The following is a 72,089-nucleotide window of genomic DNA, read 5'->3' on the forward strand; positions in this document are numbered from 1 at the left end:
CAAACTCAACAACGAGTATCTACAGGAACTAACCGAAATCAAGGACCTAGGAATTATTATAGACAACAAACTCACATTTGCAAAGCATATTGATAAAAATAACTGTGCAATCTTTTAAAGTGCTTGGACTCATCATCAGAACAGGAAGGGCTTTCAACAACCCGAATTCTCTGGCCACTCTCTACCGTTCACTTGTACTGCCAATACTAGAGTATGGCTGTGTAATCTGGTCTCCATATACTGATACACTCATCAACAGAGTTGAGAGAATACAAAACAAATTCTGCAAGACATTGTTGTTCCATCAATCGTTAAGGATGCAAGGACTCTCCACCGTGGACATCGGCTCCCGTTTCAGACTCAACAGCTTAACCTCACGTCGGAAGGTTTCTAATGCGGCATTTTTCTACAAAATTGTCAACGGTCTGATTGACTCCTCAGAAGCACTCAGCAGTTTTGAACTTGCTCCCACTAGCCTCTCGCTCAGGCATAACAGACTGTTAAAAACAACGAAGACTCAACGAAACTACGTATACCACGGACCAAATAATAGGATTGCTAATCTCGTAAACTCATTACACGCAGACATTGATTTTTATGGAGGGGCAAATCAAGCTTTTATCTCGCAAACCAAAAATTTACTGTTTATCTACCACTAACTCTTTACTTACATTCAACCGATTGTGTATATATAACACTTTCAACATTCGTATCTCTATATCATTTTGTATATTTTTACTAACTATTCGATGTATAAAGCCGATTGGCGTATGGTTTATTATTAACCCTCATTTGTACTGATGGGTCCAGCCAGAACTTTTTTGAACTTTAAATCACTATTTCATATACTAGTACACACGTTTATGTTTCAATACTTCATGATATCCTAGTTGATATATGTATGTATTTTAGTATGATTTTGTTCATATATATATTTATAAAAATTGATAAATAGTTTTTAAATTATAGTTTTCAACCGAAAAGTCATATTGAGTACTAATGGGTCTGGCCAGACCCATGCGCTCATTACGCAACGGGAAAATACTTTTTTATGAATTGGACTGCTCTCTTGTTATTCTAATCATGATTTGTTTTGCTCATTTGAATTTAAAGTTCCGTTATCAAAAACATTGTTGGTTTTCACATGTTAGATGTTGTCATTTGAAGTTAGAAGTGAAAAGTGATGTTCACATTCAAGTAAAGAATAATCGGTGGTATTCTGTGAAAGTGTGTATTTATTGAATAAAAATGAGTAAAATAGATTTCATATATGATAATGTGCCGCGTAGTGATCCAAATTTTTATGACTTGGTTGCAAATGCTTTGGCAGAAGAGATTGAAAACAACAGTGAAAATGATGATAATGATCTTGATTTCGGCGCCTCAGATATAGAAACTGAGTTGGAATTTGAAGCTTCAGATGTTGAAGCTGAACATGAAATTGAAGTCGCTGAAGAATAAAGTAGCACAGATAGCGACGATGATTTGAATACTGATGAAGGTAACAACTTTATTGGCAAAGATGGGACCGTTTGGAGTAAGGCAGCACCTCAAAGTAGTCGTGTTCGCTCCCAAATGTACTGCGTTCATCCGGTGGATCGACAATCACATCATGTTCGCCTGTTGAAGTTTTTGATGCGTTTTTTACACCAAACATATTATACATCATTGTACGGAAAAACCAATGAATGGAACTTTAAAAATCCCAACAAATTGAAAGAATGGCAAAAGTTTACAGAAACGGAGCTCAGAGGTTTTCTAGGCATTCTTATAGCAGCAGGAGTCAACAATAACAATAGTCAGGCTGCGTCAGTTTTATGGAAAACAAACCAATTGCAAATTTTCAGAGCAACGATGTCTTACCGTCGGTTTTTGACCATATCCCGTTATATACGATTTGATGACGGTCGCATTAGACCTTTCCGCTTAGAAACAGATAAAGCGGCACCTATACGAGATATTTGGAACTTTCTAAATGCAAATCTCCAGAAGAATTTTCGTCCATATAGCGATATAACTGTTGACGAACAACTTTTTCCGTATCGAGGAAGAACGAAATTTACGTAGTACATACCTTCAAAACCGGCTAAGTACGGTATAAAAATATGGGGGGCTTGTGACTCAAAAACTCATTATCCTTTGAGTGGAAATATCTATACCGGAAAAGAACCCAACGAAGGGAGAGCAAAGAACCAAGGGGAAAATGAGCTTATACGTTTGGTTTCAAAATATTCAAATTCTGGGCGCACAATTGAAGGCGTCAAGCGAAAATCAGCAGCAATAATGCATTACAACAAAAATAAAGTTGGTGTTGATGCCATGGACCAAATGCTAACGCATTACACTTCCAAAAGAAAAACTAAGAGATGGACTCTTTTATAATATTGTTGATGTAGTGGCATTAGGCAGTTTTATATGAAGATATTTTGGGAAAATTTGAGGTATGTATTCAGTAATGTTATATATATAGGGCAAACACATTTACAAGTTACAAAATTTATTTTACAGAAACAACCAAATACGCTAGCAGACACCAAAAGTGAGACTTTAGAAAAGAAAAGGAACTGCAGCTTATGCCATGCTCAAGACAAACATCGTCGTAAAACAAGGTTCTTTTGCCAAAAGTGCGCAGATGCTGTATGTCAACAACATTCAAAATGTTATTACAAGTGCTTTAAGTGCATAAAGGAAATTAATTCTATTTTCAATCTTTTACTTGCTTTTCGTGAATACTTTATTTGAGTTTTTAAAATGTTATTTGAAATAAAAAAATTAAGGTTTCTCCAAAATGATGTTAAGTTTGCTTTTGGGTCCAGCCAGGACATGACTCTATATGACAATCCAAGTATCCGTCAAAATTAGGGTTAAATAAATAAATAAAGAGGAGTATAAATCACAACATTTAATTCAGCAATATTCTGCAAATAAACAATATCATTGTTGCTCAATAAAGTTCATTTCCAAAAATTACAGGGACGAACTTTAAAAGTTGAAGAATTTTGAGCATGAAAAGACAATTTTAATACAACGAATGCAAATGATATAAATTCGCACTCATCGGCTATATCTCTTTTCTTAATTTAATCGGGTACTTAATTCGTTCGCACCGCTCGCGAGTGCTCTCTTTCTTTCATTTTTCGTGTTTACATTGCTCACTAGCATTCCAACCTCACAAACTTAAGCATTTGCACGTGTACGATGGCTCCGAGGCCATCAAATATCAGGGAGAATCGCTTCTCCACGGGACCTAAAAGAAAAAAACGCAAACCTCCAATAACCCTTCCCTTCGTGATGGAAAACTATTTGCTTCATGTGGAAAATAAGAAAATAGCCGAAAAATTCCTAAAAGCGAAACAATTGGTAGGCGTGTGTCCCATATTAGCTACGCTACACGCATCAGCCAACCAAGTGAAAGGCACCGTGTACGCTCCTTTTCTCAACAATGTTGAGGAAATCATTCAAGAATTATCCTTCCATGGAGTGGTCGAACTGCATAAATTTAAAAAATATATCGATGGGAAACTATTACTATCGGGAGTGGTGTTGCTCACTTTCAATCAATATAATTTACCCCATAAAATCGACATCTCCTGGTGCAAAGTAATAGTTCGCCAATATATACCCCTCCCCTTGCGATGCAAATCTTGTCAGATTCTTGGGCATACAAAGAATAAATGCCTACGCTCTCTTCTTTGTGAAAACTGTTCCCTCCCTCCTCATTCTCCAAGAATGTCTAAAATTTATAAAAGCTAAAGAAATTATACAAATCAAAACTACGAACACCAACGCAACAATTAACGAAAACAACAATAAAACCATTAAAAAGAATTTTTGTGTCTTACACTTTCCGGAGAAGAAAACAAAACAAACTTCAACGAGTAAAGGTAAACTTGAAAATGTTAGCAGAATTTTAGTATTGGCAGACAGCGGCGTTCCAGTTGCGGTTCCAGTTTCCTACATGTTTTGTAATTCATAGAATTAAGTACATAGAATAAGGTATATGAACTAATACATATGTAGCTGTTAGTTCAATTTTAAGTTAAGCCACAAAATTATATTCTCAATAAAGCCAGTAAGTATTTAGCAGCCAAGCAATCAAGTTTGATTTTATTCAAAGTATACCTTAATAAGTTTTCAACCAACAACAACCCACTTGGAACTGTTTGAGCTTGTTCACCAAATCGAGCGAATAGCAAGTGCAAACGCAACTGGCACCAAAGGACTTATTCAACTGGCGCCCAACGTGGGGCAAAAAGACATAGAATCCTGGAAAAAAGGACACCACCCCATTATTTATTAATAATGTTGATTAAAATGGATGTAGTTAACCCACTTTTATTAACAGACAATGAACTAATAGATATAAATGCAAGCTTAAGAGATAAAATTAGCATAACAAATATACTAAGTAATTCTAAACTTAAGGTAATGCAGAATAACGAAACGATATACTTCATATTACAGTATCCCATAGTAAATGATTTTTATCAGAAATTTCTTATTGAGCCTGTAATTCGAAAAGACAAGATACTACAGTTAGACTACAGAACCGTTGGAAAGAGTAGAGGACACTTTAAATTATTAAAAAATTGTAATAATAAAACAGTCATTAATTTTTGTCAAATAGAAAATAAACCGAATTGTTTATTAGATCTGCTCAACAAAAACACAGCGCATTGGAACATTAGTTATGCTAAAAACTATAAAAAAATCGACAATGTAAGAGAGGGCAAAATAATATTAAATAATGATAAATTTATAATACAAGATGGATTTAATGAAAAAAAAACTATAAATGGAACACATTTAGTAATATTTGAGGATAAAGTAACAATCAACAATACAATTTTCGAAAACAAGGAACACAGAGCTTATGACAACATAGAGCACCCCGGTTTACAGAAATTAAACATAGTAAAATAGTTGGACCTAACCTTGGAAAACATTGACCAAATTGATATTAAAAACATTAAAAGAATATCAAACATAAACCAAAAGATAGAAACAAACCACAGTAGCATGAAGATAATTTTATGCGTTGTCACAATGATTCTATTCATCATAATTGTTGCAAAATTTTGTAAACGTACAACGATTAAACTTATAATGAGGAGGCAAACTCAACAAAATAAGGACCTAGTCATTGAAGAAATATTGAGGCAGGTCAATGCAAATGATACAAATAACAGCGAATAATCGCGGGCGATTATACTTAAGAGAGGGAGGAGTTAACACATGACTCCCACGCCATGACTTCCACTCTAAACATCACATCACTACGCTAAATCCATTCGCAGGGAACATGCGACATCAGCAGTTTTGGATGATTCCCATTAACCTTGAAGTCATTATGCTCCAACGCCAGTTGGCAGCGCTCGCAATCAGATGCTAGCTGCCAATAGACTAAACAAACAAAGGCGGCAATAAAAGGAACCACAACGTATGAACAGCTGCGGTTCCAGTTTCCTACATGTTTTGTAATTCATAGAATTAAGTACATAGAATAAGGTATATGAACTAACACATATGTAGGAAGCTGTTAGTTCAATTTTCAGTTAAGCCACAAAATTATATTCTCAATAAAGCTAGGAAGTCTTTAGCAGCCAAGCAATCAAGTTTGATTTTATTCAAAGTATACCTTAATAAGTTTTCAACCAACAACAACCCACTTGGAACTGTTTGAGCTTCTTCACCAAGTCGAGCGAATAGCAAGTACAAACGCAACTGGCACCAAAGAACTTATTCAACTTACATATAAGAAATGATACCCGTTGTGTGGGGCCATTATAGGCCCTCATTACCCTCCTGTGTTTGCGGGGCGCAGGAATATTACATATTTTGCAGACAGACACTAGCCGCTCACCACACTTTCAAACCGTAACATGGCATTTGCAAAAGGCAAATCATGACAAAGATATCTCGAAAGTATAAAATTAAATTTAACTTTATGCTAGTTAACATAGCTGTTAAACTGGTAAACATAAGCAGAGATAGATGATAATTTGCATATTATCACCAATGCCAAGACCTATAAAAAATGCAAGAGCGCATCAGGGATATCGCATGATGACGCACACACCTACAATAATTGCCTTGATAGTAATCGGTAGTTCCGACTTAGATCGATCATAATAATCAATTTTCAATTAGAAGCAAATTGCCATTATATTCAAAGTAATAAACCTGATTAAAAGTAATTTATACAGCTCAAAAATTGATTTTATCAAGTTTCACTTCTAAATTCAAGGAAATAATGTCAATAATGTCTACATTTACACTTTATGAACAAAAATTTATGTTTTACTACTTTCTAATGTTTATGTCAATATATGCAAATTAATAAAGTATTATCTGTTGTTCTCTCTTTTAGTGCCGCAATAAATATGTATGTATATGCATATAAATGACATCGCAGTTGCTAACATACTATAAGTGCTGCAACATCCTCGAGAAACTCGATACGGTCTACATTTCAATATTCCAGCAATATTCGAAATAGTGTTAAGTTTTTGTAATATTGTTTATCAATTAATAAATACTTTGTATTTTACATCTTGTCGAACGGTTGCTGAGTTAGCTTTAAGTAGCGATAATTTTTGAACAGTTATACAAAATAAATGTTTTTTCAATTCAACCACCAAACACACAAACACGGAATTTTATTATGTTACTTATATAATTGTGAATTCTAAATATTTAAATATATTGTAAAACTATATCATAAACTTAACGTATTCTGACGACTGGCGTTTAATCTATTAAATGTTAAAAAGACGTAATTGTTAGAATGATGCAAATTCCATCTGAGTGCATTCACAGTTAAATAGTAACTTAGTAAACTTTGAACTTTCATGAATATATGGTTTTGCAAACTTACTTTAGGTACACATTTGTTTTCTTTTGCCATTACTGGATAGTCCTTGAAAACAGTTCGCAATTTAGGATTTTCGAGATGCAATTTCTTCGTGGACGCCTCTAAACAAATTATTTAGAAATTGATTTATTTCTGCAAGAAATAAAACTAAATGAAAAAATCTGCTTTAATTGCGATATAAGATAACTTACATATTGGAATTTTAGGGAAGGCAGTGTTTTAAGGTCTCATAAAGCCTTGTTGATTCCTGTAATAACGTATTAATCGAAATACAAGAGGAAAAGGGCGTTGTGGCACGATTCATATTTCACACTGCATTTTTAAATTTTCTTCGTTTATTGCAGGAAATTGTTTTTCAAAATTTAAACGCATCAGTTCAGTGGAACTTTATTTCGAGATATTAGTTAGAAATTAAAGTTGACATGTCGTTGATGTTACAATCCGTAAAAGCTAACTAAATTACCAATGGAAACAGAATTTGTGTGCGGAGTGCAGTTGCAGGTATGTACATATATTTGTGTTAGGAACTGGAGACATCTTCACACGATTTGATGCAGTAACGAAATATTTGACATTATTGTTTTTTCCTTTTGTGCAATATGTCGTTTGTTTTTTAAGTTTTTATTTGTTGACGGGATACGTGTGGCAGTCGAAGCCGCTTAACATGATGCAGAAGAATCAACGTGGAACTAAAAATATAAGTTACATACATATATTATTAATATAAAGAATAGTTAATTCATAAACAAAAAATTAAACACCTTTGGACGGATTTGTAAACTGAGTTATATATTTAACCACACGAAATTAAGAACGAGTTCATTACGAAGTGAAGCTGATTCGTCTTCACCAAAACCATACGAGCTTTGATTATAATATCCAACAATTGCAAATGTTACGCCGGCGCCCCGCAAAGTAAATTTTTTGAACAGCAGCATGGCACCCTTGTACAAAAGTTCTTATTGGAGAACTTGGGAATGTGTTACATAGTCCATACGTTCTCCACGCTATTTTTTAAATTTTATGCGTGAATTCGTTTCGTTCACATCGGAGATTTCACAACAAAACAAAGCACTCGGTGAAACACATCAAGTAGAGCGATTTTTTCCAATGTGAATGTTGACTGCTCAAGTGAAATTTAATATTAAGCAACACCAATCAACCAATTATTGCTATAGTTCTTAATGTGTACACTTTTGTAAATTCAGCAGAAATTTTTGTTTACTCAGTTTTTTCTTGTTCTTAGCTTTGCTCTGAAATGAACTGTTGATTCTTCTGTCAAAACATAACTGTCAAACTGCAAGCAGTGTTGGTACTCTTACCTTTTATGTGGTGAACACATAGAGAGCGACACGACATGACTGCACGACAGTGAACTACAAATGGCGGCGTGAATTGTTATTACAAATAATATAACATAACTATTTTATGCTTCTCTGTGTAAAATAAAGTAAAATTTGTTAGAGCTCTGAATAATTTTACATATTGCATATTAGGGCCATCACTACTCATCTCTACTGTCGTAGGAAATATTAGAAATATTTTTAATTTAGCGAGAAAAACAACTAATAATGCGAATGGTTTTAATCACTTTTTTTTTGAAAATTAATAGCGGTGACTTTATACTGCATATATCGGCCAATATTTGAGTTATCTCTATGAATTACTTTGCTCATAACACTGTATCCTTGTGTCTAAAATAGATAAAATTGGGCGAAAACTTGACCTAGCCACCATATACATAACTAATATCCGGCTGACTTTACTCCCTATGATTGGTGATTGTATGTGTGTAACCTTAATTTAACCACGGAATACTTTTTAGTATGTGGCACGATAAGAGTTAATAAATGAAATCAGGTGGATACTACCCCAACTCCCATACACTACATATAATGAATTTTGTTTTTCTGACAAACCTTATCTCGAATAATTCGGTCAGTGTTTTAATTATATACATATGTACTATATGTACATATTAGGGGTATTCGCTTGCTCTTGCAAAACCCCACAGTGCAAGAATTGCATATATTTCCTCTTGGTGCACCGGCACAACAACAAACACACGCAGAAAATTATTCGCAATGGCTGTAAAATATGTCAGACCAAAACCCATGTATATTTGCGTGCAATGTCACGCAAAAATATAATTGCAATCCTGTTTTAGCTGTCATTTTACATAAAGACATATTACGTCGTTAAATTGTTGGGAAAGGTAAGTTTTAAATAGATTTTATAATTTCTATTTAAATTATAAAGATTTGTTACAGTTTTTTTTTGTTAAAAATGTATGCAGAAGGTGCGCCAATTCGCATGGCTATGCATAATAGTCATTCACAATAAATTGACCGAATCAGCCGTTCATATGTACCCTGCAAGACGGAGGTAACAGATTGCACAAACACATTGAAACATTTTCAGCTGTTCACTAACACTGTTACATTTTCTGGAATTTTCAATTGAATGGGAAAATACGTAAGTAAGACAGAGAAAAACTATCGACATTCTAAACATATTGTAATATTAACTTGCTAGAATAGGAGAGACGAATGCCCAATTTTTCAAGAAGAAGAAAACGAAAAGCGCAGTTTATTTTGGTTTTTAAAGAGGTAAGTTCGTTATTTCATTATTTGATATTTTATAATTAATTTCTTATTTACATTTATACTATATATGGTATTAATTTCTTTTATATAGAGTAAACGAAAAAGATTAACAACGAGCAAAAGGTAAGCATTGTGAATTGAATGTCGTGTGTGTAATTAAAATTTTTAATATTACAGAAATCATTTGGAGCGTTTGGATGCGTATAACAAAGACGCACCATTCAATTAGCAGCATCACCGGTGACTTGGAGGACGAGCATTACGTGGAGCTCGCTATTAGTTTAAGTAAATATTTGATTATTTTGATGTTATTATTAAATAAAGCGAAATAGTAAAAAACTGAATTTTATTTAAAAGAATTGAATTTGGTAGAAGTAACAAATGGGTAACAGATAATCTTGTTACTGCTTGTTCTTGCTAACATGCTTATATGTTATAGGTAACAAACTGATAACGAAAATAATAGCACTAACAGATATTCGGGTAACAAATACTTTTTGTTATCCATAACACATAGGTAAGCAATGCGCTAACAAAAGAATTTGTTACCCGTAATATCCTGTGAAGAGATTTGCTAACAAATGCATGTATTCTGTTAGAACAAGGCAGCATGCGATATTTGCCATTGGTTAGAGCGAGATAACCATTGAACATCAAATAGCTATGTGTTACTTTTTTCCCACTCTCTGAACAAAAGTAACAAATATTTTAACGAATGCAAAAGTGAACAATAACAAGCCGCTTACACGTTTGCTAACAGCTACCCGTCTTGCAGGGTATATCACTAGATTCTGCAATGGGTGCTCTAGGATATTTCGGTATATGTAGTATTTTTGCAATCTGCAATCTTGCAAGAGCAAGCGAATACCCCTATTATATATGTATACATATATAAAATTTCTTAAATGCCGATTTTCTGGTTGACGTTTTACACCTTAAGGTATTTCCATGGGTTTGATTGATTCAAGTTTCAAGAATATAAAATGTTCGCTTGTACCCAAACATAGCCCTTCCTTACTTGTTTATTAGTGGTCTTATACGGGGCAACAAATCCATCCGTTTACATATTTTTATGGCAGGATATCAATCTGGACCTGACAGCTGACAGAGTTGAGGAGGTTTTGACGTTTAGCGATTGCCCTCTCACTTCCAATGAGAGATGAGTTGGGCATGTCTTATCTCTCTCCATAGTTTGCGTGGTACGCGCCAACACGATGACGTCAGAAGATTGCTAAAACAATTTTCTTGCCCACTAAGTCAATTACTGGTTAAATTACAAGTTAGTTGCCAGAGAGCGCTATCAGAAAAGTCAGCTCTTAAAGTTTCTATGAGTTTCTTAAGGCCGAACTTACAAAACTAACCGAAAATCTTGTGTACATGTGATCGTTCATTTCTGAATGTATTTACAAACATATGTATATGTATTAGTTTCCATTCTAATTTTAAAGTACTGAAGTTGCGGCAGCAGTGTTTGCTGGGTAATATACAAACGGCATGTATAGTTGCCGCTCATTTACAGAATTACCACGTTTCTCAGGTCTATATATACATACATATTACTGAATCGAAATAAAACCAAATTGGAAACAATATCATACTGATTTTTATTTTATTTTATTTCTTTTTGCGTACATTTGGCTGATTTGATATCTTAAAAACTCACACAATTCGATATTAAGATCGCCTTTTGTTTTTTCTCCATTTGCATTCTAGCAGATACAAATGCAAAATTGCACTCGTGTGTACACACATACTTATGTATATACCCGTATCTATGTGTGTCTCTCCACACCCTATAATTTTCATGGCTTTATTTTATATGTGTATAAGATTTATATTTTAAAATATTGAACAGGTTTTACCTTAAGCTGTGTATGGACGCTGATGAGTAAAAGTGAAAACTATTTGGTAGTTGAGAATAAAGCGTGATGTTACCGATTGGGTTTTGCATTGTTTGCGTTTATTTTCGAAAATTCGAATAATATTTCGCTGTTACTTAGCATATGTATGTGTTTGTATGTTTAGAATAAAAGAATATTGAGGAAGTTGTTTATGACCTTCCGGTTGTAAGTGGGCAAATAAGGTATTTAAATCTCGTTAATTAATGTTTAAGCAGGCTTCTCCTATTTATCGCCAAGAAGATACTGATTGAAGACACAGTAAATGGTAACATTTACACTTATTTTATTTTCCTTACAATATAATTTTAATGTCAATACAGAAAATCGAAAGAGAGTGCAAGATTTGAATATTTTGAATGTCGCATGTAGTTAAACTCATTTATATTACAAATAAAAAATTTTGTATTATTATTATTATTTTTAGTAAATTTTTTGTCAAATCACAGATTTTGTTTTTGTTCTCAAAATTTGTCTTTCAATTTATACATCGTTTATATACTTAATTTCGAAATATTCGTTTGGTGTAGAAGAGCAAAATTTTGAACATATTCTTATTGGGTCTCAATTTAGAGTAAAGATATTTTTCTTTCAATAATTTTGACTAAAATACAATAAATTTCCAATTATCTAACGAGTCAACTCTTTTATTACAACACTTTTTTAGTGTACGTTTTTTATACAATGGTTTTGAATCATGGATGTGTTTGTGATATGCGCCGCTTTTGTGGAAGTCTCCCTGAGAGTTTTTCGCTCCTGAGTGGTTTTTGTGTGACCTGACGAGCTCAATAACGAGGTATTTCGGCATCTTAAAACATCTACGGAAATCAGTTTAGGCTGTTATTTAGCACAGCACTGTACAGAGTGGCAGGCCTGCATTGATAGATTGATAGCTTTACCATTTGGAAACATTCTTTTAGTTCCCAAATAAGTGAGTTACTATTATATTTCAGTATTCACAGAATATTGTTGGCTATAATTAAGTAAATATTATTTTCTCCATGTGCCCAACTGTACCATAGTTAAATTAAAATGTGTAACATAACCGCTTAAAACAAAGGACTCAAGGCAAGGGTCAGCTCTGTATCATTCCTAAGTCTAGAATATGTTCTTTGCGGTAAGTTTGAACAAAGGTTTTAAGCGATTGTTAATTGTTTTTGGTCAGCTGATTAGTGTAAAAAATAAAAGCCAATTCATTTTTGTTGTTTTTAATTTTGTTATATTTTCACTTTATCAACAAATTCAAAAATGGTTTAAGAGTTTGAAGTTTTAGCAGCGTTCGTGAAAGAACGCATTTTTAATTTTGAGAAAAAGTAAAATTAACTGTATAATATGTACTGTTATAATATGTATATTAAAGCAATAAAATAAATACAATACACTCTTTTAACTTATGTACAAACTAATTATAATTTGTAATTGTGTTTGTATTCTTTGTATGTGTGTGGGTGTGTATAAATTTAGATGATTTGAGTCGCACCAAATATTAAAAAATATACATAAATAAAATCATATAAATTTGCACGTGAGGCCTAAACATAAATTTTGTACAAAAAAGTATTTGCTTAATTCATAATATTTTTTTCGAATATTTGAATACCTCTTATTTTGTGTAAAAATAGTTAACAGCCAAACAAGAATTTTGCATGTAAATTTGAGAGAAAATAGATCACAGTTTGTTGTATGTTTTTTAACTTTAAATGTTTAAAATTTTGATAAAAAAAATTAATAAATTATCGCGCATGAATACCAACACACGCCGTTATTTGTTTTTGTTTTTTTTTTGTTTTTGTATTTTTTCATATTTGTGTTTTAAACTACACTTACGAAAAATACGAATTCATTAAGTATTAAAGAGTACAATAGACAAAAACAAAACAAAATTAAAATTAGTTAAAAATCATTAAAAATAAATTATACAATTACAATTTAAGGAAACTCTGTCGTCTACAGCTAGACACATACACATAACCTACATGGCGCCTATGCAACTACATATGTACATACGCGCTTAAACTTTGAAACATTCATTAGCACTGAGTCGATAGCTGTTAGCTGAGTCACGTGATGGAAACGCTCTTGGCTTGCTTTGCGAAGTATTGAAACGCAGCTGCAACTGCGCCGGCGCACTCGGCGCTACTTGGCACTTATGCGCTGGCCAAAGGGAACCTACTGGAGCTGTGTGCAATTTGCACGAAAGTCCGCCACTAACTGTACAATGCGCGCTTGTTTATTAATATTTTTTGACTTTAGCTGGGCACGGTTTGATTAGTTGGGTGCGCAACATTGGCTGCTTGTGGTGTGACTGTCGCCGTGAGTCTGCTTTTGTGCTACAAGCGCTCTTGTTGCTAGCGTCTTAAGCTGTCTGCTTGCGCCTTAAAGCCTGCTTGTGCTACATTTATGCCCTGTTTTTGCTCTGTCTGTTTAGATACATATACATATTAATTTGTTAGTTTATAATTTATAATTTATAATTTATAAGTAGTATTTCCTGAGTCAATTTACGGATAACCGCAAAATAGCAATTCGCAGTCGCGCTGCCAAGTCGGCGCGCTTGATACTGGCAAAGTGTTATTTTGTTTTTTAAATGCTAAAATTACATGTTCCTGTTTTGTTGTTCTCTTCTAAATTTAATTCGTGAACTTTAAATATGTTTCAACTTATAGTTTTCTTGGCATACAATTACTTGTTTTAAGTTTGCTTTGATATTTACACGCTTACATAGTTAATAAAATTGTGTTCTACTTTGAGCGAAAATCCTTTTAATGTACATTTAGAAAAATACGTTTGTTTTTGTTTTTGTTTTAACTTTTAAAAATTTTTTTCAACAATTGCCACGCTTTCGCTGTGAAAATTGTGCGATTTCCATTGATGAAAATGAAAACCTTGAGGTTTTTGAGGCTTTTCGTACTGAATTTCTTGACGTTTTTCAAACTGCTTAGGTTTGCAGATGTTTTTGTTTTTCTTTCTTCTTTTTAATTGTGTGTTTGTACATGTTTTATGCAATTACAAATCTAAGCTTCCAAAACAGTTATGCAAATCTATTTTATTTACTTTTTTATATATTTTAATATTTTTTACTTTTTATTTGCATTTCATTTTCATTTGTTTGTATAAATTTCAAGTAATTTGTACTTCACTGGTGAAAATCACTGAGTTTGTTGTTGTGCATTTTGCATAAATATGTCTGCGTCTTTCATATGTATGTATATGTGTGTGTGTATAATTGGTCACTTACTGTTAGATTTGTATGCGTGTTTGCGTGTGTATTGTATACATATATGTATGTTTGTAAGTTGCAATAAATTTCTTAGATTCCATTTTAAGGTTTAAATTTGTATGCTTAAATGTAAGGTTAAGTTGGTTTTTCTTTTCTTTATGTTGTTGTTGTTTTTTGTTTTTGTTTTTGTTTCTTCATTGATTTAATATATTTAATTGCATAGAAAAAAGGACATTCTACTGATATTAATCCCTGATAAAGTTCATTTTACATTTACATATAATTAAGTTTAATTAATGCATTTAATTATGTTTGTATGTAATTATGTATACATTTTTGTATGTATATACTACATATGTAAGTATCCAGATCTGCAATAAACGCAATAAACTATGCGATTTCAGTACAAATTGGTCCCCCTTTTCGCTCTATATTTACTTTATTATCATAATTAATTAAGAAATACAAACGGCTGAAACCGTTTTGGCACCAAATTACGCCTAATTAAAATCACCAATCACTGCCAGTTTCTTGTGCTGATCCGCGTACCTATTTCCAAGTGGTTTTCTCTTATTCTTTTTGCTAAAAACTTCTTAACACTTCACCAGACTTTCTAACAATTACTGAGTTTAATTAATTGATTTTAGATTTTAGATTTTAGATTTTAGATTTTATGTTTGTTTGTTTTGTTTTTGTTCAGTTGGAATACATTTGATTTTTAGAGATTTTGTCGCGCCTTCGAAACGAATTCAAAATTAGTAAATGTAAATGGCGAAACACAAGAAACCGATCACTAAACTCTATGTTGCACAATAAACTATTTGCCTCGGTCCTTTCCATATAAAGGCAGAGGCATGCAGCGGCAGGGGCGTTGGAAATTGTGCGTTAATTTATTTTACTTTTTTCGCTTGATTTCTGCTAATCAGTTTCAATTTTGCTAGATAAGATCCGAGAGGTAAGTTGCTAACTTCGCGTATACGCCATGATATGTACAAGTATGATAAGGGGTAGGCAACTGCCAACCCCCCGCCGCTGCATGCGCCAGCAGCCAGCTATGTGGTGGCCGCCTCACTATTTAAGTCCTTCATTCTCTTTCCAATTTGGCCAAGAACTATCGTACAAGTATGGTTTCAATGCATCTTAGCTTTGCAGTAAGTAAATAATTCATAATAATTAATCTAACGGTAATTGTAAGTAAACTAGGATTAAATGTAGCTACATTAATAGAAATTAGACGTTCTCAATACTACTAAATATTTGCTTAGAACTGCATATATATGTGTGTATGTGTGTGAGTGTGTTTATTTACAATGATCCGTTCGCTTATATTTATGTAACTCCTCCTCCACTGTTGCACTTTTGCACAAATATCTTGCTGTGTGTGTGTTTTCTTATTGCGTTTGAAGCCAGTTTCCAGCGGTTTGCCTCCCTATCTTCGCTTCCGTTATGTATTGCACTTGCGCGGCGCTGTGGCCGCGCTCTTAACCGCGTTCCACATGCATTTGCATGTTTGTATGTGTGTGTGTGTGGGCAGTTTATGAAATTAAATCGATCAAACTGATTCCAAATTACATGCAGCAATGCCCAAGCATTACTCAATTACAAGTACAATAATCAAAATAAGTAAATTAGTATGCTCGCCTATGCAAAAGTAGAATTGTAAATATGTATGTATGTATGACTTTACATAAATCCGATAGCCGACTGCGCGCCCACGCTTAACTTAGTGGGTCCTCTAGAAAATCGCATTCCATCTGAAATCCTATTGGATGCCCGGTGGTGGCTGTCCCAGCTCGCTGGTGAAGTCAAATAGGCTGGCGCGCGGATGCGTCAGATGGTGGTGATGGTGATGGTGTGGTGGCACGAGCACATTCTTGATGGCGGATGTCTTCAGTAGGCGCTTTAGCATGCCGCTTGAGCCGCGGTGCTGCAGGCTCTTGTGTGTGGTGAGCGAGTTCTTGGTGCGATAGCGTCGGTGGCAGAACTCACAGACATACAGTGTGTCGGACTGTTCGTGCTTGTCCTGAAAGTGCCGCTTCAGCGAGTAGTAGCACGAAAAGGTGCGTCGGCAGTAGGGACATTCCTGCGGCTCGTTGATGCCGCCGCTGGTGGGTGGTGGCATGCGCAGCGGCATTTGTGGTGGTGTAGTTGTCAAAGTGGGTGTTGGAGGCAGAGTGCCGCCGCTGGCTGTGCCGTTGGGCGTGATGTTGCCGCCGCTGCCGGGGCGTGGCGGCGATGAGCTGTGCATGTTGAAGAGGCTGCCGCCGACGCCGCTGCCGACACCACCGCCGCCGTTGCATGCTAGCGAGCTCAGTGAAGAGGGCGACGGCGAGGTGAGCGCCGTTGGCGGTGACGGTGGCGATGAGGCCGAACTAGTTGGTGACGTGGCTGCTGAGCGGATGGCTGTGTGTGCACCTAAAGGGGGAAAGAGGACAAGCAAAGGGTAAAGAAAATTGAGATTAGTAATCGATGAAAAAGAATCCGGCGTAGTATGGTCTCTTCGAGAAGTCAAAGGAAATCAAAAGTGTGTGTGTGTGCGCGTGTAAAGAGTGAGATAGTACGCGTAGAAATGAGAAATAATATTTATTAATATACAAGTATACAATTGTTTACTAGGGAAATATTTCATGTAGAGTTCGTATTATATTTAAATTATTATTTTTTTTCATTTTTAAGCGAGAGGAGAGGAAGCTGGAGAGAGGCTTAAACTAGTTGAATTGTGTAAGGGTAAATGTGGAAGTATTCGAAACCACCTGTAGGTTAAATATACAATTAATTTAGAATTGGAAAAGCAGTTTGTATGTTCTGTAGTGGTCGCTCTGAAAGCGCGATTTCAAAGAAAATTTATATTTTTTTCTATAAAATATTCTAAATAAGTACTGTAGCAAAACTCCTTTTTTAAAGCGAAAGTTGAAAAAAGCTTGCGTAGTAGAAATTTATAAGAATGAAGTAACTCGACTAACGCCCAAGAAGGCGTAGAACTGCTGGCGAGAGCATCGCATCGCATCATCGCTTTGTTTTCTCTGTTTTGTATTGCTCTTTTGTTTGGCTAAATTTTCGGATAGGCAATTCTACGCGCTTACTTGAGTTACTTAGCGTAATATATATTTTCCAAACTTAAAAGATCACTTTTAACGGTAAATAATTACAATAGAAAGAGCTGAAAATATATTTACATAATAAATTAAGACAAAAACACAAATGAAATGCTCAAAATAACAAATGTGGCATGCAACAATTTTACTACTACCTACTTACATATGTATGTATATGTATATTTGTATAAATGTACACGCGTATGTATTGATAAGCGTTAGATTACGAGCTACGCGCAAGTCAAAGGAAGTTAAGCATGCAGGTGCAAGCAAAGCGCAGGCGAAGCCACGGGCGCTGGCTATATAAAGCGGCATAACAGTAAAAATAAAAGCGAAAGCAAAAAGGCAAAGCAAGCGCAGTTGTTTGATCGGCGCATGAATTTCGAGTGCGTGCGTATGTGTGTGTGTTTTTCGCGTTAATTTATACATGAACGAGTGAGAGGGAGTGAGAATGTGGCATGGCGTATGTATGCATGTGTGTGATGATGACGACGATGATGTAGTTGATGATTTCGGTTGTTGACGATGACATAAAACTACAATAATGATGCCGACCAATGTGGTGTGTGTGAGCGCGTGATGACTTCTAGGCTGATTAGTAATGATTAGCTGATGAATTAAGTAATCATAAGCAAAGATAATAGAAGTATTCATTACTTAAATTACTTATGCAAGGACATACGTAGATGACGGTCTGTAAAATATAGCAAAAACTTACCAAACTCAAAGGAGATGTACTAGATACATTCTAAATTAAATATATTCATGTTGAGTTTACAAATATTTTTTAGGGAAGAGATTTAAGAGTATTTTTTATTTAGAAGAAGAACGCAGTAGAGTTCCAAACAACGAGGGCGTGTGACGGAGACAATAGGAAAGAAGACAGAGAGAGAGATACTTATAAATATATAGACTGATTACAGCTACAACTTCTCGCGGCATCAGTCCGAGACTCCGGCAAGAGTATAGGTAGAGTTCAGAAGAGTTCTGGAGAGTTCAGGAGAGTTCATAGTGTCAATATGGCGTTTAATATGAAATAATACGAAGAGATGACTTACAGAAGAAACCCCGTTGAATAAGTTTATGTAGCGGAGCGGAGTGGAGAGGAAATAAGAACGACCAGCATAATCCGAAGAACCGTATTTAAGATTATTTGTATAATGATAAAAAATAACAAATTTAAATTTTAGAAATTGAAAAAAAAAACAATTTTTTGGCGAATTTAATTACAAAAGTAGCAAATAGTCCTCTTAAAATCTTCAATCTTTTAAATCGTATGCACGTCATTATGTACATAAGTACATATGTATGTATGTATGAAGAAGTTAATTCAGTATAAGAGAGACAAATGTTAAAAATAAATAAAAATAGAAATAAAAAGTAAATAACTGTTTTAGTAAAAAAAGAGAGAAAGCGTTAGTCGAACTAGTGATAAATCAAAGAAATAAGCACTACCAAGGAACTTAGCGGTTAATCTCAGCAGAGGCGTGAGGTTGAAAAGTGCAGAGCAGATGTAGATCCAGAAGCTGTTTTACTGGAGCTCCATAGCAGCTATTCTACTATTCTACTTGTGAAAGTATATATGTATGTACAAATGTAAGAATGTACACTAAAGAAAGTGTTCAGGCGGCAATCGAGATATGTATGTACATATGTATATTTACCGCATGTACATATGTATGTATATTTGCATGTATGTATATATGTATGCATTCGTGCTTTCTTCACCAGGTGATTATCTTTCGTATGCACTGTGCATATTTATGTATGTATTATTTAACTACAAGCTGTCAGAATGGATAGTGGAGTGTCTTATAGGATAGCATTTAGATAATTAGCCCAACGATATGCTAAAATCAATATGAGATATCACCAATACAGCAGTGAAATATTATCTATGTATGTATGTAATATAACGTTGTGAATGAGAACGAGACCATTAACACTGATACCCGGACAGAGGGTCCAACCAGCTTAGAGAGATGTATATATAGAGAGAGAAAGAGTGAGTGATTGTGTGAGAAGATTCATTATAATTACGGAGAGTTGCACCTTCTAGTGTCGTTGAGTGAGTTTGATAGTGTATATGTGAGAGAGAGAGAGAGAGAGAAAGAGAGGAGATTGTTAGACCCAAAAGGGATAGTGAGGGCCAATAGGTAGAGTGAAAGACAACGGTTTAACAGATGAAGATATATATTCATAATTATTTGAGTGGATATAGTCCGTGAACGTGAACTAACTACTTGAAATAGGTCCAGTTTATTTTCGCTACGAGTTTGTTGTTGATGACTTTTTATTTGCTAACCTTGACGTTCGTATCTTCAATCAATCACAATTTGGCATGGTTGACCCAAAACCTCGTTAGGCTGCTTATTTGTAGAGTTGTCATAAGCCACTAATTGCTTGAGTACTTTGGGCTCATCGCTCCAGTGCAAAAAGGGCCCACGGTTTCACTTTGGATGTCTGTTTTGAGGGGATTGGGTCAGGGAATCAATTTTTGTAATTTCTTTGTACGCCGTTAATGTTTTTGATAAATACTTTGCTGAGTACACCAGAGATTGCTCGCGCTGTTGCTCCGCCGATGCACACACATTCTGCTCGGAGCCGACAAGTCTCCGCGCCGCCCAACGAAGTTCGTAGCTCGAGTCTTTTGTTTCGCTGCGTCTAGGCTTCAATGTGGCGCCGATCCATTTTCCATTTTTTATAATTAAATACTAGTTTTTTATGATTTTAGTTCAGTTTGCAGTAAGCTAAGGCTAGTCAACAAGTCCGTTGTCACCGGTATAGTTCCGTTGAGATACATAAGTTATAAAAATGTGTAAAGGGCATTACTATAAATGCCGTAAAAAGGTTTCTAGTTCGAATTGACTACTTAAGGAGTTTATATGCACGCGCACATACACGCTCCGAATGCGTGCGTGTGCGTGTGGTAGACACAATAGAAGGCCACAGTGGGTAGTTGTGAGATACGGTGGTCATTTAGAATAAAAGTCCCGCACGAAAAAGTCGTGCGATGTAGAACGAGTACGTATGCGGTTTCTAATTATATGCTGCGTAAATATAAAGGTTTGCAGCTATATATATGTATATACATTTGTTTGTATGCATGTTGCAAGTAAACCTATGTGTATATGCGTTTGTATATGCTTGAGCTCCTACAAGTATGCACCTAATATTGTACACCTAACCTAAAAATGATTTGTGCTTCCAACATATACACGTATGTCTGTATGTATGTAAGTATTGTAAATAGTTGAGCAGTTATCGTTTTAAGTTGCTAGAGAGCTGAGTTGAGAATCTTATAAGAAAAATTATGCTAACTTCCTTATATGTATGTATATCCATATGTGTGTGTATGTATATATAATTGCTAATGCTTAAATTGTGAATTCTTCGCTAATCTATATACATACATACAGGGGGTACGTATGTATGTGTATACTTTCCTGCAGTTGTGTCAATGTGTGTATGTCGCTAACTTCTAAGGTTTACAGTTATCACTACGTTATGGCATTGCTTTAATGTTATTGTTATATTGTTTTTGTAAGTTTCTAAATCTACGTTTTTTGTCGCTATAGTCGAGCCACTCGTCCGTACTCGGCACGCAAGTCGAGACCCGAACCTAAAGCTTTGGCCTGCGTCGGCATCGGTGGCGACGGGTGGCGTTGGTACATGTAGTAGTCGTACAAGGTCATTATTTGTCGTTGTTTGATGAGATTCTGCAAGTGGAATGCGTCGTCTTGGCGAGAGTGTGGTTGTTGCATTTGTTGTACTGAGTCACCATGCCGCCATTGCTGGTACTCAGTATAGAGGTAGTGTTGTTGTTGATGGTGCTGCTGCTGTTGTTGTTGTTGTAAGTGATATTGGTATTGTTGTTGTTGCTGCTGCTTCTCATCACATTTGGGCAGCTGAGCCAATGTGTTCATCTGTTTGCTGGCAATCGGGCTAGTCTCCCGTGCGGCTTGAGCATGCGAGCTTTTTGTGCTTTCATCCATTGGCTTTGCTAGTGTGGTTGTTGTTGGTGTTTGTGTTGGTTTTGGTTTTGGTTTGAACGCTATTGGCATTGCGGCGATTGTTACGGATGGCAAATTGCAATTATACAAATTGCGCATCGCGTTTCAGATCGACGAGTTGAAGGGGTGATAGAGCTTGATGTCCTTCATCTCCATTTCGCCGGGGCGCGATTTGTGGTATGTGTAAATGTGTGTCATCAGGGAGTTGCGCGAGCAATACACGCGCTCGCAGATGATGCAGCGGTACTCCTCTTGGCGCACGGCGTGCTTGTCGGCGATGTGACGCTTGAGCGAGGCTTTCGAACATAGAAGCTTACCACACAGATGACATGAGAAGAGTTTCTTAGGCGAATGTCCTGGAATTTTTGTAAGTTAAGGATTTTTGGTTTGTACCGATTAACATATAAATGCAAATAATCATTCAAATCACGCAAATGAACTTAAATAACAATTCTTATTCAGATATTTGGTATATGGTACTCATATACTCATAGTAGACGTGTATATGTATGTGTATGTATGTAGTATATAGTAGTATATGCGATAATAGACATTAAAGTAGGTGAGCGTACTCATAGTAGATAAGTATGTGTGGGTGTGTGTGTAGAGTGGTACCATATAATCCAGATACTTATGTATATACTTAAATGATTGAACAACGGTAAATGTATAGCAAAAATTGACCAAAACGGAAAACGTGAAACGAGAAAACGATGGCAAGTTGGCGGATGATTTCGGTTATGCGCTTATTGCGTAACTGTACCTAAACACTTACAGCTACAATTAATAATCGAGTGTAACATGTATCCATATATGCTTATATGTAAATGTGTGTGTGTGCATAATGCACACGCTGTGCATTAATATGGTGAATAAGGTGACGTGTACCCATTCAAAATTGAACTGAAAAATAAAAATTGTTCCACAAACAAACCAAAGAATAAGGAAAAATTGCATGAATGGCTTACGTACACTTTTTTGGGATGCAGTTATTACAAAAACAACGAACATACATATATCTGTGAGCAGAAATTTGCGCATAAGCACCGCTGGTGAAACGATCGTAGCCCAAACGGAACAGATTGGGTCACATGTGGGTACACGATACAGAGCTACATTTATGTTAACTAGCTACGATGATATGTATATGTTTACTTATAAAATATGATACCACACACCAAGCCAACTTGTCGAACCCGGTGTTGCGACTGCGGTTTCCTTGGTATTAGTGATTTTATTTCAAGGTAGGCTGCAGTTAGTAGTTAAGATAATAACTCTTTGATCCTTAGTCGTAGTACCAGTACCAAGTGATTAGTGCAAAATTCATATTAATTAAATATTGATCTACATTAACACATTAGTCAGCATTCATAGTTGGCAAGACCGCACTAACCCTCTGAAACGTGGCCTGTGGTATGAATACAGATATGATTGCTGAAGGCGATGCACCGCAACGATACATTGCGTGCTTAGAACGGAGAGATCGAGGTGCAAAGAGAGCGCGGCAGCCAGAGGCGGGGTCAGGCGCTCACAGCGAAGTCTTACCTTGTTTTAACAGTAATTATTATATACATTGTATGTGTATGTTTACTTAAATATTTGTATGTATATATGTATGTATGATATGAATAGTTGAGATTTTATGAGCGGTAGTATAGCGCTGTTAGCCTAACCGAAAGGGATGTAAGATAAGAATACTTGAAGCTTAGCAATACCACCTCTCATCGCTCCAAAAGATGAGACTCATGTCATACACAGTCTAGCCGAAAGAAAGCTCAAAACAAACGCTCCATTTTATACGTTTTTTCACAGTTGGATTTTTATTCAAAATAATAATTCGATAAATTTCCGTTCTCTACTGCTCTTCCTTCTTCTCTATATTGCAACTTTTTACGAAAATACTTTGTCGCTTTGTTGTTAAGTCAATGTTCTTCTCAGTTTTGCTATAAATACTTTGTTTTCTTTGCACTTTGTAGTGCCATTCAACTTTATCGTGTGTAGTATGTGTTCCTGTGTGCGTGTATATATTTTTTAGCACAAGTGATAACGTAAATATGTATGTATGTATGTAGTCAGTGTTTTCGTGATGTGACCTTGGTCTAATATAACTCAGGAAGAAGATCTTCTAACTCGTTGTTCAACCGAATGGCGTCGGGGGAGGAGAGAGAGGGAGATTCGATTGCTTGTGGCAATGCCAAAATGGGAGAGTAAAAGCGCACAGAAGAGAGTGAGTCTATATCTGAGGCCGTTCAATGCTTTGTGCAGCTGATCAATAAGCAATGATGTGTGCTTAAGCAAATTTCCAAGTTTTATTTTAAGCTCTCTTAATCTTTATATTTTGACTTGTTTTCATCTTAAACGCTCCCTCCTCCCTACTTTGCTGCTTTGAGGAATTTCTCATCCTCACTCTTTAAATAACACTTCGGGATCACAATGAAAACACATTGCAATTTGAGACATACCAATTCACAATTTCGAAACTAAAAGCAGCAATGCGCTCATCGGTCCTCACAGATAAAATGATTCTGTTTAAATAAGAAGCCATGCTTTTTATAATAAGCACTAACTTCGGGCTGTCACTGTTTATGGCTAAGAGTACTATATTTCTATTGCGGTAATCTTCATTTAGTTTATTTTATTGGAGCTATGGTTATTATAGATTCTTAGTTATTGTTATGACTTAGGAGAGTCTTGCGGCAATTATATTAAAAACCAGTACACTGCCCACTTTGCTCTTTTCATATTTTATCGGCTTATTGGCTCTTCCTTTCTATGGTCTATGGACTATGGACTATGGTCTATGGCTTATGTCTATGGTTATGTTTGTATTCTAAGAACATGTAGCTCGGAGTTGTACACACATAATTCACTTAGGAAAACAATAAGAGACACGACATTCTATTTTTTTGTTTCGATTACAGTTGTTATGTTTTTATTGTAAGAATTCAATATTTCCATAATGCTATATAGTATGCAGTAGTAATTGTAGTAGTAGTAGTAGCTTGATGTTTGTGTGAGTAGTTTATTGGAGATGGACAGGTGGACTTGGGGTGCTGTGAGAGTGTATGGAGACCTTGTAGTATGAAAGTGTTTGTGCGGGTGTGAGTCTGAAAGGAATTGGGTTTGGGTGATTTGGGATCTGAAGGACGCAGACAGGATCTTTGTGGGTATGTGTTTGTATATATGTATGAATATTTGTATGTTTGTATGGCGGTTGGCTGATGCTTCTGATGGATTTGTCTTATAGCTATTTGGTTTTTGTTTGGGTACCACACGTGTGGTGGTGTGGTACTTTATGTTTCGTTCATATATTATTTGTTTCAATCTCCTACAGTGGCTCACGTTTGCGTTGTATTATGTGTAAAATTAACGTTAAAGGACACAAGTTGAGAAACGTTGAACGTACAAGTGTATAGTATATGTATGTATGTAATTATGTATCTATGTATGTTGGTATTGGTTTGTATATAAATTTGTTTATAAACGACATTTAATAATAAAAAAATCATATTAACAAACGAACATTATTTCTCTGCTTTTAATTACAATAAGCATTTAAAGTATTTACAATAAAATTACTCTTACATACGTTACTTACATGTGTAATGAACTATAAACTTTATTTTGCTTTTGTCACGCTCTGGAGACTTTTGTGTACAAGTTTTAGGTTTACTTTTTTATCATATACATATTCATCATATATACATATATATATGTATGTATATACATATATTTATGTATTCGTTTCATTACATACACTTTTTTACAAGTTTTATAAAATTCTATTTGCTATTTAATGGATATTATATATCGTTCTCATACACTTTTCTCATTTACAAAATCAGTTTCTTGCCTTTCCTACTCCTTCATATGCACAAACGCATAATGATTATACTCGTATGTATGTATTTATGTATGTATGTAAAGTATATTATATAAAACATTAATTTTCTAAACTATATTTATTAGTGAATTTAATTCGTAAGTGTGTTAGTAAAGCACTTTAGTTCAAACTAAGTATATACGCATATCTAATGAGAAATGCTGAAATAATGTTAACGGTACCCCATAAATAGGTATGCGTGCGGATCGAAACACTTCCTCGCATAACGTATGTGGACTATTCAGTTGTCAACTATATAAAATCTAATGTGTGTGCGTGTGTAAATATAAACGAGAAATACCGTACATAAAGCATAAAAAAGTTTTGAACTCCTCACAGCGCTGCCGTTCAGGCCAGTGCCATGATAAAGGTGGTAAATCAAAGGTAATAATAAAAAAACTAAATTTAGTAAAAATAAAAACATACATATATTTGATTTTGTGTAAATAATAAAATTTGGTATCAAAGTGTTACAATAAAACAGACTTTCACCTCCAAGAATATGCCTAGTATTTTTTTCCTAAAATTTAGTTCGAAAATTAAATATAAAACCCCAATTTTTTCTGCAATTTCATTTGCTTACTTAATACATGGATATTTACCCAATTTCGAGTTCGACTAAAATTTCAAGTAAATTTTCATAAAATTGTCAATTTTGCACATTTTGTTTTGCTTCTAAAATGTGCCTCCAAAATATAGCATAAGTATCAAATATTATTTACGAGCGATTTCTTTTTATTATTTCGCTCAAAATATACAATTTCATAAACGAAATAAAAAAAATTTTGTGAAATAATTTTTGGTTTTTAAATTTTACTTCTTTCGAAATGCCAATTCTCAGTCTTCTTTAAATGAAATGAAAATTGTTAGATTACTTTCTTCATTTTCTCGAATTTCTATAGCTAAGCGCAAAAATTTTGATTCAATATAAGCATGTGTTTGTGTGTCAAACACACTCCACATGCCCTTCATGCCAATCAATCACGAATCACAATTTTTAGTCATAAATTTCACAATACCGATAGAGTTCTATACATACATATACCAAAAAAGTGTATGTACAAGTATACCAATTTGCCCAAGAGCAGAACAAAAAAATAATAACTTTTGCTCGAGATTTAAATCTGTTTTTATAATTTGCCTAAATCTATCAGTTCTTGCTTCCGCTGACATGAAACTGCCTTATCCCAAATAGTAAAAATTTTTTATCGACAATAACTACTCTGCCATCGGATCTTATAAAATTAAAATTTCTGAGTCAAATCAAAACTTTTGAGTTCCGTCAAAAAAGCACGAAAAAAGTGACGAAAAAGGCCCTTGTGATATAATGATTTCTCCATGAATTGTAAAATTGTTAAAAAAATATCTGTTTTAATACTCCAATTTTCGAAAACGTCTTCAAGAACATAAAACAAATAAAGTTGCTAATATTTATACACAGTTATGTACATATGTATGCGTGTACATACCATCTAATTATCGCCTATGTACAAAGGAGTAGTTCTACTCCTTTAGTTCTTTATATAACTAGGTGTGTGTGTGTGTGTAAATATGTATGAGTGCTTACCGAACAGCAGATGTCCTCCCTACCTATCCTTAGCCTAATTAGTTTAAAACTTCGAAAATCCTATGCTCTGCATGCGAATCTTGAATATTCCGCATAGCCACACACATATGCGTCGTTGCATGTGTATATATACAGTTGTATGTGTGTGTAGGTAAACGCTTAAATGTTATTGGCTATATGAAGAATTTTATAAATGTATGTTTGTATACATATAGTTTTTACAGTGGCCGTCACATATATGCGCAGGCATGTACGTATGTATTTGTAACATTAAGAAGATGCGAAACTATTACAAGTCATATTCCTATACATTTGCAGTAACAATTGTTGTTGTTGCAAGAGCTTTACATATGTACATTTATCTATACCGAAATGAGTCCATTGAAAAGTTCGCATTCGAAATGCGTATGTATGTATGTTTGTATATACTTATGTGTGTGGGTGGTGCTTTGTGCAGCTCGTGGGTCATGTTGGTTAACTGGTAACGGCCGTACTTAATCACTATTTGCTTGCATTAATTCCTTTTTCCCCCTTCACACACATTAATTAGTACATCAATATATATACACATAAAGTTATATATGTATGTATGTATATGTATATATAACGAGAAAACATAGTACTAACACTAAATAAATTTGTATTGTCAACAAATAAAAATTGCACATCTCAATATTATCATTCTACCTACATATGTATGTATGTGTGTATGTTTTAGTGTTTCTGTGTGTGTGTGTATGTTGCTAGTTGTTGCTGTTTATGTCATTGTATTAAAGTAGTTTGCTTTGGGTTCGAATTCGAAACACATGCCTTTGTGTGTGTGTGTCCAACTGCTCTGAGCGCGCCAAGTTGAAATCCCAAAAACTGTGCGCCAACAATATGTTCAATAATCAAAATCAGAATTCGAAAACAAAATAAAATTGCTCTAACAGGCTTCAATCTTCGCCCAACCCCTGATATTCACACAGTTTTGTATTTGTTTGTTTTATGAAGTTTCGGTATGAAAGAGCAGAGAGGGACTTCTAAAAGTCACGTCCCACCATTATCAATATCTAATGTCCGCTTAGTCCTTATCAGAGTGCGTGTGTGCAGTACTCCGTGCCTTTGGGATCTGGACCAAACCGTTATCTCTAGCTTAAATTAAATTAATATGTATATGTCCACAGTGCATTCGCTTACATATAAGAGTCCTTGATGTTGTACATCGAAAATTATATCTTAATATTTTGTTCATAAACTCAAAAAAGAGATGTAAAAAATCACAGTTTTGCATTCTTGCTTTTTTCAATTCAGTTGTTTTAGTTAATTCCTTTATCAATGTTTTTTTTTTTTGCATATTTCTGAGTTTTTTTTGTGTTCCGTTATTTTTTGCATACTAAAATCTTTAGCTCGTTTCACTGTGGGAGGGTCGGTCGGTCTCTCACTGCGCTTAGAACTTTTTAGTGGGAGCCTCAGCTCTATTTTCACTTTTTTGGTAACATTTTGTTTCGAGTTTTGTTTTTATTGCTCATTTTTTCCGATCACGTGATCGGTACGGTCGGTTTAGTTGGTGGTCGGTAATAGGTTTAGTTTCCGTAGAACAATTTGATCTACCGCTTTGGGGCGCTACTTAGTGCTCTAATAGATTAATGCGCTCATAATGGTCCCCTCCTCGGTCTACACCACCACTGCCGTCGCTGTTCCTGCCAGCTCCGCCGTAATGATCCATCTGTGTTAGGTCTACGGTTGGCGGCAGTTGATGGCCATACTGTAAATCAACCATTGATGTAACTGGCATTGGACCTTGCCCCATGGCGGACAAGGGACTCATGCTTGCAGACAGCGAAGGTGGTGGTGGCGGCTGTGGAGCGTTCAGAGCAACATGGAAGAGCTGCTGCAGCAGATGATGTTGATCTTATAAGAAGTCCATGCAGGGCTTCACCATATTGGGTGAGGACTGTTGCTGGCCACCATGTGAGATCTGCACTCCGGGTCCGGCGCTGCCCCCACCTGCCACCGCTGCTGCGCCTACTATTGGCGAGAGTAATAACTCGGCTGCTGCGGCAGCGGCCGCTGCTGCTGCTGCCACTGCGTTGCCGTTGCCACCCGCTCCGACGCTATTATTGGCAACTGCTGCGGCACTCAGCGAGCTGAGCGACTGATGCAGTCGGCTACTAGGACTGCCGCTCACACCGCCGCCCACCGCGCTGTGATGAAAGTAGGAGTGGTGGTTCTTCTGACGGCGATGATAGATGCTCTTGTGGTTGTTGAGGCTATTCAACGTGCGAAAGACTTTGTGGCATAAATTGCAAACGGCATTGTTGAGCGGCTGCAAATGTTGTTGTTCCTTGTGCCGCTTCAGCGTCAACTTTGTGCTGAGCAATTTGCCGCATACGTCGCAGCGGTGGCAAGCGTTTAGTGGCAGCGGTAGTAGCAGCCGACTGCTTCCGCCCACCATATCACCTCCACGCGTCGACGAGAGTATGCCTGCTGCGGATCCGCCAGAACCGCGACCGGTGGGCGAGGGTGAGAGCGAGGAGCGGCGGTGGTGTAGTAGATGGTGATGGTCCAGAGGTGAACCGGTGCGCGACAAGTGATGGTGGTGGTGCGAGGATGCGCTTAGTTCGTGATGTGCGTGTAGATGGTGCGATGGCAACATGCCTAGTGGCAGCTGTTGATGGCCAAAATGCGGATGCTGGTGGGAGTGATGCGGTGAAGGTGGTTTCATGTGCTGCGGTGCTGGCAATGGCGGTGGTGTGGACGCAATCACATCTGACGGGGAGGATGCCGTCGAGAGGTGGGATTGTGTGTGATGTGGCTGCTCACTGGCTGGTCGCTTCGGCATTCGGTGGATTGGCGAGTGCGGGCTGCAGTCGGTGTTCGAACGGTCTGAGTCTCGGTCACCGCGCAAATGCTGGGGAAGCAATTGCTGTTGGTGGTGCGGAGATGATGCTTCCGGTTGTTGGTGGTGATGATGAAGGTGTTGGTGATGTTGTTGCTGCTGATGATGGTGGTGGTGGAACTGATGAGCGGAGCTTGTGGTGGCTGTGGTTGTGGTAGTGGTGGTAGTGGTGGAATGGTGGAGATGTTCATGTTGCAGTTTTTGGTTGCTACTACTACTTGTATTGGGACTGCCACCGGGTATTATAACGCCGCCAAGCAGGTTGGTGCTTCCACCTATATGACATATAGGAAGAGAAGAAAAAAGAGACAATAGTGACTTTGTTTGCTTGCTATCAGTTTTCGATTTTGTTTTTAGTTATTTTCTTGTATGTTTGTTTTGGTTTGCTTTTAGTATTCTGTTCTGTTCGATTGTTCTGCTTTAATGTTTAGTTTGTTTTTCAGGTTGTTGTTCGCGGTGGAGAACCGTTCTGTCAGTCTGTAGTGTCTCGTGTTCGTTTTTTGGTTTCGGTGTTGTGTAATTTACGAGTTTTTCGCGTGAGTGATTAGTGTCTACTTTCTGTGAATGTCTTGGTACACTAACAAATCCAGGCTCAAAAATGTATCATAATTTTTTCTTGGCAAATCAATCTTCGTAAAATTTTAATGAAAACTTCGGTCGCATGATTTCTATGCTTGTTGCTGTTCTTGTTGCAAGGAAATTTACCATTTTCGGAGATGCAGTTCGTGTTTTCTTTGACGACGACAAACAAAACAAACCGATGTTAAGACTAAATCGTTGATTGGTTTTTCAGCATTCGCTCGCTCAGGTGAATATACCGTAAACAGGACTCGGCGCACTATGCATGCAAACGAAGCGCAGCATCAACCGAGGAGCGAGCTTTGAGAAGACCACTCCACAGCCACTAACTGCGCTTGGTCCTCATGCATTGATTGCGCGTTGGTCGCTATCTGGAGGTGGACTGCCGAGTCCTAATGCCATTGGAACCAATTGCTATAATTGTGTTGATCAGTTTTTCGTTCTTTCTTTGATTTCGTTGCATTGCAGCGCGTGTTGGAATTTCGAAATAAAAAACGTAAGTCAAACAAAAGGTGTTTGAGTCGGCGTTGGAAATCATCGAAAACGCTGATAGCGTATGAATTTTGCATTGTTTTTTTTTTTTACTCGATACCTTTCAGCAAAGAGTTAATAATTTTTGAAATTTTGAAACATTTTTGGCCTGATTGATTTGTAGTTTTTGTTTTCTGCGATATTTGTTTTTATTTTTTCTCATAATACTTCTCTCTTTTTTAAGCTTTATTGTTATTTGTCACTAGTGTCTCTTTTGAAGCTTCTTTTTCCTTTGTATTTTTTGATACAATTTTGTTTTTTTTTCTCTTTTTGTAAAGGTTAAGGGGAGCTCACCAACCTGTGACCCCCAGCCGTCAGGTTGACCCGGCGGCAGGGCGGCTGGATGGCGAATGAGGGTGTGGTAGTAACAGTTGTTGTAGTAGTAGTAGCAACAGCAGTAGAAGGCACTTGGGTCTAAGGATGTGGTGGGGGGTTGGGGTGAGGTGCAGGGTAGGGCGATGGAGTAGTTGACAATTTTCGGGTTTCACTTAAAATTGCTAGTAATTTTGTATTTCGATTTTCAGATTTTAAATAAATTTCAATTCTTAAATTTAAAAATGAATTTTCAAATAAAAAAAAATAAAAAATGTCTTTTACTTTTAAACCAATTATTGTCTTTGATATATGTTTTGATAGCTCGTTTGTGTTAGATGATAATGAAAAATGTGTTTCGATTTGATTGCAAACTGAACTGGGATTGCTTAGCGGCCTTCGGCGAGAAAAGCTGCTTGGCAGATCTGTATACCAATTGGTTCCAACACGACCACACACGATTGTGATAGCGAAGACACACATACTCCCATATTATATATACATATGCTAATGCTAAATACGCTCGGATGCGACTTGGATGGACTCATTGTGTACTTTCAACATACCTGTTACATACAATGTACTTGCAACATCCATAATTATAGTTGTGGTTTATAGTGGTTTTCAAGCAGTTTCAAAATATTTAATTTTAGTATTTTAAGTTGATATTCAAAACATGTGGTAACATTCTAAGTTAGCTAGTAATGGTATGTACGTATGCATGATTTTAAACAAAACTCTTTATTTGCTAATTAATACTAGATTAACAATACGTTAATATATGTATATGTATATGTATATGTATATAAATATATTTATTAGTATACGATTTTATTAAAAACGAACACAACTGAAGTAAAAAGTATCTCGATCGCTTAAATCGCTTAAAGTGCCTAAGCCTAGTTGAATATAAAATAGTCAATGACAAACATATATTGTATAAAGTATTTACATGTTATGGTTATACCGTTAATTTCCATCTACATTCGTAGTACATCCCTTTCACTGCGTAGATCGATCGGTCGGTCGGTCGGTCGGTCGGTCGGTCGGTCGGCCTTTGTATGTGATTTTTGTGGACGTGCATTATACTTAAGTTTTCCATTAAATGTATGATTTCTATTTTTGCTTTTTGCTTTGCTTTTCTTTTCAATGTACAAAATTCATAGCAAATAGGCGGATTAAAAATATCTAAGGCGTTACTTCTGTTGTAAGTTTGAGAACATTAAAGCCATTTCAGGGTACGCACCTTTGTTTACAATTATCAAAATAATGCGCGCTTCTTGTTGGTAAGGGATCTGTGCCCCGCGAGACGTCTTGCTTACTACGACTACACATATTTTAATTTTTCTTCGTCTACAGCTTCACTTCTTGTTTCCTATTTGTCCTGTCGGACATACCCCAATGCAGCATATGCCACATGTGTCTGAATGCGTGGAGGTATGTATGTACTATTTAGTTCCGGTCGCGTCTGCGCCTGAACGTGTTCTAATTCTACTTATTCACTTATTTAACATAGGCTAAATATTAACGAGCACCTGAAAACATAACAATTTCACCACACCTGCTTCTAACATCTACAACATGAGGCGCTGGTGGCAGGCACCCGCCTTTTGCGTTCGCTTAAAAATTTATATTGGTCAGGTAGTCAAAGTACATGAAACCCTATGAGGATGAGCGATGGTTGACCGGCGCATAGTAGGAGTTATGCATCACGGCCACGCTGGCTAAGCCCGGTGACTGGGCCATATCAGCGCCGCCGATGGTCTCCTGCTTCGGCTGTTTCAGGTTGCGATGGTAGATGCTCTTGTGATTGCGTAGACTGTTCAACGAGCTGTAGACACGCTTGCATATGTTGCAGACGGGTTCTTTGGTCGGACGCATGTGCACGTTCTGTATGTGGCGCTTGAGGCGGGTTAGAGATGACAGATTCTTGTTGCACGGATCGCAGCGAAATTCGTCAGCGCCGCCACCGCCGCCGCCTCCGACGCCCGAAGTGTTCAGACTACCGGCGGAGGTGTTGGCAGCCGCGCTGCTGGACGCTGCCGCCATGTTGGCCATAGCGGCAGCTGCAGCGGCGGCGACAAACATTTGCGACTGCTGGACGGCGCTGGTGGCGTTGCTAAGGCCGCCGTTGCCATTGTTGCAGCCATTGCCGGTATTGCTCCCAGAGTTCTGGCCGTGTTGATGCTGCTGCTGCTGATGGTGGTGGTGGTGATGATGGTGCTGGTGCTGGTGCTGGGAATTGGCCTGCATGAGTGCGGCGGGCAAGATGTTGGATGTATTGTTGCTCGAGGTGCTGCCGCTGGCACTGTTGCTGCTGCAATTGGCGCCACCGCTGCCATTGCCATTGTTCGAGACACTGCAGTTGGCGGTGAAAGTAGTGAGGTTAAGGCCACAGATACTTGAGGCTGCTGGCCGTTCGAAGGGGGGATTATCGCAATTAAGTGGGCGAGCATTTGCATTTGGTTCGGTGTAGCGATGGTCGGCATAGTTGTTGGTGATTTTACAGTTGAGCATGTTGTTGTAGTGAATGGATTTGTGGCATAGGTTTGTTGTAGAAGTGGAATTTGCCGTCAGTTGACCTGACGACAATGTGGAAGAAAGTCATAAAACGTTGGATTAGCCCAAAAGACAACAGTCAGTTCAGCGAGTTAGGTATTAACGATTGGAAGAATAAACTAATGGTAACAGTAACGGTAACGGTAACTACGAATAATCTTTAACAAATTTAGGAGAAACCGAATGGAATTTCGACTGTAAATCAAACGATTCTCTATGAAAAATTCTCTCTTATTTTCTCTTTGAATTTTTGCTCTTCTCTTTTGAGTTTTGCCTTTACAGCTGGTTGATTCAGGGCATTACACAAGCCACCGCCGTTACGGCTACGAAATTTAACTTTGGATTTATTTATTTATTTTAAATTCTTCTGAGAATTCTTTATTCTAATTTATAAAGACTAATGTTGTATTTGCTTGTAAGCTATGAAATGCTGTGCTGTGCCGACCACTTTGTAAAGGTGGACAAATTTATTTCTTCTTTGATTGTTTGCATTCCTTAACTCGAGCCTACGGGGAGTGGGTGATGGGAAGGGGTGTGCAAATTTGTTGCAGTTCACGCTTATCGAGTGTCAACTGTACTTCGAACTTAATTTCACTTGAATATGTTTTTTCGTGCTCGTAGCTATTTCAATTGTATTGAGTCGAGGCCATATTTAAATTTTACATGAAATCCGTTTTGAAATTTCACCGTTACTAAATTTTACTGTTTCGTGTAAATCAGATCTTCAATCAGACTCTTATTTTCAGTTTCATATTATATTTTGCATTTGTGCTTAACTCATTGGCTGGTGCAATTTAAGAGAAGGGGTGGAATTTTATTTTTTTTCCTCAATTTTTGTTAATAAGTGGTATTTTGTGTAGCGTGTGTATGTGTTCAACACCATCACCATTGTGTGTGTAGTGGAGTTTGGATTGGGCAACTGGTGGCAATCACCTGAGGTTACTTCTTCAAATAGATACGTGTCGGTAGCATGGCTTTGGCAATGCCTCATAGTTCTTGCGATTCAGCGGGTAACATAAGTTAATTAAAATATTCAAAACCACTTGGGATTTGGCGGGGCGATTGAGTTGAAACTATTTTGCATTCGGTTAAATTTAGTTTGCATAGTTCTCCTTTCGAATCGTGTGTGTTTTTTCTTATCTTTTTTAATTTTGGTTTGAGTGGGAATGCGGGTGCTGTGGGGTCGGGGGCTAGGGGCAGGAAGTTGGGTGCTTTCGATTTACGACTTCAAATTAGCTACTTATTTTACATTACAATTTACAAACATGAAGCTGATATGAATATAATGCAGTCCTAAGAATTACAGTGTTTGTTCCAAGAAAAAATTACCAATAAATACCGAATATGATTTCGACTACCAAAAGTACAATGTTGACGCATCAAAGCACGTCCAACATTTGGCTACCAAATTATTTCGTTTTTAATTCCACTGCCGATTGACTATTCGGTGGCGCGATCAATTTCTTGCCGAATTTGTTAGTGTACGTTCAGCTTTAGCGTACAGTGTGAGCAGAACATTCGCGAAGTACGGCGTTCGTTTCTATACTTCGGTTGTTCAACTTATGTTGTTGTTGGTTATTTTTGACATTATTTGTGGTTTTGCCTCGTTTTTTAGTGTAAATTTAAAATGTCCTCCTACCAAAGTGTCCATAAATCAATTAATACTGATATTGTTGCGCTTGATTTTCGGTACTTAATAGTGTGTGTTTGTTTTTAATATAATAATAGTTGTTGTTGTAAGCCTTACATGACTAGCCAATACAAAATATAAAAGTATAAGACATAACTTAAGCCATAATAATTTGTGTGGAAGTAAAGTTCGGAAATTTGGAAAAGATGCGATTGCGCAACTCGCGCTCAGCGTTGGACGAGTGAACACACCTCAAGGGATTTCATTTCATGAGAAATGCCGAGAATTTTTACGTGTCCGTTTTTCGTTCGGTCTGTGTGAAAGAGACTCCTCGCTTTCAAAACTGAATTCCGAGTCAAGTCGGACCGCGTGAGTCTGTCTGTCTGTGTTTCGGTGATTGGGCGTAAAATTTTTACAGTTAAATCTTGCGTTATTCTGAATTGATTCCCATGCAAATTTTCTCAAATAGGTTGATGCTGATTTTGCTCAATTTTGATTGTTTTCTTTGTTGTTGTGTTTACTTGAACAATTTTGTGAGTTTCTTGTGATTTTCGCTTAAATTTAACCGTTTGGTGTGTATAATAGCTTCCAATTCGAAATGCAAATACTTAATGATAACTTAAAATTTAATTTTTACAATTTTGTCGTGGGAATTTCGAAACTTAAATCTACAGAAAATATATATCGCTTAACTCCACCAATCATATATGTATGTATGCGTGTGTATGTAATTATGTAATTTTCGATAGCTTAAATAATATGTACTTTGTTTGTGTATGCTGCTGTCACTAATCATAAACTTCCATAGAATGGACTATGTATGTGTGTGGGTGTTTCTATTTCTTTGCCTGAATGTCTTGATAAGAAGTAAATGCTTTGTTTTTGTACTTCATAATCTCGGCTTCATGATTAGTCATTAAATTAAGCGCAACATATGATTAGTAAAGTAGCGTGTTGTTTGTTATTGTTGTTATTATTGTTGTAGTGGTTAGTTTGGAGCTTAAAGCAAGCGTTCGGTGTGATGTGTGGGAATGTTGGAAACGCATTCACAGGTGGTGTGGTTAATTGTGTGTGCTTGTGTGAGTGGTAAAGAGTGGTAAAGAGTGGGTGCGTGAGTGGGTTAGTGAATTGGTATGGACCCTGAGAGCGTGTGTTAGTAAAGAGCAAGTGTGAGTGCGTGTGAACGTGGATCTTCGAGGGGTTGCACTTGCAACAACAATTGTTAGATAATTTAGTTTTTTGTTCTTGTTTTTGCGTTAACTGCACTTATTGCTGCGAAGCAGTTATTTTTATATTGTAGGTGTATACATATGCTTATGTATGCGTGTTCGTGTTTGTGGGGCTGTGTGGTTAATAACAATTATTTGGTTTGTTCTCGTTCACCGCCGGGGGGTTAACGGTTTTGAGCAAGGAAATTCGCATCGACTAATATTTTCGAGTGCCAATTTGTTGGGGGCGGTTTGGGGCGTCGATGGGGTGGAAGTGCGAGGTTAGCTGGTCCTTTACTCTAACACGCTTGCTTCAGTTTACAGCCAATCTTTAAAGCTTTGCAAACAATTCATTTAATTTAATAAAAAAAAATTTAAAACAAAAAAAATAACATATTTTGTGCCTGCCTTTGTTTTTATATGTTGTGCTCACTCTTGTATTCGTACGAAAATAAGTGCGCGCCGATTTGCACGCATTAGGGTGGTTCATACGACCTGTTCTAGTGTTCGCCATACACACACGTGCATATGTATGCATTTTCGTAAGTATCTCCTATACATATGTACGCATTTATTTATCATATATAAGATATATTGCACAAGAACAGTTAATGTCTTTGAGTTAGTTATTAGGGAGCAGGATGTTACCATCAAATTGCAACACTGAATTAAATCACAACGAAAATTTGTATGAATGATGATGTAAGCAAAACAAAAATAACGGAAAATATTGAATATTAAAAACATGTATGAAACGCAAAAGGCGATCACTGTACAACAAAGCTGTATGTGTTAATGGGAAGTGCGGCTATCTTTTGCCGCCGGCACCTTCCCTCCTCATTTCACAGCAATTTTAATTAAACAAACAAAACATTTAGAATAACAAGTATATACTTTTAGGCATAACCTAAGGGTTAATAAACGTTCAGTATTGCATTTGTAATAATTTCGAAATCAAAATGCGTTCGCTCTGCTGACACATAGTTTTCTATAGCAATTATATACTGATTAAAACACACATACATGACGTAAAATTTCCATTGTAAATAGTTAAAAGTGTGTGGTTATGTGTGTGTGGGTTTGAAATTCAAAGCAAAATGGTAACAATTATCACATTTATTTGGAACGAAAATTGAAACACACTTGACTCATGGCTTCAAAGCAACGCTTTTCAGTTCAAACATCGAAAAATAAAAAGGAGTTTACTTAAATCAAAAGTTTCTCTAATTAATTTGGCGCCTTGTTGTTGGCCGGCTCAATTCATACGAACAAATATTTATGTATGTAAGTCTAGTGGTGTACAAAATAGGCGGAATACGTGTAATGTTGCGAAACTAAACATTCAAAACAATATATATGTGTGTGTATGTACGCGTGTGCGCAAGTTTGTACAGAACACAAAAGTATGCAATTACAGTTAGTAAAAAATTGGTAACATAACGAAAACATATACAACGAAAAATGTCGAAAATATCACAAATATTTATATTTACTCTTAGGCACGTACGAATATGAATGAGTAAGTAAGAGGAGAAAATTTTCATTTCTTTATATTTCCATAAAATACGAATACAAAATTAGCACACAAAAACAAATATCACGGAAAATATATATTTGGGCTTTTCACTCAACGCCGATGCTGCCGCTCTTATGCGGAGCAGCCTTGCTAAGCAAATGATTCCGCTTTGGAAGCGCGCGAGTTTCGAACACTTGCTGACCTTTCAATATTTTGTTTGCGAATTTCATACTCTGTTTATATTGATCTTTCTATTGCTCGCGCGTAGCCTACAAACGTTGGCGTTGACATTCGGAGAGGCTTTCGGAATGATTGCGAACCGCGTGTTTTGCAAGGGCAACGCGTTAATACTTTTTGTGAACGGAATGCAACGAGGACGGCTTATTATTTAAGTCTCGTGAAGACTGCTTTTTACACTCTTTAAACCTTATAGTAAAATGACCATAGAGACGACTCGTGTCGTGTGGATGAATGAGCGAAGAAGGGGACTAGAAGCAGAGGCGTTTGAGCACCAACGCGAACAACCCAACACACAACACTTATCGAGCGAGCAGCAACACACACGTACAAGTGTGCAGCTTTGGAGTCGCTAGTGTGCGTAAGTGTTTGTGTGTGTGTGTGAGTGTTGGTTTCTAAATAAACTACAAATGAACTTGAATTAATTCGCCGAAAGTGTGAAACTTGTTGCGCGGCAGTTATGTGTTGTGTTGCCACAGCTTAATTAGTCGTTAAAACGCCTGTGTGTATGCAATAAATTTGGTGCGAACGCTTTGAAATATTGTATGTGTGCGCTTGTGTGTGCTTAGCTAATCAAAATTGAAGTTAAACGCTTTTGCGCCGATTAACGCAGACATAAAAGCAAATGCCGACGCCACATACGCCACAAGTCTGCTCCAATCGGCTGGCAGTGTGTGGCAAGTGTGAAGCGTAAAGCGTAAAGCGCAAAGCACCAGTAGCCGCAAGCCACAGCACCGAACACACATACACACACGCACGTACGCGCACAAAACATGCGTAATCTCTATTTTACACTTTCACCAGCACCGCATTTGCGTTTGCTTGTGCGTTGGCGGGCAAAATTTTCACATTCACTTAAATAGACAAAACTTTTACATTGCCGCACACGCGCTCACATGTGATGTGTATGCCACCGCGCGCGCAGTTGGGGCAAATTGTTGAGGTCGGCCACAACATAAAGGCATCAATTAAAATTTCTCCACACGCTCAACGGCAAATGGGAGCAGATAGTTGTTAAAATCAGGAGGCTAAAGCAGACAGGCAGCCCGTTGTGGCATCAACGCGTGTTGACTGACTGGCTGTCTGCCGGCGCGCTAAGCTAGCGAGTGACGAGCGGCAAGTGCGCGCTAAATAATTGATGAGCCTGTGGCAAGGCACACATGTGGAATACATTCGGAGCAACTCCGGCATATATTAGGGAATTGCGCGGTGCCGGGAGCAGCTGGCAGCCTGCTAAGATTTGAAGTGCGGAAGTGTTGTTTGCCAGTTATTGCCATCATCGATGGGGCGCTTGTGGTTATTATTGTTGTGAATTGCGCTTTGTTTGTGTTATTGTAATGCGGCAAACCGGTTAATTAATTCGAGCACAGTCAGCTGATTGCTTGGTTCTTTGCCAGCGCTATTCTCTATTGCAATGGTGAATTTCGGGAATTTTTCAAACGCGCTTGGCTTCGCTTCTCTTCCTCTTCTTCACTTTCTCATTGTTACAGTTATATATTTTTAAATATTAATTATTGACTCTACGCTCTATGGTCCTTTTACCATTCTACGCTCATGAAGGGGATTCAAATGAAATAAGTATTTACCATCGAAACAATCAAATAAGAAAGAAATTTTCTGCTGCTTACGTAATTCTCTTTTTCTTCTCATTTACCAACCAAATACTTAGCGACTTAGATGATCTTAATTCATGAGATTTATCTGTTTTTAGTTCAAAGTGCTGGAAACCGAAGGAAAATGCCGGTGAACGCAGTGCTCCAGAAGCGGTGCACCAAATAACTGATGAATCTCATACGGGAAAAGTGAGTGTGTGCTGGAGGCATTTGGAACTGTTTATACATATGCTGTGGCATGTATAGATGGGTATGTATGCATGTGGAAATTAAGTTGAATTGGGTAATTAAACACCAAAGCGATGAGTTATGGCGAACAAATTCAATTTGCATTGACTTCCATCGAGAGTTCTCGAGAGAGTGCTTAAATTAGAGGTGAAATTGTTAGGAGATGTGCATTGAAAATCTAGTAAAAGTCTACGAGATGAATTGGTGCATAAATGAAGCGTGTAGCCACCTTAAAATTTAGAAAAAGTCTTAATATTTCTTCCTTTGCCACTGCGTTCCAGGCATTTTTATATTATATATATGTATATATTTCTATTTTTTCATATATTTCGGAAGTTCTGTTTTATATTTTTTTCTGATTCCCTAGTTTCTTTCGAGTTTTCCTCACAAAGTCGGTTTAAATTAAATAAATAAACCAAAAGTTAAATTAATGAAAAAAATTAACTGTAATTATCATGTAAAAGAATTTTATGGGTTATTGCAATTTTCTCAAAAATTTTCCGTAGTTATAAATGTAATAAAACATAATTAATTAATTAATATTTGCATTTGATGTAAAAATGTAAAGGAATGAATTTGAATTGAAATGTTCGGAAAGAGCGAGTAGTAGTATGTATGGAAGCGGCGTACTCACCTTGCGGAGAAACTGATATTTCGGCGGCTGACTGTAGTTGCGAGTTAAAACCTGAAAGTGAAAGGTAAAAAATTTGAAAATTTCTGCAAAATTTACAACTCCGAAAGGTAGGTTCTTTAGTGCGAGCTTAAAAGCTTCACAGCACCAGACTGAGCTTTTGTGTAAGGTAAGCTTTCGAAAGGTGTGAAAGCTCGAGTGCAGCGCTAACCTTCACTCAAACAGCACTTACCAGCTAACGTGGCAGGATCTAGACCGCTCATGGGAAAATTGAAGGCGGCCGGTGAGAATAATTTGCTCTCTGCCGGTGACATCAGATATGGGGGTGGAGGATGTGTTGGCATGTTGTTATCAATCTCCTCATCGTTTCCCGAACTGTTGTATAAATTGCCGATTAGTTTATAGTTAGTAGAAGTCGCTGTCACCGCTTTTACTCACCTCAAAGAACCTTTGCCGCCATCGCCGCTGCTTGATCGGTTCGCTTCATGCTCACCGGTGGAGTCGTTACTGTGCTCATCGACTACTGTCGGATTGTTATTCGAGCATACTAGTTCCATGGGTTCCGATTTGACATCGTCGACGGTGCGTGTAAGCGGTGAGGAAGTTAAGCTACTACCTACTTTGTCATTATTTGCGATACCGTTTCCGTTGCCAGTGTCCGAGTTGCCATTGCCACTATTACCGTTATTACCAGATGGTCCATTACCTAAAAATGATAACATTTGTTAGACTTCATGTCAATTCTCTTCCACTCTCCTTTTATCGCTCTCTATCTGAACCACACACTTACGTTTGTCTTCCTTCAGCGGCGGTGTGTTGTTATTGTTGTGCTTGATGGTTGAGAAATCGGCCGGTGTCAATTGGGGTGATGCGCTGCGTTGATGTACTATTTCGGGACTATTGTTGTTGCTAGACGGCAAACCGTTGTCGGGTCCTCGCAGGCGTTTCATGGCATTATTCGAGTCCTCGGCCGATGGTGTTGAGTTGTTCCTCTCGCGACGTAGCATGGCCATGCTGCGCTTAAACAACTGGCTGTTGATGTGTGTGGATGCCAATGGCAGCTGTTGGGATGGTGGGGGTGGCGGTGGTGAGCCGCTGTTGCGTGGATATAGCGGCGGCTCATCGAGCAATGTGTGGTGTGAGTTAAGTGGAGTGCGTGTGGCATTAGCGGCATTCGCCAGATTTTGTATTTGAGCTAATTGCTGTGGGATGCAAGCAGAAATGTATTTGTGAAAACGTCAATAAACACCTTTATCGCTTGACTATGTGAACTTACACTATGGGTTTCCTCGGCCTGCTGTTGAGTGAGACCCGAGACTCGAAGTACCTCTGCCGTCTTAAGAAAGGACTGCAAAGACTTTTGATGCACGTTCACCTCACCGTGATATATGAATTCCACCAACGAGTGTAGATCGAGAAAGTTGACATCCTGGAGCAGGATCACCGGATGCTTACAAGGTGTACTCTGAAAGAGACAAAGAAAATGGGAAATTAATGAATCATTTGATGTCACACTCATTCTGTGGATGAGTGTCAGTTGTAAGGTATTATAAAAATTAGTAAAGTGGGAGTGGTTTGTGGACACTTCAAGGTATTCATCATTTGTTTGTGACAGCCGCATGATTTGAAGTTGGCAAATGCTGCTGAAGTGCGACGCACAATTAATCTGAGTAGACAGCCACATATGTAGATGGCATGTGCATACATATAAACATAATACATACTTGGAGTGAGTGTATGTGCTTTTGCTTTTATTCAATTGGCGCGTTTTGAAGTAGTTTTGAAATGCACAAAACCTGCGAATGTGTGCGTGAGTATGTAGCACTTCATGGTCATGGCGCAACAACAATACAAATAAGCTGAAGTACCTGATTTGTGCGTGTCTTGTTTGCTTAACGATGAACACACACACGCGCAAAGGTATGTGAGCATAATGCGCCAGTGTGCGATCACTAATGTGCTTCGCTTTTTGCTTCTGCCATTGGCAGCGTTTGCAACGATTGTGTGACGACAGCCTCATCCGAGGTAAGCAGAGGTGAACACGAGGGGCCTGACGGTAGAAGTGTAACCAAGGTACTTGCTCGCATAGGAGCTTTAGGCTGCTTGCGCAAAATCACAAACTGGCTATTATCGCAGCCGACTAGGGCTGTCATGTCTACGCTCTGTTCCCTCCGCTACCCGCAATTGTGTAAATATGCATGAGTATATGCAGCTCGTCACTTGTACTGCCAACAGTTCACACGAAACGCGCCTATCAGCACAGCAAAGCGCAGTATTTGGTAGCTACCTTATATATTTACAAGCCATATACATTTACATAGTGTATATACACATTATGTATATTTGCAATGCACGCTCAACTTAATAGCAGCCGCAGTGATCGGTCCCATCGCACTCGGCGCAGTTGCAGCAGCGCTGCCTCAGCAAAAACTGCAATTGAACTGCACAAATAGCAACAACACACATCGAACACTTGGCAGCGATCGCTGTTGCATTGTGCCTCGAAATTAGGTCAGCGAATAATGAAAGCATAAAGGCAAAAACTGATGCTTCATTGCGTGTGTGCCAACATATGTATGCATGTATGTATGTAAATGAAGATGTGCAGTAGCAGAGCGCTTTCAAAGGCGAACGACTAACCGAACGCATAATCGACGGCTGAGATAATGCCCTGCCCGACCAGACACTAGTAACTCAGCGACGATCTTGTTGCTCTGCCGCTTCGATCAGTATGCGCCCATCTCTTTCAGTTTATCGCCTATCCACCACTCCCCACCAGCTCGTATTATTTTTTAGCGCTTACTAAGCACACACACACACCCATACATAGAGACTTTTTCGCTCGTTTTGTGCATTTGTATTTCTGCTCGGCGTTTCGCTATTTAATGGACTTCTTGCAAAGGATTGCATCTATTTTTACTGATTTGTGGCACGATCGCCAAGGAGGTAACGCTGTGTGAGCGTGAAGGGGCCGGGTGCTGGTAGAGACGCTCTTAGAGTGTAATGTTGTTGTGTTGATGCGCGCCGCCTTGCAAGTTTGGGAAAATGAGGTCAGCGCAACAGCAGTCGATTGCGAATCTGGCTTAGTATATATTTGTAAATAGGCGCACACGCGCACGCACACCAACGCAGGCGACGTACGAATGCGTGTGAAGTGCATTCAAGCGCCCGTGCCGTGTTTTGTTGTATTGTTTTGCGCACATCTCGGCCTTTGGAATTTATTTGCGATTGTAAATTACCGTTTATGATCTATAGAAAGTGGGACAGCAGCGAGATTGCTTTTTGGGAAACGAATACACACACATATGTACATATATACTCGCATGTTACATATAGTGTGCATGTGTATGTTTGCGTGTAAATGGCATTTGTCTTGATATAATACCAGAAAATAATAAAAAGTAACTTTAAGTAAATAATGAAGCGAAATAATAAAAAGCCACACAAATTACAATGGAATAGCAGTGTTACCAGATGTATAAAAATTATAGGATTTATAAAGCAGCAATAATATTGAAACTTCTACAAGGGTCCGGTCTCCAATAATATTGCAAGAAAGGGTTCTAGGTTCGTTTGAAATATGCGCAGTTTTGCACTGCAGTCTAACATAGCCGCAGAGTTTTGGATCCTACAGACTATCCGGTACGCAATAATGTTATTAGGGGCCACAAAGGAGCAATCATATCTAGGAATAAGTTAAATTTAACCAAGCGCAGAGTACAGCTCGACCCAGCTGTCTCGGCGAGCCAAAAATAATGGAATTAAATATGGCCGAGTGTCGCTTCACAATTCAGTTTGTTTTGCTTGTTTGGATTGCCGAACTACACCGATTTGTAGTTAAAATGAGGCGAGAAATAAAATGAAAAATGTTCAAACAAACAACGCAAAACGTGTGCGAGCCGCTGGACGAAGCGACACGAATTCAACTAACTTTCTGGCTTCTTTTGCCGTTAGCCGTCACTTTGTTGCAGGGTGTGACTGAGTGTTTGCGACTTATTTAAGTGCCACTAGTGCATCGGCCATTGTTTGGCGCCTGTTTTTGTACCGTTTTGTGTAATTTCGTATTTGTGCATTTTAGAGCTTTAGTTCAAATGCTTTTATGCCAAATTGCTGCACTACAAGTGCGTCGGTTGCCTGGGCCTATCGCTATTCGCTGGGTGCGCCAGTGCTGAGCGCTGCCGTATTGCAGTTTAAACCTAATTAAAATAATGCAGCAGTTAATTAAATATTTATGCACCGAGTGGATACTTTAGCCACTTTCTAGCCACTTGAATCCGACGCCACTAACCCCCGATGCCACTCGTCGCCAGGCGGCAAAGCGTGTTATGTTGTAGCGCCCAGTGCTGCTGGGCAGAGGTGTCATTTGGATGCGGACCAATGTGACAGTGGGACAAAATGAGAGAAAATCCAACATGAAAACAGCATGAGGAGATTATTTCCAAATATTCCTCAACCATACTCCAAGAGGACAACTAAACAGAATATCTATATAAATTTTTCTAGTAGTGAGTACGTCTTTACTAGATTCTAAGTACAGTCACAGAGGACAATCGTTGCTACGAAAAGCGCCCCATTGCGCAAAGGTTTCTGGTCGCTTGTTTGTTTTTATAACGGTAACGTATAGTAAATACAAAAACAGCAAAAGCTGTCACTTCTAGTGCCAATAAAGTTTTCCCTACCAAGGCTGGGTTCATTACTTTTGTTGCCATTGTCCGAGATACAGCCACTACCCTGTAATCTTGTGCGCCCTGCCCTCCCCCTCTTTTCTACTGCAATTGTTGTGCATTTATTTTGCTATTTAGCAAATTAAATGTTGTCCCTTCTCATATTGTAGTGCCTTCAATTCCCCGTGGCATGAGTGTGTGTGTATGTGCGCAGTGTCATGACTTGTTCGCTCTTATTTGAAAAAGTGTGTTCTTCACTTTGCTTCGCTTCACTATTTTTGCATAAGTAGGCAGGCTGCCACTGGCCTAAGTGCTGACACTGCAATTGACTACCATTTTTGCGCTGATTTATTTCATTTTTTCGACTTTTCGACGAGTTGTTAATCAGCAGTTGTGCTGTTGCTATATTTTGCACATGCAAAACTTTTAACAATTTAGTGCATGCTTCTTTGTATAGTTCTTTCTTTGAGTTTCTTCTGCATTCAATCGTTCCGCCATAGATCTAATTTGAAGGCAATGATTAACTTGGCAACGGAATAGTCAACTTGGCGATACTTTGGACAATTGTGACTTATATACTACTTTTACGGTTATTATACAACTTAAATTGATTTATTGTGACAAGTTCCGTTACAGCGAGTTTGGCGCTTGGAGGTGAACTGCGATTCGTAATTAAAATTAATCCACATTTGTTTGAGTGATATTCTATAACATAAGGGTAAATGATAACAGTAAAGGCGAACCAGTCACCAGTCGTGTGAGAAAATCGAATGTAAATATGTATGTATGTATGTAGATATATAATTTTAGGTTTAAGTCATGAGTTTATGTAAATGTTATATTATGTTCTGTTCTGTTATGTTATGTTATGTTGTGTTATATTATGTTATGTTATGTATGTTATGTTATGTCATGTTATGTTATGTCATGTTATGTTATGTTATGTTATGTTATGTTATGTTATGTTATGATATGTTATGATATGTTATGTTATGTATGTAATGTTATGCTATGTTATGTTATGTCATGTTATGTTATGTTACGTTATTATGCCGTCTTCCGTCGATTTATCCTATTGCTTTCTTCCGGTATACTAAAGACAAGCTATCCCTCGTATATAAAAATATTTTGAAAGCAAGTTTTATTCGAGGGCAATAATTTTGCTAAATCTAGTTCATTTAATTAGACCCAGTACTTTACAAGCGAATTTGCATACAAATGCTACGCTAATATAATGCAAATATGAAGTAGGGAATGTGAATGTGAACGCATTGCAGCAACGTTTGTGACCTTTTCTTCAGAGCCGTACGTGGAGTCATTAAATCACTTTTATTGCAGACGAACTTTTGCGTTATTAAATTCTTTGCAAACATTTTTAAAATTCTGTTTATTGCTATGCCCCTTTATCACGACGCTTTTCAGCACCGCCCAGTAGACATTACTTGCTTACGTGCGCACACACATGCACACGCATCGGTGCTTATGTAAAGTATCTATGTGTTTATGAAATAAAAATAATTCAGCAATTCATTATAAGTTGCATGCGAGTCGAATGCGGCTATTGCTTTATGTGTATGTATGGGAGTGTGTGTGTGCTTGCGTCACATTAGACAAAACGGTAAATGGCCAAAGACAGATCCTCGTACGCCTACCAGCGCTCTTGCCGCCACGCCCCGCTTCGCCGAGCACTTTGCTAGTTATGTCCTTTCGCCGCAGAATTTGTTTGTTGCTAAAAACTTTTAACATTGTACATGTGTGTGTGTGAGCGCATAACCGCATAGTTTTCGATTTTCCTTTTTCAAATATTCAGCAAAAAGCCTTCTTCATGCAAATGCACATACTGTAGTGTTTATGTGTGTGTGTGTATGTACGAATTTGCCTGCCCTATTGGTTGCCGAAGTTTTAGTGGTTTTTGTTGTGGTGCGCAAAGCAAACTTTAATGGCAACCTAATTAATAAAACGAATATATTTAAAATTTGAAATTTCCGTGCAGCGATCCTCACCCTACGGCACTCGCCACTTGTAGGCCAAAGTTTTACGATTTGGCAAAGCCGCCGCCGCTCGCCGCTGCGCCTTATTTCTAGTCGCCGTTTGTGTAATTTTTGCAGTAACTCTACTTAATTTGCATCGCTGTGCCATTATTTCATAGCTCACTTTTACCCTAGTCTCCACGCCCCACTCTTGCTGTTGCCTTTGTTGTCGTATTTTGTACCGTTGCATTTTTTGTTAACTATTAAATTTATTTACTAGGTTCTTCTTTGTTTATTATAACGCAACACACACACTTACATATGCGGATGGCGGCTAGGTGAGGCGAGGAGTTGGCGTGTGTGGCGTATTGAAAGAAGTTTGCTGGGATTTTCTTGTCTTTCGGTGGCATTTGCAGGCAAAGTGTGGCACTGCGCCATCGCTAATGGGCCGTGGGCATGACGAATATTTCGCGAGCTCATTATTACTGTTATTATTTGGGGTTTCCAGCTAATGTTTGATGATAGTGATTACTGCCGCGGTTGCGGTGCTGATGGCTGGTGGCGTAGAGGACCTCCATGCCGATGCATGCGGCATAATTTCTATTACGCCCATTCTGCCCATAATACCTCTCCACTGCAGAAGTATCTGAGGCGGCGTATGTTGTATGCGTTTGTGCTTTACAATGCAAAAGAATTTGTTGCTATTTTCGGGGTCACCCACTGAGAGCTGGAGTCTCTTGTTGTTCGCAAGGGGATTGGCACAAGAACGGTTCAGTGCGAGTTTTGCCTAAGAATTTACCAGTTGCGTTTCCACCAACTGCGGCAACTCTTGGCGAAATAACAAGAACCACGTCACGCCGCACCGCCGCCCCGCCTACTAACATCCGCCACAGTGAGCGCTTGATTCGCCTAATGCATTTTGAATATTCGCCGGCATTGAGACATTAAACTCTACGAAGTTGGCTGTTTGTGGCGGTGGCGGAAGCGGAGTCAGCGGGGAATGCAGTTTGTTGCAAGTATAGATTGCGGAAGTGTGCACGCAATTGTGGCTTTGAGGCAAACAAAAGGGTTAGGCTGTGGCACCTACAAGCATTCCACGCTGTCATTCCATACACGTGAATGTGTGCGTGTGTGTGCATACTGGAAACCGTACAACATGACACAAAGCGGAAACTTTTTGCCACTGAGCTGCCAACAGCGTCAAATAATAATCGTTAGCAAATTTCCGACATTGCGGTTGCATGCCGCACATGTGCATTGCAGACAAAATGGCTCACTCCACACACACACAAACACATTAGTTGCCTCTAAATTCAACTCAAATGCAGAATTGCTCACTTGGCTGCCGCATAAGCATTTGGGCGTTGCACGTTGGGTGTGGCAAGCACTGTGTAGACAGATTGTACGAGTATGTATTTACCGAGTTTGAAGACCACCCAACGGACTCAAGTGACTTGCTACAAACACAGATATATGCAGTTTGTTATTTTAATTGAAACTGCGGACTAATTTCATTCTATTGTGGTTGCACGTTTTTGTTGTTGCAGCAAGCAAACATTTATGCAGTCTATTTGATTTGTGTGACTGCTGGTACCTCGCTATTGCATGCGCCACAGTTGCGTGTTGTGGCAATTGTTTAATTGTATTTTTATTGTCCCCATTGTTGTTGTAGTTGTTGTTGAAATCTGCAAATGACTTGTGTGCATAATAAGTCAACATTTTACCTGTCTTGCACCGAGTTTAGAGTCACTCTCAAATAAGTAGCCGTGCAAGTGCCACACACACACATAAACAAGCACACTGGAGTTAACGGTTATATGCATCAGTGTGCACACATACGAATCCGAAGATACTCATATTACCTTAGTGCAGATCTGTGCTTTCATTGTCTTCCAGCAACCGCGTAGCGCTGCCACATCGCACATAAGTAGGTCACATCGTCATGGCAGAGGCAGCAGAAGCCCGCAATCTGCCTTAGCACATACTCAATGGCTCTCCGCCTATATAATTATGCATCCTCTGCGCTTTTCCCCTCAGCTTCCCGTGAGGGGTTGGGTCGGGAAGGCGAAAGGGTTTGTCACTGCAGCCGCATCTTCTTCTCTGCTCCTTCTTTCATTTTATCTTCACATTCTTCCCAACTTTGCTTTTCTTGTTTCCTCTTCGCCAACGTTTTTGTGCGACTGATCTTCGACCGATTTGCTCTCTAGCGGCTGAGGTGTTTCCTCTCCTTCGCGATATTCAGGGTGAGCCAGTTTGCATTCTGCCCTTGCATTTTCGCACTATATTTCTTCCATCTACATTTTATCGCATTTTCTACTCATAAAACGATAAAAATTGCAATTTACGCTTTATACTTATATACACATGCGTTTCCCTTGCCCCTCGCAAGTTTGTCTTATGTGTGATTTTCTGTTTCTTATGTTTGCTCAGCCTTTGGCAAATACATACGAGTGAACATTGTGCGACTTTGCCTTTGCTTCTGTATTCGTTTTCACCGCTCCACTTGGCCCCGTCATTAGGTAGTGCAATCGCCGCTTTTGCTTTATTATAATATTTCGATTTCTTTACACGTTCTCCTTTACAAGTGCCTTTGCATGGCAAATGAACGCACTAATGTTTGCTCAACTTATGTATATAAATATATATGTATATATATATATAGTTATATACATATATACCATATATGTAGTATATGTATGAATGTGCCCTAACTAATAAAAATTTGTACTTTATGTGCGAAGTGTCCTCGAAAAAATATATACGAGTGTGTGAGTTGGTCATTGCTTGTTGAAGCCGACGACGGCGATCGGTGACTGTGAGAAAGCTATGCCAGCAAATATATTAAGACAAAGTAACACACTTCAGTTTCCGTGCGTTAGACTTTTCAGTTTTATGCCACATCTGAACGCCCTGTCCGAGAATAGTATTAATCCTTGACAAGAACAGATACATAGTATATTGGAGACTCATATGATTATACCCTGTTCAATGCCACGATGTTTGAAACGCCAAAAAGAAACGTATAAAGTCGATTTAGCCTTGTCCGTCTGTATATAGGCGAGCTATCCCTTCGGTTTCTGAAATATCGATTTGAAATTTTGGTCGGATCTTTTTCTTATCAAGAAGCTGCTCATTTGACAGAACGACCCTGTGGCATATAGCTGTCGTACAAGCTGATCGATCAGAATAAAGAGCTGGTATGGAACACCCTTTTATTTAAGGGGATCTTTTAACGAAACTTTGCATCGAATACTGTTTGGGCGATGAAGCAATCCCCGAAAAGATTGTTCAGATTGAGTCATTATAGCATAAGGAGTATTTTGTATTTGTGAAGGGTGCATTTGAAGTTAGTGAATAATTTTTATTTTTGACTGATCCTATTCAAGTGATATAAGACGCCTTTGGAATGCATTTGCTGCTCGGAGCGCTTCCATTGCGGTGATTTCATAACAATCCACCTACATTAAGCTGGTTCCTAAGCACCGAGGTTCACAACATAAGTTTTATTTCAAAAACCGCACTACATAGCCCTTGCACTAGACCTTTGGTTGTAGTCTCTTGCAATATCATAAGAAAGTTAAAATGGTGAGCCTCAATGGATACCAAAAAATACCATTGTGGCAGATCATGTAATATGTTAAGAGAAATTAAATTTTCGTCTCTCAAAGTCTTATAAAATCAAATAACCCACAGCATATCTCGTGGGAATTCTTAACCTATAAGTATCTAATTTTTTTGTCATTATTGTCACTCACCTTGAGTAAATCGCGAAAATATGGGCTGCACGCCGACAGGACGACGCGATGCGCTTTGATGCTGCGCCCCTCGCACGCCAGTGTCACATCGACGAAGTCTTCGTCATCGCGCAGGTTCTCAAACGCCGACGTTATGCTGCTTTGGTAGTTGTTCCAGCGCAAACAAAAATGCTGTGTTTCGTCCATCTTCGCGACTGGCTTGACTGTGTCCGTTTCCGTTTCCGTGTCCGTGTATGTGTGGGTGTTGCGTTGGCGCTGTTGAAAGCGTCCCCAAAGACTTGCTTTCACTCTTATGGATATGCTGTTGTTGTTATTCTTGTTGCTGTGACTGCTATTATTTTGAAATTAATTATTTTTCTCCAACTGATTGCAATTGTTTTCTCTTAGTTGTAGTAGATATAATTGTAATGTTATGTTGTTGTTGTAGTTTTTATGGTTGTTAAGAACCGTCTTCTCTAAGTTTTGCTTTTGCTTGTACTTTCCCTTAAGTTTGACTATTTGGGAAGTTTACTTGACTATTTGCGTTTTATGTTTATATTTGTGTAGATATATTTTTCATAAATTTAAATAAACTGCAAAGAGAAAAGACGGAAGTTCAATTAGTAAAATGAACACAGTAAAAGATATCCAATGTATGTTAAAATGTAAAATAGTCAAAATAATCATACAAAAATTGCGAATCTACTGAAAAAATTAATTTCACGGCCCAGGCGCAAGCAAGTGACAAAAGAACCCTCGCTAAAATAAGAGAATGCATGTTAGGCAACAACATCAACTCGTTTACGGAATAACAGAACTTTATGTATTACCAACTTGACGGTATTCGGCTCTAGAATCAGAATCGGCTTCGAATCGAAGTTTATAAAATGTATCTTTGGCATATAGATTCTCCGGAATATGGAAAATGTTTACATATTTAGATGGTGTATGAAGTTGTTTTTGTTCGAAGAAATTTATTTCGAGCGCATCTGCTTCGTGTGCAAGTGTCGCACGTCAAGTGGCTTTAAATAGACCCGCAGATTATAAAACGCCCAAAGTGATAAACAAACAATGCATTCGCCGCGTAGAAAATCAAATTAAAATTCACTTTTAATGGGCATAACAAACAAGTTTTATTTGCGTTGGCCAGTGAGGTTATTGACACTCAAGGTTAGCACTGCTGCTCTTGGCATCCCGAGCGTTCTCTCGAGTGCCAGCCATTTCGTTGAAGTTTTATGCGGATTTATTTTCGAAAAATTCATATATTTTTCTGATTTCTATTGAAATTCAACATTTTATCGCTGCACAGCAAAGGCTGTAGCTTTCACATACATACATAAGTATATCATGCATTTATTTATACGCACACATACAGGCAAGCACTATAAATAATTGTTGGGTTGCAAATTTCGCCAGCGATTTATCAGCATATGGGTTCTAAGTGTGTTTAGTTTTATTCCACTTATTCTTCGGCGATGACTGTTTGTGGGTTTTATGAAAACTAGTCAACAGATTTCTCAGAATGCGATGACCAATCTTTTCTCCAATCTTAGAAGCCGCGAACGACAGCCATTTCTCAAATACGGCTATGTTTTAGATAAAGTTTTGCATTAGTTTTTTACCATATATGTACATTTGTATGTATGTATGTACATATGTATGTAGGTATGCAGTACACACACAAGAATCGCGACCGATATGTTTGAAAGTGAAAAAAGTGTAAGCAAAAAAACCCTACATACGGTCTGATAACCAAGCAAAAGCAATTAAGCTGCTGCAGCTTTCTAAAAGCTCTGCAGTCGCCGCTTCGAAGTGCTCTTGCAAAACGAAAACTATCGCTATTTGTATCTATGTGATACATTCGTACATGAACGCGCTCTGTATCTGCGAGTGAGCGAGTAGTTTTGCTGAGCGCTCGCTTCACGTGTGCTGGCAGTGCAGCAAATGCTGTGCGCTTGCCGATTCGCAAGCCAGTGCGCATGGCAATGCAGTGGGGGAGCGCACGATATGGGTTGCTCGCGCAGTTTGGCACAAAACGCTTGATATTTCGTTGCGTCGAAAATTGAGCGCAAAGAATGCGATGCCTGCCTTTTTGCTGCGCTGCACTTGTGTTGGTGGATTTGTCACAGCAAAAGTTACTGCGGAAAGTTTAATTCGCACAAATACGTAATCGAAAGACTTCTCGTTTACATGATTGATCAGGGACTTAAGTGTTGACTCGACTTAAGTATTTCTATTATTGCATTTAGTATCCAAAACGTTTTCAGTAAATCAAAATAAATGTAAGAAAATTATTGCTTCAATGGAAAGCTTCGTTGAATTGGAATTTGTATATATGTAAATTAAAGTTAGTTTTCTGGTTCAGTGTATCCTTCGCAGAATTCTGCCTACCTGACAGCTGTAGAAGCTTTATTGGTGGCTGCCAATCTTGGCGAACCGATGCACGGTTGAAGGTAACACACTACCGAGCACTTAATAACGCGACCGACGATTAGTGCGACTACTAACTGTAATTACCGAACCCGAATTGTAGTGTTTGTAGTTTTTCAATTTGAATTTGAATACATTTATAAAGTTAAAGAACATATTTTCTGCTTCTAGCACCGTAATTAGCACGAACTATACACAGATATTCGAGGCACTGCTGAGCGGCATAGAGATACCCTTCCTTGGTTTTCATAGGTCGAAAATACGTAAATGCGCTAGGCATAGTTTAATAAAAAAGAACTTCAGAACTTTTTTGATATTTTTTTAGAATAATATGCAGAACTATTCACTTTTGTTCCATCATTCACTTATTCAGTTTGAGAAATCATCAAAACGAATGCGTAGTTGCTATTCACAATAGTAATTTCACTTTTTTGAAAGCAATTTGCGATTTGTTTCCTTTAAGCTAGAGTTTGCTAAGTTTTCACAATTGTTTTAGAATGATCAAGAGTTGTTTGATTTCAAACAGGGATACGCGTTGAATTGTTCTAGCGAGCGACCGACCGACCGACCGACCGTACCGATTGTGACCAACAAAGTACGCGCGACAACAAAATTCAACTGTTGCTTGTGCGGCTGCTGCTTTTGCTGCTACTTCTGGCCTGTCTAGCGACTTTAAAAGCGCATTAGGCAATTGCCAAAAAACTATCCAAAAAATACATGCACAGCGGTGCCGCGGACGGGAGGAGGTTCTGGGAATCGAGAGTTCGAGCGCTCGAGCGCGTCCCGATCGGCAACGAAGCCTCATCAAGAACGCGCGGCCGCGCCAGTCACGGCAGCACACAGCACACAGCACACAGCAAACGCACAACAATGGCATTTGGACGCAGCAGACATACGCGTCGTCGCCGCCATGAGGGTGTTGTTGGCTGCTTAGTATTCGACGCCGCCGTAGTGAACCCCGCGCGCTGCACCGTCAGCAGCAATACCCGTTTGCTCTAGGCTTTTACTAACCGAGCTCTCCCTAATATTAATGCAGCATTTTAATTTTGCTCGGCTAAAGCCGCTTGTTCTGCTTGTTGTTGTGTATGTTTTCGATTAGTCGGTCAGTGTGTTAGAATTCTGCATTTCGCTGTGAAATCGCACACGATGCGTGCCAGTGTGCGGCTCACACACACACGGCGCTTGTACATGGATATAAGGATGAGGCGCGTGTATTAGTGGCAGTCATATCTATGGCTACTCCTCTTACCGGTGGCGTTCGGGTACTATTTCACTTGCATGTGTGAGAACTGTCCAAAATTTGCCAAAAAGGCATTATATGCAAAAAAAACGAGTGAAATAAAAATTGAACAACAACAACAATAGTCACTTGCAGCTATTCCGCATAGTTCACACAACGCGCAGCTGAGAATGTTTCTCACACACACACACACATGGTTTGCTGTGCGGCATTTGCCGTAGCAGTGAAGTGAAAAGCATTTTGCATGTGATTCGAGAACAAACAAAAACAAAGAAAAAACTCATAGCCATACACACAAAATTTATACAAGTACAACGAAAAATTCTGCAGTCAAAAGAGTTATACTTCGAGTTAAAATAAGCAGGGATCGATGGGTTTTGCGGAGTGGGCGCGAGGGCGTACCGGGCGCGGAGTTCCACTGTTTCATAATGAACTAAAACATCTGGGTTGACTAAGAAATACCATTTTTATATAAGTTCATGATCTATATACATATAAATATATTTATATATGTTTACCTCCGTATATACACACTATATGGGTGTAAAATAATTTTTCGAAAATAACAGAAACGTGAACAAAATAGGTAATTGAAATCCTTAAGTAATGGATTTATCTTCATCAATTGGGAACAGCTGATAGATTTGGATACTTAACGAGAGAACTGCCGATAGAATAGTAATTTCAAGCTTAGTTCGTAATTATTTTCGCATTAATATCTGTAGGAATAATTTGTAAGCCGCAGTCAGTACCTCAAACTGCTGAGTGATCTAAACTGCGTCAATCTGTCTCCAATTTAGTTCAGAGAAAACAGAATTTAAAGAAATTACCATTCAATCAAGTATACATATTTTGCTTTTGACGAGTGGAGGAATACTGGAGCTTTAAACTAAAATCAGAGCTGTAACACTATTTAAAAATTAAGGGCTTTTGTTCGAAAATAGTAACTATAAATCGTAACTGGCTTATCATTCGTCAATCTAGCTGTTGGGGAGTAGACTCATTGCGTATGCAAACAGCAGAACAAAGAACCAGCGAAGTTTATAGACGCCAATCAGTACAGCAAATGCTCACATACAAAGACATTTGAATATCTACGAGAATAGTTCCAAACATTTTGCCATACTCGAAAAGCTGTAGGGAAGGCATGCGCGGAGTATAGACGTTATACACACCCGCACTCGTGCAAAGGCAACTGTGTTCTGGCAAAATTTATTGCTTGTTGTGTTTCTATGCCATTGGTGTTGTTATTGGATGTTTGACGGCGCTTGTTTGTTCGCTCATATCCCATTGTCGCCCAACTACCTAGAAATAGCACCGCACATACGAACATCCATAGAAACCGTGTACATACAATGTCTTCACTCTCATGCGAGTGTGTTTGTTGGTGTGCGACGGTCTGTTTGCACTCAACTTCACGTCAAATGCTCGTATATTTCGATGTTTGCTATTTTCAAGGTTAAATTTTAGTTTTGCTCACAAAGAATGAGAAAAAGCTTCTTTATCGTGGTAGTGGTTTGCAGCTGTTTCGTTTTAGTTTCGTTGTAGTGACGCGTTCGGACCCAAAATAAAACAAACTCGCTCGCCCGATGCCAAGCTATTCTCCGTACTACACTATCACTAAATGGGGCACTGGGTAATGGGGTTGGCAGAGTGGGGTAGGGCAAGCGAGCGCACGAGCACATGTGAGCGAGTGCGTGTGCATGTGTGTGTGCAGTGATTGAATATGAGATGACGTGGTTGTGCGAAAATAGTTGCGCGACAAAATAGACAAAATAGTAAGGCAGTGGTTAGGCGGGCTCAAGAGAAACGAAATTTCGCCATAGTATTAAATGTGGCCTTATCTGAACGTATGTGCGTATTTGCAGATAAATATTTGGTTATGGTGTGTATCTAGGCAGCGCGGTTGACGTGCGTGTGGCCGAAGTGCGTATGCCTGTGCGTGCCAAAAAAGGGGCTCGCCTGTCTCGTGAACGCGTAATTTTTCGCATTTTTGCAAATGTGTTTGGAAGCGTGATAGAGTGCGTAGCAGGGAGACCCCAGACTGTTCGGCCTCTTTTTTTTATCTGAGCAATGGAATTAGACTTTAGACAGGTGCGTAATTTGGGTCAGAGAGAGCTCTAATATTAAAACAGTTTCATACATTGAATACACTTTGTATGTAGATAATAACTTTTTATGAGTTCAACTATTCCGAGTTAAACAATTTTTAACAATTCATCGAAAAAAATATAATTTGCATGGGTGTAAGGCCATTAAAAAAAAATAACTCGGGCAGCGGTGCACCTCTACATATGATCCGGTGCAATAATCGTTTTACAATCCACACTCGACATCTCATTGTAATATTCGCTCACTTCTCACCACGTGGCAGGCAGCATGCCAAGCAAAGCACCCCTTTCATTCATAACTTTACCGGTGAAATTCTGCGAAACGAAAAAGCGCACGTAGACTGCTCCCAGACAGCGCCATTCATTGCATTGCCCTCGACGAAGAGTCAGTGAACGAGGCGAGCGAGGCGAGCGAAGCGTCTAATGCGTGACGAGTGCAACACAGCGTGCCACATCGTTGAAAGTGAAAGCTTTACTATTCTACGCAGCCCTGTGATGCTCAGCAAAGAAAAAAGAGAAAAGGCAAAACTAGTCGCACTATAATAGTGGCAGCGCAAAAGCAAAAGTACAAAGAAAGCGCCGGCAACAACCGATGCCGTCACATGGGCGCAACAGCGTGGCTGAGCAGCCAACGGAAATAGAAGAGGAAGGCCACAAACTAACCCTAATGCCGCGCTGTTGTCGGCACGATTTTATGCTCTTATGTGTTTCTATGTGTTTTCGCATGCACAGCGAGTAACCTGCGCTGTCGAATGCGGCTTGTGCCACCCATCCGCCCAACGTCATTATCATCGCCATCATTCGCCAGTGGCAAGCAGAAAAGTGGACGGACAGCCGCAGCTAGACACCAGCAACGCCAGGCTACCCAAGCAGATGTCCGTCTGCGGACGACAGGAGGTGACTGCCACTGCCGGGAACGCAGAAGGGTGTATACGCAGCGCATCGCTGGCATCGAGTGGCATTCCTAGCTGCCACTAGTGCCAGTTGCAGTAGCAACATGATTGCGTGTATATATCACCGCCCACCTCCTGACATCCATTAGGGCAGACTGTGCATTGTTGACGTCACGTGGTTGCATGACTCGCAGGAGCAAAGACTAGTGGGAAAGCGAACTCTAGCTTCAAAACGGAAGACAGGTTGTGACTGAAAAAAGGAAATAGTCTCGAAAAGTTTGCAAATGCGGCGCTGTAGGAGGGTAACGACGAAGCGCTTCAGCGCGGTGGCAGCGACGCGACGCAACTATACGATTAGCCAGCAGCGCATCGGCAGCGGCACTTCGCCCAGCTGTGCTCTTGCCACCCCAAATGTCATGTGCCACACGTCGGCCACACAAACATGCCAGCATATTCATGAGCAGCAGTTGCATGCAGTGGCGAAGAAAAATCACATCCAACCCGCAGCCACTTTTTCACTTTTCACGGGTGGGTGGCACAGTCTGGTTGCGACTCCACGTTTTATAGTCCTTTTAGTTTCCGACTTTTGCAAGCTTTTATTGCCGTCGTTAGCCCGCAGTGTATGTAACGGTGGACTTTAGGTGCATGTGTCGGTGTTACTTGACCACGTGGTCTGTTTTAGCCGGCTTTGCGACGCAAAAACATGGACTTAGCGCCACAAATTCATAAAACGACTAACTAAATTATGTCAGCATGGTGTTTGGGCATTTGAGAGTGTGGGTGTTGAAGTGGCAGCAAGTGAGCGATTATACGCACTTTGTTAATGCAATTGCGTTGCGGTTTTCTGTGGTCAAAAAATGTTAGTATACTGCCCACATATATAGTAAGGGTTGGGGAGGGACCCTTGCCCCTCAAACAGCAATTCTGTCTACTTTGTTATGGCTTATGGTTAGTATTCCTCGCTAAAGCGGCAAATCTATATTAAATTTATGTTTATATATACATATATAAATCTATTTATCAATCGGTTATATTTTTTCAATACTTTTTGTTGTTTTCTCTTTGCCTTCTCCCCAATGTGTGTATCTAAATTACTGAACTAATTTATTGTGCTGAATATTTTATTGTCAGTTTTGGAAATATTATTATTGTTTTGTTAATTGCGCTTTGTCCGCGCCAACACACAAGTTTATACTAAGAAGTTTAAAAGTCGCATTCGAAAAAATCAGTTTTGAAGCAAAAAATAAACGAAAAAGCAAATTGGCTAAAAATAAATTTAGGAAGATATACACACGTTTTTATAAGACATTTATAAAATATGTATAAGTATAATGTTTGTTCGAAGAAAGTTGGCCGTCCACTCTAGCGCAAACGAGCAAAATTTAAACAAATTACAAACCGAACAACAATAGAAACAAAACATCGGGAGTCTAAATAACAATAGCGAGGCGCTACACTAACACTAACAGCAACGAAAACCAAAATTTACGTATAATTGAGTCCAAGTTCAAGGTCTCGCGTTCAATGGCTGCGCTCGCCCCCTAGCCGCCGTCGCCCGCCCAACGGGCCTGTTGCCCGCCGCAGTGCCGTCAGCAGCCGCCGAAGCAAGAAAAGCTAGTGCCATTCCATCATGCGCACACACATGGCTTCAAACGTTCTGCATGCACACACTCTGACACACAAACACATGTGTAAACAAGTACATGCATATGCATATTTGCACGGCAGTGTCATTGTTTTTGTGTCAGCAAATCTAATAGCGACAACAACTGCAAGCAAAGGAACTCGAGCTGAGGCGCTATCACAGCAAAAGCGAATAAAACCTGACAAAAGCAACAAGACAGGGCAACAGTTGCTTCAGTAAGGGAAACAGCAACAGCTTTCAAACTAAATCAACTCAAATGGAAGCGTAATAGACATAGTCTGAGTCCAGTAGGAACTGGGCGAAGGGCTCGGTGTGTTTCGACAGCAACGGCCACAACCAAAAGTTGAATCTATGCAACAGTGTACATTTGCCAAAGCAAAACCAAAAAAGCGAGTGGACGGAATTTTTCAGTTTCAAATTTAAATGGGGCTAAAGCAAAAGTATAAAAGAAAAAACTACATAAATAACTTATAGTCTGCATTGTGCCTGCTACCAACTATGCATCAACGAATGAAAACAAAGCAAAGCCAAAAACAATAGAAACAACAGATATTCACGATTAATTGTGGCGTTTCACATGTCTTGGCTCCATACAAATCGCATTCAAATGGCATAAATCAGCGCGATCAGCTACACTTCACGCCCCGCACACCGCGACGATCTATTTGTAGGTGCAAATGTGCTTATATTTCGTATACACTCACTCTTGCATTCAATTTCGCTTTTAAACACAAGCTCTGCCATGACTCTCCTCTCTATTTTCATTTCTAATGCAGCCAGATAGACCTTGCTCTCGTCTACTCGGCGCCTCACTCCCGGTAAATCGTAGGGTGCGGGGTGGGGAGGGGTACCACTGTGCTAGGAGTGTTTGGCAAAAGCTTGCTCTAGCTCACATATTGAGAAAACATTGAACGACGCAGAGCCGATTTCTTGCCTAAGTGTAGTGTGCTAGAATGTAGCGCGCTGAGTAGTCGAGTGTGACCTTCACCTTAACCTAGTCATGTCGAGTCGGACATTCGGTCATTTACCTCAGACGGTGCGGATGTGTGTGTGAAATATCTAATATATAATGAGCGCAATGTGCACTGCGCGTTCCCCACACTGCCATACAAGCGCAGCGCTCACTGTAAACTAAGCATCTGCCAGAAATCGCTGACAATCAACACAGTTAGCATTAGACTCTGAGTAAACGTGTGATCACAGCGCTACATTTGGCTGCTTCTGTGACTACCAAAGGCGGAGAGTGTGAGTCAAGCGCGCCCACCATGTCGTTCTGCCACGAAAGGCAGTCGAGTGTATGCGTTAGAATTTGCTCCCGACGGTTGGCACTCACCAACACAGGAGCGCCGCGTGTGTCGCTGCTCAGCGCTCTCCACAGCTGGCGTCAGTAATAGCTGAATACTATTGGCTATTTCAAATTTCTAAAACACAAAAACTGAAGCAAAGCAAAGAGTAAAGTGAGCGCTCGCAGCGCGTAGCCAAGTCAAGTCTACACATGCGAGGTTGGAGGGAGGCCAGAGTTCCACAAAAAAGAGGTTTAGATCACTATTACAGGGCTTTAATAATAAGTATTGGAAAGGGTAACAAGGGAAGGCAGCGAAGGTAGAAAATAATACAAATCGTAGAACGAAAAGTATTTAGTTGTATAAAGTTTTTGTGGCGCGTCTCAAATTTGCTTCACAAAATTGAATTCAAAACTCGTTTCCGCTTCGTCTGCGTGTAGAAGTGCTGGAGTAACAAATCAGCAAAAAATAGCGCTAGCAAAACAGAAAACTGAAGTTAGCTTATAAGCGATAATAGCAATAACAACAACATCACAGCTTTAATGGGTAATAATAAAAACGATGTTAAGTTTAGAATAAGAGGGTCGGGTCTTATATGTGGCAAGGGCAACACAGTCTGCGACGATCGCCACAATAGACGATAGTAAATGGTGGTGGCTTGAGAACCGAAAAGCAAATAAAAAAAACTCATTCGATGGTAGCTTAAGCAAAAAGTTTGCACAAACGCCGTAGACGGTGCGACCGCACCAATTTCAGCTACGTCTGCGACTTTTAAGTGTTAAGTCAGCCAAATTTGTCCAATGCGATTTAGAAGAGGTAGAGAATGGGGGGAAACAGAAGCAAAGTGCCAGACCAGACATTTTAAGGGGTTAACCATTTGCCTATTTTTTGCTTTCAATTTCACAATTAGATTGGTGTGTTTTTGCTGTTGTTCTTGAGGAAGGAAATCGTTTTCAATGGTCTTTGGTCGTGCCAGACTTCTGCTTTCGGCATCATCGGTCTGACCGAGTGTCTAATGACTCTTTTGAAATTTTACATCTTGATCTCACAAACTTCATAGAGTGTTTTTGATCTATATATTTATATGTATAAATATGCTGTAAAAATCAGTATACACTGAGTGCTAGAAAATAAAGAATTTGCTAAATATTCGTAAAATATTAAAAACTTTGCATTTCCTTGCAAGAGTCGAGTAGAAAATCGATCTGACTGACTGCAGTTACCCACACAGATGCAGGTCATGCACAGATGCATTTGAATTGCAAATTCTCTGTGAGTTCTGCACTGCTGCACTCCTGGCTACTCTTTGAGTTGCACTGAAGATGCATTTTGGCGGCCGGTTGCATCGGCAATGCAATTCTCTGCCCAACTTCGTCTTTGGTGCAGCGCCCGAAAAGAGGCATGGCAAGGTGAGCTCTCTATAGCTTGCAGCATTCAGCTATTCACACGTGTATATCGCTCGCACGCTGAAACTATTTGCTTGCAAACACACACTAACTTTGGTGGAACTATTTGCGCTTTTGGTGCTCACGCATCGCCGCTTGTGGGGCTTGTCTATTTGAGTGCGCCATTAGCCTAGGCTAGACCAAAGTGGAGCTTGCGACTGAGTGAGTAATGCCCACGTTTTGCTCAGACATTCTCAGCGCGCTCAGCGAACTCATAGACGGAATCGGACTGCGGCTGTGGTGAAAAACTAACATCATCTTTTCCTCAGCGTCACAAAAAACTAGTGTTGTGATCGCTGGGGTCGGGCATGTGTTTTGGGGCAGCGAGTTTGCCATAAGTTTTCCTATAGTGCGGCGCTGATCGAGTGCTATTTTCCAGTATAGTTTTGGCGGCGGTCGGTGGCGCTTGGCGCATCGAAAGCGGTGGCACTCCGATACCGTGAAAATGAAGTGATAGAAATTGAAACAAATTTCAGTTATAGAAAAAATAAAGAAAATAAATAAAATAAAAATCGAAAATAGTTCGATATCTCAAATAAATTTCGTTGTTAAAGTAAAAAAGTGTTATGTGCGTGTGGGTAAATGCAGAGTGTTTGAAATAAAAATCGGAGGAAAGCATGCCTCAATGCATATTGCCAAAAAATAAAATCAAAATGCAAAGTGGTCAACTCAAGCTACAGTTATTTGGAATTGGAAAAAAATATGAAAAAATTAAGACGCAAAAGTAAAAAATATTTCAGCGTCAGCTGCGCTTGTTAGTCTTGTGTCTATTAGCACACGCACACTGGTGCGCCCTGCGATCTATTGTAAATGTCAGCGTCAAAAAAGTTGTTTTCCTTTTTGCTTATCGTCAGCGTTATATTTATTTTTTGTAGTACGTTTTTTTTGTAAATGAGCGGTATGCCTTCGAAATACCAGACGGTCGAGTTCAAGGCTGAATTTGTGTGAATAGTGTTCCTAGCGCCCGTTCAAATTGAAACGATTTTGTGCTTTTTATTTAAAACTATTAGATTTTTACTGAGGAGCTATATTTTTTAGATTATCGGGACCCCGAGTGTAAACGCATACCATAGTTGTGGGCGTGTCGGTCGAAGACCGATGTCAAGAATTTTATAAAATCGATTAGTTGCGGAAACATGCTGTCTGCTGCACATCGACCTACAATTTCTAGCGATCGATGGCGCAGCACCGACGCGCGCTCGCGGTAAAAAAGTGACGGTCGCGCGTTCATTACCCCCGGTAGATAACGAACGCAAAAAATAAAAGTTTAAGCAAACAAATACCCGCAATCGCAGTTGTGCATTTATACGAACTCACATGGGGCCTGCTGTAAGTACGCATTGCTGTGCGCGTGTTTGTGAGCCACTAACTGAATAATTTGCTTTTGCTCTTTCCATATTTGCTTATGTGTGCAATTGCGAAATATATTTTGCGGTATGATTTGGAGTTGTTGTAGCGCTTTGAACGCGCTATATTTTTTGCTGTTGCAGCGGTAAGAAAATTGTTGTTATTTATTGTGAGGTTTGTTTTCTGACCGCGTTATTAACTTAACCACGCGCTGTTTACTGCGCGCAGCAAATTTGTGCAAGCGGTAGAGTGTAGCCTATATAGAAGTCTTAGAGTGGGGGGAAAGTGAACACGTCTGCAGTTTGCATGCGTAAAACGCACAGCGCTTTTCGCTGAACGTTCTAAATTTGATTTTGAACTTTTACGGTTCATTGTGCTCAGCTGTCACCAGTGTGTGTGCGTGTGGGAGAGTACAGTATGGAAGAGCAGAAGACCAAAATTTAATTGCTGGTGTGCTAGGAAAAGTACGTGTACATAACTATTAACGCTGTGCGCTAAACGTTGTGTAACGCAATACAATGAACTGTGCTGCGCGATAAGTGGCCGCTGCTGACAAACGCATCATAAAGTGAAGCCGCGGCAAACGCTGCGCATGCTATGCAATTCTACTTCGTTGCGCGCCTCGTCGTGGGTACAAGCTCGGATACAGACGCGCGCGCTTTATAGCTGCGAAACGCCAGCGTTCTGGTAGGCGATTGGTGGGTGGTTGTCGGACGGGTGCGAGCGCGCGGTGGGCGTTCATGCGCCGTCTGAGTAATTGACTGCGCGCCACGTTAGCTACTTTAGCAATTCAGCGCTGGCGATGCGCAGTGCACTTACACATGTTCGGCGTGGATCGCGCACGTACGCTGCGTGTGAGCGCTGCACTGCCGTGTTTGTGTGTTACTCGGCAGCCAGTTTTAGCAGCGCTCGTATTATGAACATTCATTTATTCTGCTTCTGATTTTGCCATTTCAGTTTATTTGCAGTGCGTTCTCTTTTTATTGTTCTTTATATTTATTTCTGTTTGTGCATTGAATATGTGTGAGTTGTATTTTTGTTGTTCTCCTTTGCATTAGCATTTCTCATTGCGCTGAGGTGAAGAAACTTTTTGGGTTTAATAACACTGGACAAGGTTATTAGATAAAAAATAAAAATCGTGAGCAGGAAGAGGCGAACGACAGCGGCGGCAGCGATTGCAACTACAGGCTTTTCGGTAATTCATTCGGCTTTAGCACACATTAGCACACACCGGCGAGAATGGCGTAGAGCGAGCGGTACTAAGTGTTACAATCGTCCGTTGGCCTGTGCCTTCTTCCCCTCGTGACTATTGCCGTATACTGGATTCGCTCTAAGTGCTTGCAAAGATGTTGTTGATCTCAACTGCTGGTTATCACCCCCGCTGCCTTACGTTAATGAACTAAATTTTTTCGTATTTCCTCATTTCGCACACAGCTTGATTGACTATACTCCGATTTGTTCAATGTCGCTTCACTTCCCCAGCACTCGGCGTCATAACCGATGTTTACTGGTTACCGTTGCTGTTGTTGTTACATTGAACTGTGCAGCGCGCATGTTGAACTGTACCCTCGCGAAATTGCGAAGTTCAGTTTTTATGCCATTGACTTATCGGCGCATGCGGCGCTCGAGTTTAGAACCCCATTGATCTTCTCAGAACGCTGATTGATGCGAATCGCAAATCGAAGGTGAATGTGATGTGATGAATCAAGCAGTGAAGCACTCCACTTGTCATTCATATGCAAATGGTCCAATGCTCATGCGTTTAGAGAGGATAATACAACTTTCAATGGGTTTGTTCATTATTTTCGCAAAATTTTGGAAAATTTATGAAATAAAAATTGGGTTCTGAGGGGTTATTATAGATTAATTACAAGTTAATGCAATATTAAAAATAAAAAAATTATTAGATTTCAAGAAGTATTTGCGAAATATTGAGTAGAAGTAAGCACCGGATAAAATTTGTTCAGAAAAGACGAAAAACACTAAGAATGATTTTACTTCAAATCAAGAGATTCGATCTCAGGGTCTCTGCTTATTATATAAAGCAATAAAAATATGTCTTCGTTTTGAAACATACTGGCCTTGACATGATAGCGTCTGCTCGAAGAGTCAGCAACAAAAACAAGTGAAGTAATAATAAAACTGACACATTTCTTTCGATCCCTTCGAGTCGTTACCTCATTACATTGCTTTTTATGGACTTTCATTTATTGGGCCATCGATATTCGATACTTTACATATATACGTATATATATACATATATGTATATATAAGTATGTATATTTGGCCTTTGTGACACTTGTTTTGTTTTGAGTGGGTTAGCAGCACAACGAAAGCGGAAAGCGAATAGCGGTAGACGCGCTCGTGGCGGGTGTCATTACAAAGTCGCCGCATTTATGCAAAGCGTAAATTGAGATGCGATGACGGCATACCTTAATTCGAAGCGACCAGACGTCAGCCCTTCTGGTCAACGCTGTGGTCGTACAACTCCACCAGCTGTTTGACTAGCCATTTGGCTAAGTCGACCGATGGATATGCAGAGTCCCACCGGCGAGGGCTAGCGTGGTGCTGTTACCGCTGGTGGCGGCAAGAAAACCGACAAGCAGCCACTTCAGCCACAACATTCTTACGAGCGACGTCATCGTAACAGTGTGTGACGGCACTCATGACCAACTGACTGACTGACTCGAAATGCAGTTGGAAAGCGCATAAAAATAACAGTCGGCAATAAAAAATCAGAAAGCAGCGCTGTAGACTACAGGAAGCAAAAGCAAAAATAAAACAAAATTGCCGGCAAACACCGGCTTCGGCAGCGACGCTGCTGCAATGTGCCAATGTCAAAGCCAATGTGAGTTGCCGCGCAGACCTCCGATGGCTGGGTAGAACTCTAGTCTAGTAGTTGTAGTTGCCCGTGCGCTTTGTTTCCTGCTTCTCAATTTCTTCGTTTCCTCGTTCTCCAAGCTAATGCCGTTGTTTTCCTGTGTGAACGACGAATCCGCAGCAATTCAATGACGTGAGTGGACAGCGGAGCGCAGGGGTGTTACTCAAAATGCGAGCTGCAATGTGGGTAAAGGATGAACAAATGCATAAACGGTGCTCTATGCAATTTGGCTTACAAAGCAGAATATGTTCCTAGATTCGAATGCGTGTGTGTGGGACGTAGGAACCCGGCATCTATTGAAGAAACGTGTACAAATGGTGCACTTCACTATGAGCAAAGGCGATTTTAATATTGAATAAATAATAAGCAAAAATATTACACTAATACCTACGCGCTCCGACTAAAATCTGTCAGAAAACTTCTAATAAAACCCTGAAGACATTCTTCCATTAAATACCTGCCTTGGAGACATTCTGAATTATGCTTTGTGTATATGGTAACAATGGACGACTTTTTTATATTCTTTGCTCCAAACAATTTTTTTTTCACTTAAATTTTATTGCGAAAATGCATCACGGTGCGACTCATATAGCGGAGTTTCTGCCTCGTTGCCTACGACGACACCATCGACTGGCAATGAAAATTTTCCACAGGCACCGGCACACATTCCCGCTCGCTCCACCGCAAATTCCATATACACAAGGGCCACTCGGCGCCTATCGTCAGGCAAAACAACAGTAACAACAACAATCAGACGTCAGCGCGGCCGCAGCCAGCCACAAGCGGCAATTGCTGGCACTGCATTAGTTGCATGTGCATGTGATTTTATGCATTTCGGTGCAACTGAGTAAATGAAGGGCCAGTGTGCTACATATACCAGCGCACTTCCAACGACATGGATACGAGTCGGAGTTGCGGCTGTGCTTGTGCATCGGTCTTTGTTTATTGTGAGTTGTGTGCGGTTGAGTGTGGCTAAATGTGGTTGGCCTTGGAATCCGTTTCCGAGAATACCAGCACAGCAACGCCGCTATGCCTCTGTGGGCAGAAGCTGCGACTGCGATGGCAGCCATGCGGCACACCATGCGCTTGTTGCATGCACATCGCATGCACTCGGCTAAGCCTGGAGGAATCGTGTTATGTGAGTTTCTATGCACCGCACTGGCGGCTCGCGTGCATCGACTCACATGCATATGACACGTCCTTGAACGGCATTAATGGAGCTGCCACTGCTGCCACCGTTCGCGTTGCTGCGTGTGTTTTATTATTGCTGCCCGTGCAGCCCACACAGCAGTCAGTGTGGAGGTGACAAGCAGTTGAGGCCAGCGATGATTTGGATTATGCGAGTAATCAGCAGGCCCTCGTGAGTCGTTGTGGGCAAACACTGTTTTGAGGCGCAACAGTTGTTCCAAACACCGCACGCCACAGAGCCCACAATCAACGCACATTCCTGTACCAGGTTTGCCATATGTACATACGAGAATATTTGCCTGTTTGTAAGCTAAAAAGTTTTACTTGCATTGATTCGGCCGTCCCTTCGTCGCTTGCAGCCGACGCGTCGGGTTTTATTTGCTTTGTCTATCTATTTGTCGGATGGCGGAGTCTCTTCCATTTACCCTGCGATATTCTATCAAGTTCACAAACTAGTTTGCCGGCATGTCTGTTTGTGAATACATACGTACACATTCGTGTGCACATATTTTCTTTGTTTAGCCTAGCAGCGGAACGCTTCAGTGGCAAAGCCGAGCTCGACGACATTTTAAACGAGTCAATTAGAGATCAAGGCCAGCCCAACGGAAATGCCCTATGGGAATATATGGTATATGGTGCACTGCGGCGCAGTTGTTGCCCTATTGGCTATCGCAAATTACGCATATACATACATATGTACATATATGTGAATGTGTGTGGCGCTCGCTTTATTGCTACTCGCTGTGTGGCTTCTAAACTTCTGTGGCACATACTTGTTTTTACTTTTCTATTTCACTGCTTCCCATGCATTTTACTCGCTCGCCATCGTCCCGCTGGCATTGTGATGTGTGTTCGTGCACTGTTTATTAACTGTAAATAGCAGCTAATTGCGCTCACTTCCTTCAACTCTGGGTATCGTATGGTCCGAGAAGCCATACATTTGCATTGACCCCGTTCCTCAACAACAAGGATGGCGAAAAAAAGTGCATGTGAACTGAATATGCGTACACGAGGGCGCTTATGGTGGGAGTATCCCTTCCAATTCCACCCCGATTGCTGGTCACTTTTGTTCTCCGCTTCTTGTGGCAACATAAAGTTTCAAATTAATTCATTATTTCTTGGTAGACCTTGTCGATCATTAATCGATCAATTAGTTTTTGGTCTCCCCCGCTCTTCTTTATGCACTCTGTCGCCTTCTGTCTCATCTAATATTCCCTTATTTTGCAGTTGACAGTTGACGCACAAAGCTTCCTTTATTAATGACTTCGCGTTTATTTGAACGTTGTTTTCGTTTTCCTTTCGTTTTTATTTCTACAAATTGATTTGTTTATTTTCCGTCTGAAATACAAAACCTTGAAAAATTATTAGCACCAACTATATTTGCCACATGTCTGTGTGGATAAGTGGCCGCTGATCGGCCGATCCCATATTCATATACCGAGGTACACATGGCACTCTCATACTAGCTTTTGTGCAAACAACCACATACACATCTGTATATATATTCAATGCAATAAAATGCATTTACACAGGCTCGGCATACTCACACTCACAGGTATGGATTGACGAGCAAACTAAATGTTCACGAAGTTTCCCGAAAGTCAAGATCACAAACCCAGTCGGAACTGTGGCAAGATTACTGTTAATGATTTTACCTTATCTAAAAAACTGGTGATTTCGAAAGTGTCAATTTCAATATATTTTACAACTTTGAATATTTTTTTAATTAGACAACTCTGGCAGCAAAGACAGCCTCAGAGCTTCGTATTCAGCAACCGTTGCTGATTGTATGCCAACGATAAATCATATTACTTGAGCTCTGGGGTTCAATACTCGAAGCTTTGGAATTTGTCAAAAGAGCATTAGCGCAAGTTTGGTCATTTTAAAAACAACAGGAGTCTGTTGAAGAAACTCTTTAATGAATCATGGAAGAAGTTTCCGCCTGCATTTTCTTGCAGAGCTGTAGTAGGAACTTTATGCAACTCAGAGAGTGTGTAGCTGCGCTGACTGCTTAACCATAAAGCCCGCCAGCTACCCGTCGCCCGTCTGACCTACGCGGACATACATATGTATATGTGCGGTTTTTGAAGCAGAATATTCTTGTTTCTGTACTCATCGTTGGACGTAGGATTTCTTTCAATACTCTGCGCACACTTACACACTTAAACACTTTACATACATATGTACATTGCAAATATATGCACGCAACTGCTTTGCTGGTCGCATCTAGTCTGTTCCGCGAGTGTTGGAGCGATAGTGTCTGGGTTTGTGGCACAGTGGCATTGGCAATGGCATTCGTGATGACTAGAGTGGCTCTATGCGTACGACGCACAGGCACGTCGCCTGACATTTGTACGCATTTCCTCCGCTCACCCTCCGTATCCCCACGCACGCTCATGGTCACACAGTTGTTGGTGTCATTCATGTGAAAATTTACACTCCACTGTTTCTCTATTTCTATGTTGATAAGAGTTGTTGTTGTGTAGTTTGTGCCTGCCGCCGGTTTATTTGCCGGCTATTCTGCTATTCTTGTGTCTACTCTCTCCTCCTTTGCTCCTATTTTTGTGCTGTCTCTTCTGCAATATTTACGACTCCATTCGCTGCAGCTTTGCGTCTAGGCGTGACAGCGCAGCTGCAGCGCTGCAAACGTTGGCTGTGACAGAGGATGTAGTTGCCGCCGTTGCAGCAGGAATGCAGAAAAATGTGTTAGTGGAGTAGTTGGCATTACGTCACCGCTTTTATGGCACACACACACATACAGTTATAGATAAATGTATACAATATGTTTGCATGCGCGCTTGTCGTGTCGTCATATGGCCAGTCTGGGTCTGCTCTACTGGCACTGACACGGTTTTGGCCTCTGTCTTGATCTCGGTCTAGCTGGCAGCTTCCAGCTGCGCACCTATGACTTTGCTCTTGGGGGAGCCTCAGACACACTCTGTTCTCATATTGTTGCCCCTTTCATAGTCGGATTCTGCAGTAGTTGGATTGTCGTTGCTGCATCCACTCCCTTCTGGCCGCACTTCGCTCTTGCCGTTGTTGTTTGGTCTCCCGGCTGATTGTCTTGCCAGACAAGCTTTGCTACACCATGCTATGAGTTTATGTGCAGGCTTAAGCTGCTGTTGGCTGCCGTGTGCACTTACTTATGTTGCATGCAGCAAATGTAACGTAAACTAGTCGCACAAAACGCCAATTGGCAGCGTGATTTTTATTTAAGTGGATTTTGTCGTCCCACAATTGCACTAACACCAACTTATTTGCACCATGTGTAGACACCAACGGACATAACATATTTACGTAACTGATAAAGTGAAAGTGTGTTGGAGGTGATTGCTGACACCTCTTCCAAATGGAGGGGAGTGCGCCCCGTTCATTAGTCTCTTATCGGATGGTGATGAGATGGATTACATACATATGGTAGTAAGCACATACATATATATGTGAATGTATTTGTTATATCAGTCAAAGTTAAATTGAATGGATATGGCTTGAACTTGCAACTGACGTCGCATTGTTGAGGCAAACGAAAGCGAAAGCGAATGCAAGAACATTCCCCTAGTCACACCTCGTTCGATTACTAAAGAAGCAGAGCGTGTGCATACTTGAATACTATTTGTAATTTCATGACGATTTGCCACATTATGTGAAAACAACAGTAATAATCAAAAATTTTAAAAAATAAATCTTTTTTAATTTGTGTTGAACGGAAAAAGTTTCAACCAAGGCTTTGGATTCAAAATACTCCAAACACCACAAACCAATTGATCAATTCACTTGATCAATTTGAGCACTTTGAAAATATTCAGATTTAAATCTTGCTTACAGATTCTTGGCATTCTCCATTTTTGTGCTTATAACTATGAAATCCAATTTGGCTTTTAGGAGTACTTACCCGATATGTGATCCTGAGCTGGTTGAGGTTACCTTATGCCTGCGTTAGGGCTGTACTTAGATATTAGATGTATGTATATGGATGTATATTTTATGAGCTATGGCGTTAAAGGTTTAACAACAATAAATACTAACAAGAAGAACCTGAGCTGTTGCGTTGTAAAGCAATAAACAAAAACAAAAATACTGAAGAAGCCTTCAAATGCTTCACACTGTCCAATTTACGTCCCGTTTCGCATTGCGTTTCCGGTTTGTAGAGTCGCTTTTTCGAGACAACCAATCGAAT

General features: G+C 39.3%; 2 protein-coding genes and 1 long non-coding RNA gene across 5 annotated transcripts; all 3 read right to left on the reverse strand.

Moving 5' to 3' along the window:
• Positions 1-6,194: 6,194 nt before the first annotated feature.
• On the reverse strand, positions 6,195-8,130 carry LOC120775014. Of its 3 annotated transcripts, none has more exons than XR_005705285.1 (4): positions 7,636-8,130; positions 7,066-7,563; positions 6,878-7,006; positions 6,195-6,755 (listed from the first exon to the last, which is right to left on the reverse strand). It is a non-coding gene; the product is annotated as an uncharacterized LOC120775014 (long non-coding RNA). The 3 variants fall into 3 exon arrangements; XR_005705286.1 differs by having other exon boundaries at positions 6,195-6,803; XR_005705284.1 differs by having other exon boundaries at positions 6,195-7,006; positions 7,636-8,129.
• A 13,135-nt stretch (positions 8,131-21,265) lies between these two features.
• LOC120773569 (alpha-protein kinase 1-like) lies at positions 21,266-21,877 on the reverse strand. Its single transcript, XM_040102539.1, has one exon. The coding sequence runs from the start codon at positions 21,803-21,805 to the stop codon at positions 21,266-21,268; it is 540 nt and encodes a 179-aa protein (XP_039958473.1). The 5' UTR covers positions 21,806-21,877.
• Positions 21,878-26,401: 4,524 nt separating this feature from the next.
• On the reverse strand, positions 26,402-52,036 carry LOC120773570 (broad-complex core protein isoforms 1/2/3/4/5). Its single transcript, XM_040102540.1, is given in 8 exon segments — positions 26,402-30,312; positions 33,124-34,041; positions 41,085-41,135; positions 41,314-41,456; positions 41,520-41,787; positions 41,872-42,283; positions 42,358-42,546; positions 51,471-52,036. Coding segments are annotated over 8 exon segments (3,714 nt in total). The 5' UTR covers positions 51,657-52,036; the 3' UTR covers positions 26,402-28,765.
• Positions 52,037-72,089: the final 20,053 nt, after the last annotated feature.

The sequence above is a fragment of the Bactrocera tryoni genome, chromosome 4, assembly GCF_016617805.1.
Source record: "Bactrocera tryoni isolate S06 chromosome 4, CSIRO_BtryS06_freeze2, whole genome shotgun sequence".
NCBI classification, from domain to species: domain Eukaryota; kingdom Metazoa; phylum Arthropoda; class Insecta; order Diptera; family Tephritidae; genus Bactrocera; species Bactrocera tryoni.

Excerpts from the sequence above, each read along its gene's own strand:
- LOC120773569 (XM_040102539.1), bottom strand. The coding sequence starts at position 21,805 with ATGCGCAATTTGTATAATTGCAATTTGCCATCCGTAACAATCGCCGCA.